This window comes from Helianthus annuus, chromosome 4, assembly GCF_002127325.2.
Source record: "Helianthus annuus cultivar XRQ/B chromosome 4, HanXRQr2.0-SUNRISE, whole genome shotgun sequence".
Classification (NCBI taxonomy): domain Eukaryota; kingdom Viridiplantae; phylum Streptophyta; class Magnoliopsida; order Asterales; family Asteraceae; genus Helianthus; species Helianthus annuus.
The window spans coordinates 129,853,292-129,925,380 of record NC_035436.2 but is presented as its reverse complement, the minus strand read 5'-3'; the positions used below and the strand labels follow the sequence as shown (position 1 = coordinate 129,925,380).

The 72,089-nt window shown below is 38.9% G+C and overlaps 3 protein-coding genes, 1 long non-coding RNA gene and 1 other non-coding gene across 5 annotated transcripts; 2 read left to right on the top strand and 3 right to left on the bottom strand.

Annotated features, from left to right (window-relative positions):
• Nucleotides 1-38,466: 38,466 nt before the first annotated feature.
• LOC118491896 lies at nucleotides 38,467-38,573 on the bottom strand. The gene has a single exon (XR_004892341.1). It is a non-coding gene; the product is annotated as a small nucleolar RNA R71 (small nucleolar RNA).
• A 7,218-nt stretch (nucleotides 38,574-45,791) lies between these two features.
• On the top strand, nucleotides 45,792-46,595 carry LOC110936840. Its single transcript, XR_002590320.2, has 2 exons — nucleotides 45,792-46,008; nucleotides 46,314-46,595. It is a non-coding gene; the product is annotated as an uncharacterized LOC110936840 (long non-coding RNA).
• An 880-nt stretch (nucleotides 46,596-47,475) lies between these two features.
• Nucleotides 47,476-48,435, bottom strand: LOC110934860 (ethylene-responsive transcription factor ERF105). The gene has a single exon (XM_022177602.2). It carries the CDS (start codon nucleotides 48,381-48,383, stop codon nucleotides 47,532-47,534), a length of 852 nt encoding a protein of 283 aa, XP_022033294.1. The 5' UTR covers nucleotides 48,384-48,435; the 3' UTR covers nucleotides 47,476-47,531.
• Nucleotides 48,436-54,613: 6,178 nt separating this feature from the next.
• On the bottom strand, nucleotides 54,614-57,160 carry LOC110936841 (ethylene-responsive transcription factor 5). The gene has a single exon (XM_022179249.2). The coding sequence runs from the start codon at nucleotides 55,501-55,503 to the stop codon at nucleotides 54,844-54,846; it is 660 nt and encodes a 219-aa protein (XP_022034941.1). The 5' UTR covers nucleotides 55,504-57,160; the 3' UTR covers nucleotides 54,614-54,843.
• A 7,379-nt stretch (nucleotides 57,161-64,539) lies between these two features.
• Nucleotides 64,540-71,549, top strand: LOC118491375. The gene is made up of 3 exons (XM_035989122.1): nucleotides 64,540-70,537; nucleotides 70,607-70,909; nucleotides 70,979-71,549. Exons 1-3 carry the CDS (start codon nucleotides 69,704-69,706, stop codon nucleotides 71,363-71,365), a joined length of 1,524 nt encoding a protein of 507 aa, XP_035845015.1. The 5' UTR covers nucleotides 64,540-69,703; the 3' UTR covers nucleotides 71,366-71,549.
• The last annotated feature ends 540 nt before the right edge of the window (nucleotides 71,550-72,089 follow it).

Below are 72,089 nucleotides of genomic sequence, written 5' to 3'. Positions count from 1 at the left end.
AGTGGGTATAATACCCGAAAATTACTTATACTATAGAGAAACTGAGAGAGTTTGAGAATTTTGAACGGTTTCGACTGAATGCCGATCCCATCTACTTATAGGGTCTGATCTGGACTTCCTCGCGGCCCGCGAAGGATATACAAGGGGCCTTCGCGCCCCGCGACGTAGGCCGGGTAGGCCCTAGCTTGGCCCGGTCACCGGTATAGCCTTGACACGTGTGACACGTGGCAGCTACGAGGCTTGCTGCTTGTTCTCTCGCTCGCGGCCCGCGTTAGACGAAGACTAAGTCTTCGCGGCCCGCTAGAGACCATAAAAATTGATTTTTATTTAATATTTATAAAAATAAAGGTAATTAGGGCCATTTCTCGTATACGGGGTGTATTTTAGGACGTATAGGGGTGTTCTGAATATTTTAGGAGGGTTGTTATAACGTGGCTGCCACGTGACGCTTCATTCCCCTCTACACCGATTATTCTAAACTGAAGCGTGTAAACTCTATCAACATTATTAATATGATTATAATGTACATGAGACCATAGTTTCTACATAAGAGATTGATGTTTTGTATATTTATCCTAGTTTTCACCAAGACTTAGAGAATCTCCAACAATGAGTTGGGGTTTGAAATCTAAACTCGTCTCATCAGTATATCATATCATTCTAAACCTGAACAACTCCAAGCCTACTTTTTTCTCCAACAATAAACCATTCTAAACCTCCACCTACTTTTCCTTTTATTTAACCTACGAAAAATTTATTTAGGGAGTTAATATTCACACACCACTCCTCTCTATCTCTCTTGATATATACATAGCTATATATAGTTAGAGATAGAGTGACAAAGGATGTAAGAATAAGATATAGGGGTGTGAGAATAGTGAGAGCCTTTATTTATATAATCTATAATTAATTAATTTATTAATTATTGGATTATCTGGTATATTTATTTAATAATAAATTCAAAATTAGATACTGAGAAAGAATATTTAATTTTTCAAAAGGTATTTGTTTAAACAATACTTTTGCAAGGACTATCTCTTTACTGGCTTTGGTCACCTCTTGGATTAACATGTCCTAGGACAAGCTAGGAACCGTGTCATATAGAACAACCTTATTTTAAGAATTCTGTCAACGTGTAGGTGGACCCAATCGCTCTTCGAACCAAGTTGTTTCAAGGTTTAGGACTCCCACTGTGAAAGTTTGCACATTTCATCGACTATAAAATATCGTGATGGCTCGCGGTGATGGCAAAACAGAGGCAGAAGCAATTGCCGAGGCCCTTCTCGAATACCAAATGATTTACAATGGAATATTTACTCACATCTCGTCCTAGCAATTACTAAGAAACTATCCTCGTATACATCCAAATGTGCATCTGGATGCCAACTCCAAGGATTCACGGGTTGATGGTTAGTTTAATTGTGTAGTTTGTTTGAGTTTAGTTATCTAGTTTGTTTAGGTTTAAGTGTGTACTTTATCAAATGTGTTTTACTTTTGATTTAGTGTGTTGGTTCGCTCGCACAGCACTATCATGCGCATAGGTAACCCCACCGTCTGTGAAATTTCCTTCAGTATACTTGTCCGCATGCGGGGTATGGACGTGTGTGTTGTTCGTTCCCAGAGCTTGCTGAAAGCTTGAACCAAAATGCTAGAAGGGTGTTCCCTGATGTAACCCTCGTGAAAATTGCATGTGACATTTGTACATTTTCAATCATTATACAATTTTGAACATTTTTGTATTCAATAAAATCTTGTATTTTATTTACGAGAATGCATTATTTTAAATCTTTGAACAATTTCGATCATTTTCGCGTTAAATAGAATGTTATATTTTATTTACGAAATGTGTAACCGTATGATCGAACGAAACGATATCCACGACATTTCCGAAAAAAATCCAAGTTACACATGCCTTAACACCTTTATATAACCTAAATATTAGGTTAAATGGGGTTAAAAGTGACAAAACGCAACAATACAAGTCTAGGGGCCAAACTGCCAAACTTGGCCCCCATACTTGCCTTATGGACCACAAAGGCAACCCCATATGGTCCGTATGGGGTGCCCAGCACAGCAAGTTTCCTGGCAGCTTCCTAGCTCATGTCTTGGCCCCCAAATCACGAATTTTCCAGCTTCTTGCCTCCTTTAGACATGTGTTATGACCCTCCTTATATCATGACACCTCAAGGACACTTGGCTTGACTTGTGAACTTAAAAACACTATAAATAGCCAAGAGTTCATCCCTCAACTTGCTCATTTCTCATTTTCTTCTCCCATCTCCTTGGAGCTTGTTTCTAGTCATTTGGAAGCCTCCTACTGAACTCTTATAGTGTTCTTCAACACAAGTAACTGTTCTATCCTAGTCTCTTTCATTATTTTGGCATTTTTGAGCCAAAAGTCAAACAGTTTGACTTTCAGTTCTGACCATTTTTGGTCAAGTCAAAGTTCAATTGAACTTTGCAATGTGATCATAATCACGAAGGTATTAATCCCTTCTGATTGCACCTTCTGATTTCCACGTTTACTAGGCGAAGTGACGAGTCAAATTTTTATGAATTAAAAGTCAAAATGCGCAAAAGTGCATTTTACGACTAAAATGTTTTGGGGTATTAAAACTTAAAGTTTTGATACCAAATCAGTTTTATAACTTAATTAGACATGTTCCAATATGTCTAACTTGTCATTTCTAGTTTAGTGCTTTTATATTAGTTGTAAGTCGAGCGGTTTGACCACTGCTTTGACTTTCGAATCTGACCCATTTGGTCAATCTTAGGATTCAACCGAGTGCATTTTTATGACCATAGTTATATAGGGAATAACTCTCTGAGGTTATACCTTATGGTCATAGGGATTGGTTAATTATATGATGAGTCGATTTTTATGTACTTTAAATTGACCAAAACGCCCTTTTTGCTCATAAATTTGTTTTAATCACATAAGACCAAAGTTTTGACATCTAAACTGATGTTATAACATAATCAAACTTGTTTCGGCATATAAGACTCATCATAGGACATATTTAACCATCCAATCTTGTAGTGACGCTTATAACCCGTTAAAGTGGCGTAAACCGCTTTAACGAGTCATAACGGGTCAAAAGCACTTAGGTTCTCTTTCAAATCATAATGTTAAGCCTTTTGAACCATATCATACGAGAACAAACACTCGTTTGGTATGTAAGACTTCATTCTACCCGAATCCTCTGATTAAAGTATCGACACACTAACATAGTTATCCGACACATTAGGACACACTTGAGCTTTGTTTATTCCATTGATCAAGGACTCATACGCAATCCCAAGTGAGTACATAGCTCCCCTCTTTTACGTTTTCTAAATGTTTTGGGTGACTCATATGTGCTAAACCGTTTTCAAGTTTTCAAAACAAAGTTTATAGTTTATATATAACACTATGCTTTCAATAATGTGGTAAACTTGTTGGTGGGTTATCCATAACATGAATGACATTCATTAACTTTGGCCGAGCTGACCAGTAGTATCTTATGGTACCATAGGACTGACAATCTCATTACCAGATTTCCCGAGGTTTGTGGGGAAGTTTAGGGAACGACAGAAAGTGTTTATGATTAATAAACCCTTTGGTGGTTTGTTAATCAATTTAAAGAGACCCTTTGGTGGTCAAGTTAAAGAGACCCTTTGGTGGTCTAGTTAAAGAGACCCTTTGGTGGTCTAGATGAGTCAACACAGGTTTGAATGTATTCTTTAAAGAACGACCATAGTTTTCACAATTAAAACAAGGATAATTAATTTATAACATGAACCATTGATTTATAACACGGGCGATTGGTTTATAACACGGACGATTGGTTTATAACACGGACGATTAATTTATAACACGGACGATTGGACGATTGGTTTATGGTAAGTAGTTTACATAATAAGACGGGTGTAATATGATAAAAGCATGGTGGATACGCCGCTGGTACTTACTATATATAAGTGCTTTTATCGTATTACATATCGTAGCGTTATCCAAATTACTTCAACAAGGACAAATGGTTTTAAACAAGTCGCACAACGATTTTCACTTAAAGATATAAACCATACAATGTTTTCGTTTAAATCGATTTATTACTCGGTTTTACAAAAAAGAAATGCTTTGGTCAAGATTCATGGCTACAAGGTTTTCATAAACTAACCAACCTGTTTTAGTTTGTTAAATATATTGCAATATCAAACACTTTTTGATACAAGGTTTTTATTTATCGACTCTCGTAGTTGGACGAGGTATTGCAATAATAAATACAACGCCATGAATTTGACACACACACAAAACCTATGTATTCCCCAGCTTTTTATGCTGACTGTCTTTTCACATATGTTTCAGGAGCCAATGTTTGATGATTTGATTGCATACTTCACATAGGATGGACGCGGGCTTTAGTGACTTTAAAACTTGAAAGACAATTTGTTTGTTCTTAGTTTATGTTATCCAAAGACAATGTAATCTATTAATGAAATAAAACAAAACTTTAAATACCATGTGGTGTGAAACAATTCCTGTAACGTGACTCCCAGATGTTTCCGACGTGCTTTGTTGTTTTACGTGATCGGGGTGTTACATTACGAACTTTCAAAAACTTTTTCTTTTGGAAGTATTCCATTAACCAATATTCAAACATAATCAATTTAACGTAACGTACATTCCGAGACGAGGATATAAGTTACACATACCCTAAATACCCTTTACATAACTTAAATATAAGTTTTGAGGGGTTAGAAATGACAAAAACACGATATTACAAGTCCAGGGGCCAAAGTTGTCAAAATGCAAATGTTTGCCCGTCAGAGGGGCTTACGAACCATAAGGTCAAACACCCATACGGTCCGTAAGGACCTCCCAGCTGCAGAATTTTTACCTTGGCCTCCAAGTTCTGCCAACATCTATCATTTCTTGACACCTAGCTCGAAATTTGCCACCTTCCTTCTGGTTCTAACACCCCATAGGACACTTGTGATCATCATAGAACATGTTTCAACACTTGGCAACATCCTACGATCACAATTCAAGTATAAATAGCCACCAAAGTTCACATTGTTCCTTGCTCATTTCATTTCTTTCTCTCAAAATCTGATCTTGGAGCTTGTTTCCAATATTTGGAAGCCTCCTACTGAGTTCATAATCTTCCTAGAACACAAGTAAGTGTTCTTCTCTAGTTCTTTTCATTATTTTGGCTATTTATGAGCTAAAAGTCAAACAGTTTGACTTTCTATTTGACTTTCGGTTCTCGCCATTTTGGTCAAGTCAAAGTTCAAATTGAACTTAGCAACGTGATCGTAATCACAAAGTTATTAATCTCTTGCGATTGCACCTTCTGATTACCACGTTTAGTAGGCGAAATTGTAGGATCGAGATTCGACCTAAACGAGTCGATCAGAAGAGTTTCCGATCAATACGAGAGGCGGAAACAAACGTATTGATGTTGAATCGGCTTGATTTGCACTAAGAATCACTTTAATTGTCTTATATATTGATTTGAAAGCTTTACAGACCACTTGACACTTCGGTAGCACCTCTGCTCCGGAATCAGCAACGTTACAAATGAAATCTCAAGTCACCTATTTATACTAGATCCAGTCCCCAGGAAACTGCCACTGTCCACTTCGCACGAACTGGTAAACCCAGTTCGTGTGAACTGGCTTGTTCATGACTGTTTTCCGTTTTTCTCGAACTAAGTGACTTGATCTATCAAACCTATTACAAGACTCGATACAAGAAGAAGTCGACAGAAATATGCATCAACAGACTCCCCCTTAGACATATGCATCAACAGACTCCCCCTTGGATGTTGACGAAGTCTTCGGTGTCGAGTCTTCTGTATGACAAGTCTTTAGTCTTGATCGGTCTTCATGTTCTTTCCAATGTGTCTAACACTGTAAGCATCCTTCAATCTTTATCTTATCTTCTATCTCTCTCTTACTCTCCTCAGCATTAGCAGCTGGCATGTACGGCATGATTTGAAGCTGGCTCTCCTATCTTCAGACTCCCCTTTGCTAGCAGACTCCCCCTTAAGTTGTTCCGGGATCGCAATCTAACATAGCTCTCGTTCTAAGATCGTGACCTGGCTCAAACTCTTCTCAGGCTTAGACATAGGGACCTGCACAACTCTACCCAAAACATAAGATTTTTATTTATAACAATTTTAATCTTTGCTTAACCACTCGTAATCGAAACATTCAAATTTGACATTTTCATTAATTTGAAACCATTTAATCATTTCAAAATCAATTCTCATTTCAAAATAAACTCTCCCAACCATGTTGTCCATCATGTTTAGCACTCGGAATTTTGAAAACCAGCTTTCCAACATCAGTTGTCGAAAAATAAGATAAAATAAAATATTTTTGATTTTTCAAAATTGTATGCTAAAACACACTGAAAATCTTTTTGGAATTTGTTTTTAATGAAAAGCAGTAAAAAATATTTACAGACAATATTTTTGTGAGTTTGTGTAAGAGGATCATATCAGTTTATGAGACAAATCACTAACACCGTTAAGCTTTAAACATTTTAAGTTCTAAACGATTCACTTAGATTGTCAGTATATTGGTCCACTTAAATTTTAACACAAAGTTCAACTATCTCGAGATACGAGATTAGTGTTTTAAGCACTTAACTTATTCACGTGTCCCACCTCAGAATATACTCCCGTATCCAGACTTCTATATTCAGTCTTACAGGTGAATGTACACTAATGATATCTGTAAACGGGTAATGCAAGACCATGAGAGCTCAGGTTAGAACTTCTGTTCAGATAAAGAGATGATGGCTCGACTTTAGGTGTGTCCCGTTTGGGGATCTTTTCTTCAACAGCACATGATTAGCATTTTTCAATGTTTCATCATTTTTTATGCTGAGGGTGGGCTTTAAGATTAAAGTTGTGCAAAGTAGTATACGAGGACTAGGCTATTGCTCCCGCAAAATCAGAAGTCCTGGTATAATACCCCAGATATCATCACGCACAAAGACCTAGTATGTCAGAAATAGAAAATCTTTCAAACAAGATTTCGGGGGTTACCCATATATCCGAGAGATGTTCCCCACGAGATAAGTAAGCTATTTGATATTTAGGTTTATATCTCGAAAACAATCTACTGAATGAGTAAAAACCTACTGACATATCATCAGTGAGACCGTTTATCATATTTGACTTTCCATTTCTTTAGCATGTTGTGATAGTCCACTGATGTACTATCATTTCCTCTTTTTCACAACAAAACTCATTTTTGATTTTTCAATGTTTTTGGCTTTTTAGATTTTATCATGTTTTTGGATTTTTCAAATTTTCGAAATTTCTAAATTTTTACTCCCCTAAAATCAAAAATATGTTTCAATTTTTGATTTTCAAGGAAAATTTGAAAATAAACGCAGTAAAGTGTACAAATATAATGACAAACTGATTTGAAATGCTTCAATTCGCCATCCACTTGGCGTAAACAATCAGAACTCCTCCTGACAACAAACTAATTTCCCATTATGGTTTCAAAACACTTAAGTTTGTTTTAATCAAAATGGTTTTTCCAGAAAATAAGTTTTGTTGATTTCACTTGTAGAATCGGGGTTTAATTCATCACTTTGTTTCCAATTACTTGTATGAAAGTTAAATCAAGTTCAACTTAATGACCTTGATTAACCACTTGTCGGTTCACTTATCAACAATACCATTTGTGAGTCGAAATATAACAATTTTGAATTTCTCAAGAAAGATGCCACTTGTAAGAATAATCACTTGTAGATCTTTCACACAAAAACATTTTTCAAGAATGATGCCGATTCCTACTCCCCAATTACCAACCTGGGAGTTTCAGCAAGTCAGGATTTTTAAGTATGGAATACAGACACCCTAGCCTGACTAGCTTTGGGTGCTTCCGGTTTAATTTCACTCGGGGTTTGAACATTCCTTTTTGATTCATAGAATTCTTTTACCCCTTTTTCCTTCCCATCGACCATTCTTTCAAAAATATTTTTCACTTTCCCATTAAAAGCCTTTTCGACATCAAATTCTTTCTTTTCAGAATAGAATTGATTCGAGATCTCCACTTTTTCAATTTTTTGTTTTAAAATTTTCAGTCCTCAATGGTGGAAAGTTTACATAATCCATTGGCGGAACTGAATTATCACTTTTAACCTCAACTTGTGGCTCCTCTGACTTTGACGAGTCAGATTCATCGCCAGATTTCACATCTGATTTCTTAAGAACCCATGTTTGGTTGTTAAGATTTACTCTTCTTTTGTAAAACCGTTTAGAACTCTCACCAACTTCATATGTTGAATTTTTAAATAATTTGAATTTGACTGTTGGCGGTTCAGTTTTATCAACAATTTTTTCTTTCAGTTTAGAAGAGACTCCCTGTTTTGTTTGTGTTGCCTTTGGACAGTTCCATGCGATGTGTCCAACTTCTTGACATCGGTAACAGGTTCTTGTCTCCCTTTTCTGATTCGCTCCATTCTTTTCAAACTTTTGCTTTTCTGTAAAGAACTCTTTGTTCGATTGTTTCCAGAATGAGCTCTTTTCTTCTTTTTCAGAACTTGACCCTGAAACAAATATTGTTTTTATTTTAGAAATTTTCTCATTTTTATAAATTTCGGGTGGAATAAAGCCTAAATCTTTCTTTTTAAAATTACTGTTATGGTTTGGTTTCTTTTGAAAACCAGAACCAGAACTGTAACCCTTTTTCTTGTTCAATCTTTGTTGAACTCTTGAAGTGTATTTTGTAGGGTTTTCAGTAAGATTTACATCTTTTATTTCAGAAATATTAATTTCTATTAATTTGAAAACCTTTTTAATTTTTTCAATTTGAACACTTCTTATTGGAAATTCCTCATCAGAATATAATTTGTCTGAATCATTCAAAGTATATGCCACTTTGATTGGTTCATCATTCAAATTATTTTTTGATAACAGAAATTCTTTATTGTAAACCCTTTTGACCGATGATTTCGAACTGTCAACTGATGAACTCGAACTCTCGGATTTGGACTCTGACTCCTCATCTTTATCCAACACCTGATCGACCACTTTCTTTATTAACTCAGACTCATGATCAGTGTCAGACGATGTGAATGTGGCGTCAATGTTGTCTGGTAACTCATCAGTTGTTTCAGACTTTAATTTTATATTGACTGCCTTTTTGACTTGTTCCTCATTTGGTTTTCTGGGAGAATAACCTTCCCAGATGGGAGGCGGACACTTGTTATAACTGACACTTTGTTTCTTACCAGTATCCTTCTCTTCTGTCTTCTTATCTTGAAAAGCTTCAAAACCTGCAACAGTAGGATAAATTTTATCAATCAAATAATCAGAACTTGAATAACTCTGCAACAATCGTCTGATTCTTTCATTCTCAATCTTTTCAGTCTCCAATTCCTGCTTCAACTTTGCACACTCATCAATATAGTGATTGATGGCCTTTTGCTTAGACATCATCACTGCATTCATCATTGTCAAAGCATCTTCTCTTTCTGAATTTGACTTTTCCAAACTATTAACCGTTCTGTTCAACACATCATACGACTCTTTCACGTACTTAACATCGAACAATAGTTTTTCTTTCATCTTGTCTAGCTCACTATACTTCTCATCTTTCTCTTCACAATGTTTGCAAGGTTCCAAACATTTTAGACAAGGTTTTGTGACTTCAACAATCTTTTCAATTTCAACCACCTTCTCAGCAACTTTAACTTCTTCACTATGTTCATACTTCTCTTCCTGAGCAACATTCTCGCATTTTACCTTTTTCTGATTTTTTGCTGCTCGATTCTCCTTTAGTTTCTCCAATCTATCTGCAAAATAAAATTTGAAACTTTCAGGAGATAATTGAGTTTTTCCAATGTTTATTTGTTTAATTTCTTCCTCATCATCACTGCTATCAGTTGATGATTGATCAAAGACTGGTGTCTTTTCTGAGCTATCTTCTGAAGAGACAGACTCTCCATCTTGACTTTTCTCATTATTAGCAAACACATCCATCGATTCCTTCATCAATTCTGGCTCTTGAAAGATCTGTGCAATAAATGCTCTAAACTTTGAATCACTATCAGCCGGAATATATTTGTCCCAGCTGAAACCCTTTGGCAATCTTTCATCATCTTGATCTGGAATAGTAATACAAGCTTTTTTTCTTTCCATCTTCAATCGCTGGTTGTTGAGCTACCTGGTGATATATTGCTTTCGATAATAAGCATTGTTCCCGAATGGATTTTTAGCTCCTGCTGCTTCTCGGTTGGTACATTCCCTCTTGAAATGTCCTTTTCCCTGCATTGAAAACAGGTAACTTTAGATTTATCAAAACCTAAAGTAGAAACATTAGCATCACGAAAGTCATCTCTTCCTGTAATCTGCTTAAATTTCTCAGCTCTTCTCAACACGCTCGCTAAACACCACTTAATATCCATAAGCTCCATTTCCTCAGCATCAATCTGATTATAATCCTCTTTTGTTAGCATAGGATTTCCGATTCTTCCCGTAACCAAACTCTCATATGATTCTAACACAGTAACCAGTAACGCCATATGACTTTTAGCGACTTCTTCAGAGAAATTCTGACCGTTCTGAAGATGCAACGGGATGTTGCATTGTAGCACATGACTATTACCATTGTTTGAGCTTTGAGACTGATAACCTGAGGTTGAAACATTCGGATTAATACTTGGAAATGATGAAAATCCGCTGTTGCTGTTTGGACTTTGATTAAGTGATCCTGATGAGTTTTCTGCGCTGAAAGCGGTTTGGATCTTTGGACTTGTTTCAACATTTTGAACACTACCTTTGTAATACATCTTGATATCTTGTTGACAACTTGAATTGTTCATTCTAGCGATCTTTTGTTGTTCAAGATCTTGTCCTTCAAGCTTTTATATGAATTGAGCAATGGCCAATCCGGTGTTTTTCAAGATCATTAGATATGTACCCCATTCATTCTAAGCATCAGCTAATTTGTCAACCCATTCTTCTCGATCTTTATTTATATCTAACAGGGACATTGAACGCACTAAATGACAATATCTCTCAATAAGTTTCTTTGTAGTTTCACCCTGCAAACTTGTAAATAAATCAAATTCTTTCTTTAATAATGATTTCTTATTTTTATCATTTCTGTACTTCCTTCAAACTTAATGCGAAGTGCTTCCCAAATTGAACGTGAAGTACCATCATGTTGAAGTAGTATGAAGATGTCTTCTTTCACAGCTTGCTGAAGTAGACTAATCATCATTTTTTCTGCCTTGTACATGTCTCTCTCTTTATCTAACAATTCAGAAATAGTCTTTATAACTCCCACATCTGAACGAGGTTTAACATACTTAGTTTTAATACACTCCCAAGACCTTAAATGATTTGCTTGAACCCAATTTTCGAACCGGTCTTTCCAACAATAGTATTCTTCAATGCCCATCAGCTTTGGAAGTTTCTGTAACGTTCCCGTTTCATTTTCCATGGTGACACTCTGAGCAATGGTAACAGGAGTACTCAGAGCCGTAGCAAAAGCATTATAAAACTCGTTATCCATGTTTCGGTAAAAAGGTTTCACACAATCAGAATTTCAAACGAACTGAAGCAACACACTCAAACGATCTGATTAACTTTCAAACAACCTTGTGATGTTTCACACGACCCCACACGACCAAGTTCTCAAAAACAAATGATCTGAACAACTTCCAAATGATATAAGGCACCTCGTATGACTTGGTTTCTCAAACCATATAACCTGAAGATACTCACACGATCTGAATAGATTTCAAACAACTTAAAATTCAATCTGTAATACCTGATATCCAACCACGCGACCTGGTCAGACTTATCTCTAAAAGCCCTGATTTACCAAACTCAAACCATGCAACTTGAGCTTAAGTCCAAACGACCTAGACCACTTCTTGTGAACTGGGATCAGATTCAAACCATGTGAAACAGAGTTCACTTCGTGTGAACTGATCAAATATCAAACCACCTGAAAAAATTCAACTCGTGTGAACTCACACGAACTGACTTTTGTGGACTGGGTTTAATTTTCCAAACGGTCTGAATACTAGTTCAAACAATCTTGGTCACCTTTGGTGCGAACTGGACCAGATTTGGTGCGACCTAAGTTCAAGTCATGCGAACTGGAGGCTTCTTATGTGAAATGGGTTCAAACCGTGCGAAATGGAGGTCTCAAAGATCAACTCATGCAAATTGAAGGCAATTCGAAATGACCTGGGTTACCTCATGCGAAGTGAAGTCTATTTCGTATGAAATGATGCAATTTTGGTGTGATCTAGGTGCAATTCGCGCGAAGTGGGAGTCCAATACGTGTGAACTAAGTCAATTATGTTCAATTCGTGCGAATTGGAGCTCTAATTCAAACGAACTGACACATCTCCGAACATTCTGATGAGTTTTTGAAAAATTTGATCAGGTTTTAAGCCGAATTTGGATCTAATTCTTTCAAGGATTGTTTAGATCAGTGTTTCGCATGTAATATGTAAAAATCAGTTCATTTTATCCTAAAAACTCCGTTGATTTTGAAAAAATGTGAAGAAAGTGAGTAGAAATGAGATTTTTCTATGAAAACAAGCTGAATCGGTAAGAACTCTTCCTCCTGAGCTCTGATACCACTTGTAGGATCGAGATTCGACCTAAATGAGTCGATCAGAAGAGTTTTCGATCAATACGAGAGGCGGAAACAGACGTATTGATGTTGAATCAGCTTGATTTGCACTAAGAATCACTTTAACTGTCTTGTATATTGATTTGAAAGCTTTACAGACCACTTGATACTTTGGCAGCACCTCTGCTCCGGAATCAGCAACGTTACAAATGAAATCTCAAGTCACCTATTTATACTAGATCCAGTCCCCACGAAACTGCCACTGTCCACTTCGCACGAACTGGTAAACCCAGTTCGTACGAACTGGTCAGTTCGTGTGAACTGGCTTGTTCATGACTGTTTTCCGTTTTTCTCGAACTACGTGACTTCATCTATCAAACCTATTACAAGACTCGATACAATACGAAGTCGACAGACATATGCATCAACAGAAATGAAAAGTCAAACTTTTACAAAATAAAAGTAAAAAATGCATAAAAGTGCATTTTACGACGAAACTGTTTTCGGGTATTAAAAGTTAAAGTTTTGACACCAAATCAGTTTTATAACATTATTAGACATGTTCCAACATGTCTAACTCATCATTTCTAGTAGGGAAATTGGCCTGTAATAATCCCATCTAGACCTTATTGGCCATTAATAATCCCACCTTAGAATATTCTCTCCACCAGTCTCACTTTTCACCTATTTTTCCTACAATGGTCCCTCGTTAAAAAACTTAAGGAGTTAAGCTTTTTTCCAAATTACAAACATATTTTTTAGGGCTTTTAATTAGACCGACGATACGAGTCCATTGATGTAAAACTTGCCTCGAAATGGTGCTCCAAACGATGAAAACGGCGCTTCAATTCGGGTGTTTAAATTTCCAATTAACCAAAATCAAGTCACTTGGAGCACAATTTCGAAGTAAGTTTTATATCAATGGACTCGTATCATCGTTTTGATCAAAAGCCCTAAAAAATCTGTTTGTAATTTGGAAAAAAAACTTAACTCCGTTAAGTTATTTTAACGGGGGACCATTGTAGGAAAAATAGGTGAAAGGTGGGACTGGTGGGGGAATATTCTGAGGTGTGATTATTAATGGCCAATAAGGTCTAGGTGGGATTATTACAGGCCAATTCCCCTTTCTAGTATAGTGTTATTTCCTTAGTCGAAAGTCGAGCGGTTTGACTGCCGCTTTGACTTTCGAATCTGACCCGTTTTGTCAACTTTAGGATCCGACCAAGCCCATTAATATGACCGTAGTATTATTGGGAATAACCTTCTGAGGTTATACCTTATGTTCATAACGTTTGGTTAGTTAAATGACGAGTCGACTACATGTTCTTTTAAAATGCCGAAAAATACCCTTTTTGAGCATAAAATAGTTTTGAACATATAAGATCATTGTTTTGACATCCAAACTGATCACAAAACATTATTAAACTCGTTTTGACATATTAGACTCGTCATAGGACCCATTCGACCATCCAAACCCATAGTTATGCATACGACCTGTTAAGTGGCGTAAACCACTTTAATGAGTCCTAACGGGTCAAAACACTTTTAAACATCTTCTAATCAGAATGTAAGGTATTATGAACCATATTACACGAGATCCTTTACTCGTTTGGTTTATAAACCTCATTCTATCCGATCTTCCATTCAAAGTCATATTATACACTAACCTTAGTTATCTGATACATTAGGAACCACTTGAACATTGAGCTTTGCTATTCGATTGAACAAGACATATACGCAAACTTGTGAGTACATAGTTCCCCTCTTTTACTTGTTCAAATGTTTTGGGATGATTCATATGTGTTAACCGATTTTTCTCAAATATATGGCATATGTGTTTACTAAGTGTTTTTTTGTGTATTATCCTTGTGAAACAAGACAAGACAATGATACAAGCCGAATTCTTATAAGATCTTTCTATTTTAATAGTTAGATTCTTATAGGATATTCTGTCACGACCCCCGACCCACCCTGGACGGAATCGGGAGCCGCGAGCAGTCCAGTGGTACCCGTGGTATTTGATTTAAGCGGCAGCGGAAGTCTTTTATTACAGGATCTTTTCGCCGTAAAAAAATTTCTTGTTTAATATATTATACAAAGTTTTAGGGATAAATTCCCATAATTTACAATACGTTGATTTCACACAGAAATCATTATTTGCCAAAACATGTTTTATTTATTTATTCACAATGAGCCACTTCTCTGAGCTTGTAGTGCTTTACTGCACTTTTCCTGGATCACACAGATCACCTGAAACATGTTTGAAAAAGGTTTTGTCAGCGGGGAAATACTGAGTGAATCATTCTGTTTTCTAAAACGACCCGTTAGTTATAAATTACAGTATTAAGGGGAATTACAATGTTTCTGATATCAAACCAACTACCCACAGTATTTGTCACTCGACCAACCATTGGCTAGCCCATTTGTCCAATGGTGTCTGTGACTGTGGTCAGATCACCCCTTGGCCACCCGTTTGTCCAAGTGTGACGGGAAATAAGTAATGTATACAAAACCCCACATACCAGCTGTAATATGGTGATTACATAGACTTAATCCCTGTAATTATAACCTTTGAAAATAACTTGGAGTTTTGTAATACTTACTCACAAACTGTGAGAAAACAGTTTAAAAAGAAGAATGACTCACATTGCAGATTAACGAGCAAGATATAAGCCTACTGATTGGCCTTGATTAAACCTAATTTAACACAATGCACACACAGGCAGGTTAGTAACTAATACAGCAGTTACGTCAATTCATGAGATTAAACCCTCACAACGATTAATCAGTGTAATACTCGATAATTCAATCGGATTCACAACGAATAACAGAGCATAGTCCGAATTCGAACAGCACTCTAATATTCAAGTCGAAATCACGAAGAATAATCAAAGTACAAGCTCAATTTGAGCAGCACCTGGACTATCGTTGGATAGTTATAATCGATCGGACGTTGAATCGTAATAGCGATTGAGTTATTACCCTGATTGTGGCAGCACCTCGTGATTAGTGTGTGTGTGTGTGTTGGACTGTTTCTGTAATAACTTAGTCTACGTAACTCGAATTTCCGTCGTTCCAAAGACAGATTTCAAGTTCCAAGGCCTAGTATTTATACGTGAATTTGGACTCCCCCGCGTGTCGCGGAAGAAGTCGTGACCCCTGTCACGACTAGCCTGGGGTGCCTATCTAGCCTAGAGTAGCCTTGTCGTGGTATAGCTTTGCTGAGTCGACGTTCAACGAAAATTATATTTAGACAACGAATTTTCGAAGATAACTATCATTTAGGGTTTAACCCCCTTGAGTTTTAGGGGCCCTAATCCTGATTCTGATTATTCTGAAAATTTTAGGGTTAGTGCAAAATTACTTGGGTGTCTCAATTAGGGTTTTCTTATTGACTAATTATTGTCCTAATTATTGATTTTAGTGGCAGTTGTTACATCCTCCCCACCTTGAGAAAAATCTCGTCCTCGAGATTTACTGAAATAGATGAGGGTACTTTCGCTTCATTTCTGATTCCAGTTCCCAAGTGTACTCTGGTCCTCTCTTGGATTCCCATTTGACTTTTACTAGCACTAGTCGTTTGTGCTTGAGAAACTTGATCTTCCGGTCTTCTATTTGTAGGGGTTTCTCTACGAATTTCAGCTTTTCATTTACCTCTATATCTTGAAGAGGTACTACTAGGGATTCGTCTGATAGACACTTCTTGAGATTGGATACATGAAATACATCATGTACTCCAGCTAACTCTTCTGGTAGTTGTAAACGATAAGCTACTCGTCCGATTCGTTGGATCACTGGGAATGGTCCAACATATCTTGGACTCAGTTTTCCTTTCTTACCAAATCGTACGACTCCTTTCCAAGGAGATACTTTCAACAGTACTTTGTCTCCTATCTAGAATTCGAGTGGCTTGCGACGATTGTCTGCATAGCTTTTCTGGCGATCTCTAGCAGTCTTCAGCCTTTCCTTAATTTGAATTATCTTGTCAGTAGTTTCTTGTACAATTTCAGGACCTGATAATTGACTTTCTCCGATTTCTGCCCAACATACTGGAGTTCTGCACTGACGTCCATACAGTGCTTCGAATGGAGCAGCTTCGATGCTCGAATGATAACTATTGTTATAGGAAAATTCAATTAATGGTAAATGGCTATCCCAATTGCCACCAAAGTCAATTACACATGCTCGGAGCATGTCTTCTAGAGTTTGTATTGTCCTTTCACTCTGTCCGTCTGTTTGTGGATGATATGCGGTACTTAAATTAAGTCGAGTTCACATTGCTTCTTGGAAACTTGTCCAGAAACGGGAAGTAAAACGACTATCTCTATCCGATACAATGGAGAGCGGGACTCCATGTAGGGATACTACTTCGTCCATGTACAGTTGTGCTAACCTTTCCATGCTAAAGGTTTCTTTCATTGGTAGGAAATGAGCTGACTTGGTTAATTGGTCTACGATTACCCAAATCACATCATTACCTCTTTTGGTTTTGGGTAACTTTGTAACAAAATCCATTGTTATGAGTTCCCATTTCCATACAGGCATTTCTAACTGTTGTAGTAGTCCTGAAGGTTTCTGGTGTTCAGCTTTAACTTGTGAACAAGTTAAACACTTGGATACGTATTCGGCTATATCCTTTTTCATTCCTATCCACCAGAAATTATTCCTTAAATCTTGGTACATTTTATTGTTTCCTGGGTGCATGGTATACCTAGATTTATGGGCTTCTTCTAAAATCCTATTTCTTAACTCTCCTTGCTTAGGTACCCAAATTCGTTTCTTATGGAATTTCCAAATTCCATCATTTCCTTGTTCTAGTTCTTTTAGGTAACCTTTCATTCCTTCAGCATCATCTTTGATTGCTGTTTTCTGAACTTTTTTGATTTGTGCCATTAAATCTACTTGTAGATTTAACCTCAGAGCACGGACTCGTTTCTGTTTCTCATGGTACTTACGACTTAAGGCATCTGCAACTACATTTGCCTTTCCTTCATGATATTGGATATCACAGTCGTAATCGCTTAGCATCTCCATCCATCTTCTTTGCCTCATGTTTAACTCTTTTTGCCCAAATATATATCTTAAACTCTTATGATCTGTATAAACAGTAAACTTACTTCCATACAGATAATGTCTCCATATCTTAAGGGCAAAAATTATGGCTCCTAGTTCTAGATCATGAGTCGTATAATTTTCTTCGTGCTTTTTCAATTGTCTAGAAGCATACGCAATTACTTCTTGCGTTGCATTAACACACATCCATAGCCTAATTTTGAAGCATCACAATATACTTCAAAATCTTCTGTTCCTTCTGGTAAAGCTAGGATTGGTGCATTTGTCAATCGATGCTTTAAAATCTTAAAGGCTTCTTCTTGTCTAGGTCCCCATTCAAACTTAGCAGCTTTACAGGTTAACTTAGTTAATGGTACGGCTATCTTAGAAAAATCTTTGATAAATCGTCTATAGTATCCAGCTAAGCCTAGAAAACTTCTTGTCTCCATAGCTGTTTGTGGGACTTTCCACTTTGTAATAGCTTCTATCTTAGTAGGATCTACATTGATACCTTCATGATTTACCACATGACCTAAGAATTGTACTTCTTGTAGCCAAAGTTCACACTTCGAGAATTTGGCATAAAGCCTTTCTTTTCTTAACAAAGTTAAGAGAGTGTGTAAGTGTTCACAATGTTCTTTTTGGCTTTTGGAGTAAATAAGTATATCGTCGATGAAAACGATCACAAATTTATCCAAGTATGGTTTACAGATTCGATTCATCATGTCCATGAATGCTGCTGGGGCATTTGTTAATCCAAAGGGCATGACTGTAAACTCATAATGACCATACCTAGTTCTGAAGGCAGTTTTAGGTATGTCTTCTTCTTGTACCTTCAACTGATGATATCCAGATCTTAAATCTATCTTAGAGAAATACCTAGCTCCTTGCAATTGATCAAAAAGATCATCAATCCTAGGTAGTGGGTATCGATTCTTAATCGTAACCTTATTCAATTCTCTATAATCGATACACATTCTCATCGATCCATCTTTCTGTTTCACAAACAACACTGGTGCACCCCAAGGGGATGAACTCGGTTGTATGAATCCTTTGCTTAATAATTCATCTAATTGCTTTTTCAATTCTAGCATTTCGGTAGGTGCTAATCTATATGGTGCTTTGGCTATTGGTGCAGTACCTGGAATTAAATGAATTCTAAATTCTACTTCTCTATCAGGTGGTAATCCAGGCAATTCTTCTGGAAAAACGTCTGGGTATTCTGAGACTATTGGAATATCCTGAAGTTCCTTATTTTTAGTGTTAATGATTACTGAAATCATATACACCATTTCCTGCTTTCTCGAATAGCTTGTCAATTTCATTACTGAGATAAATTTCAGTGGCTTTCGAGGTTTACTTCCAGTAATTACAATTACTTCTCCTGTGGGGGTTTGAATTTCTACTGCATTTTTATAGGATTCGTGCATGGTTGGCTATTAACCAATCCATTCCTAATACTACATCGAATCCGGCTAAATTCATTGGTAACAAATTTGCAGAAAACTTATGGCCTAATAGTTCTATTTTTCCTTCTTGCCAGACTTTATCTATTTTCACAGAATTTCCTTCTGCGGTTTCAACTGTGAAAATTTGCCTAAGAGTGGTTAACGGTAACTTAAGAGCTTGACAAAATGAAGTATTAATAAAACTTTGGTTTGCACCAGAGTCAAATAATACTTTTGCAAATACGTCATGTACTAGGAACGTACCAGCTATCACATCTGGAATGAGTTCGGCCTTTTGAGTGGTCAGCTGGAATGCACGCGCATTTTTCTTGGTTGCTCCTTCAGCGGGTTTAGCTTTGTTGTCTACTAGTTTAGCTAGCTTAGGACATTCGGATTGAAAATGTCCCCTTTCTCTGCAGTTATAACAAATTCTTGTTTTCTTCCTGCAGTCTTCTTCACGATGTCCTTTTGCCTTGCAAAAATTGCAAATTATATTGCATTGTCCATAATGCTTCTTTTTTCAATTTCTGCAGAAAGGAGGTGATGAGGATTGCCCTGTTCCTCTTTTCTTGATATTACCCATACGAAACCCTTGGGTAATCTTCTGTGCTATTTCCTTTTTCCGGTCTTCTTCTCTTGTGCGCACCAATTCATCCGTTAGGGTGTTAGCTAATTCTACCGCATCGTCAATGGTACGAGTCTCGCAGCTTTAACGATGTTTCGGATTTCACTAATTAACCCCCAGATGTAACGGGAAATGAGTACCGGTTCTGGCGAAGCCAGGGTTGGCACCACCCTTGCGTATTCAAAGAATGTCGAAGTATATCCTCGACAGTCTACACCTAACATACGATGACTCAGAAACTTGTTTGCCATTTGTTCCTTCTCGTATTCGGGACAGAATTTTCTTTCGACAAGACTCTTAAATTCTTCCCAATTCATTGCATAGGCTATCCTTCTCCCTTTTGCCTGGAGAACCGTGTTCCACCATTCTAGTGCTCCTTCTTTGAACAGATTTGATGCATACATCACTTGATCCTCTTCGGCACATTTGCTTATTGCAATTACTACCTCGGTTTTCTCTAACCAACGCAGTGTTGCAGTTGCCCCTTCATTACCTGCAAATTCTGCGGGTTTGCAAGCAAGAAATTCTTTGTAAGTGCAACCAGGCGTTGCAGCTTTTATTCTCTTAGGGAGTGGGGCCTGTTGCGGATCATGATCGTCATGATTGCCGCCTCCATTTATGTTGTTACTGCCGTTATCTTCTGGAATACGTTTACTAGGAATTAATTGTGGTTCGGCAGGTTTCTGAACAGCAGCCACAATTTCTGGAATAGCATTGGCTATCCCTTGGGCGATAAAGTGCTCAATATCTTGTCGGGTTATATATTGATCTTCCTGTTCTTGCTCAGATTGATTTACTTCATTAATTGGTTCATTGTTAGCGTTTTCCATCTGCTAATTAGTAGGAATTTATTAGTGTCTAACTTAATAACCAAATTAGCACAGATGAGCACATGATTTATCACAACATACAAGCATAACCAAAATTGTCGATTTCTCGACTTTCATTTTGTTTTTGTATATTGTATATGCATCCGTACACACCGTATCTTACAAGGTTTTATTGCCCATTTTACAGAATTAGTTTTACTATATTAGTTATTATACAGACAAACTTTTTCCAGCCCTTCCTATCTTTTGGTCCACTGGCAGTTTCAGTAACGACGCTCCCTCTCGTCGTACTTCCAAGATAGTTGCTCCCCCATTTCCCTGATCCTATTACCTGTACCTATCAGTTCTTCACCGAACTGACGAAGTTCAGCTAGGTTTTCATTACTCATGGGAGGATTAGGGATTGGTTCTGGATCGAATTGTGGAAGGAAACTATAAGGACTATTAACTATGTTTTGGAATTGCCAGTCATTTGTCCACCATTCCTCCATTTGGCCTAATGGTCTGGTGTGAACTAGTGGGTCTGGAATAGCTGGTCCTAGGTTTAGTGGGAATTGGGCTGTAACAGGATAAGAGAAGAGATTATCGTTGATAGGCTCTAGAACATCACAATTATCCAGTAGGCGGTCTATTTCGTCCTGGAACGTGATTTCCTCAGAATGTTTAGAGCTTTCTCCGATCTCTATTCCCTTTTGCTTAAGATCTATTCCTATTTCCTTTTCTGGTGGTTTCGAACTTTCTCCAGTTTCTATTTCCTTTCCCTTGTTCATGTTCACAGGATTTTCTATTTTAGGAAGTCTCCTAGTGGCTGGTTTCCTACGGCGTACTTTCCTCCACCCTACGTATCTTCTTTTCTTTTTAGGTTTGGCTTTTTCCAGTGGTGGAGCTTTGAATTCCACATGTTCTTCTATGTCAGCAATGTAACCAGTAAAGTCGTAAGAGACTTCGATAGGCACTGGATATAAGTTGAGATTCTGGAATGCTTCCGATATCTCATTCATGCTGCATAGTATATATGCAAAATACAAGAATGCAAATGTTAAAACTTTGGAACAAAGTTTAACAAACAAACACTGAAGTTTTATTGCATTCTAATTTATACAAAGGACAACAGAAATAAACACACTAGGATTTTATTTATTTACTGGATAGTGATTTTGCTTACTAGACCCAACTTATCGGATATTTAGATGTTGGCATTTTCTGCTACAGTAGCTAGCATATAGAGATTTGCCCATTTCTTGTCTATTTTATCTTCCCAATGTGTACTATTACCGAATTCTTGGACTTCTGGGTTAAACCTAACTCTCTTGGTTCGGGGTTTCTTTTTCTCCTGACTCTTTTTAAGTATCGAATCCCTTTTCTCTGGGGAAAAAGGATTCTCATAGTTTGCCTTGCGGACAAAGATTCCTTCTTCTAGGTTTACTGGGTTTTTAGAAGAAGATACAATATCTAATTTGTGGTAGATAGCAGACAGCTTTTGTTTACCCATACTGTAACTAACAAATAATCAGTTAATACAACAAATAATCACAGAATGATAACTAGTAGGATTAATTATTTTGTCACATACTTAATTCCGTAATAGGCTTAAATCAGTGGCTCGATCAGTGGCTCAATAGTTATTAATTATTAGCTCTGATACCACCTTCTGTCACGACCCCCGACCCACCCTGGACGGAATCGGGAGCCGCGAGCAATCCAGTGGTACCCGTGGTATTTGATTTAAGCGGCAGCAGAAGTCTTTTATTACAGGATCTTTTCGCCGTAAAAAAAATTCTCGTTTAATATATTATACAAAGTTTTAGGGATAAATTCCCATAATTTACAATACGTTGATTTCACACAGAAATCATTATTTGCCAAAACATGTTTTATTTATTTATTCACAATGAGTCACTTCTCTGAGCTTGTAGTGCTTTACTGCACTTTTCCTGGATCACACAGATCGCCTGAAACATGTTTGAAAAAGGTTTTGTCAGTGGGGAAATACTGAGTGAATCATTCTGTTTTCTAAAACGACCCGTTAGTTATAAATTACAGTATTAAGGGGAATTACAATGTCTCTGATATCAAACCAACTACCCACAGTATTTGTCACTCGACCAAACATTGGCTAGCCCATTTGTCCAATGGTGTCTGTGACTGTGGTCAGATCACCCCTTGGCCACCCGTTTGTCCAAGTGTGACGGGAAATAAGTAATGTATACAAAACCCCACATACCGGCTGTAATATGGTGATTACATAGACTTAATCCCTGTAATTATAACCTTTGAAAATAACTTGGAGTTTTGTAATACTTACTCACAAACTGTGAGAAAACAGTTTAAAAAGAAGAATGACTCACATTGCAGATTAACGAGCAAGATATAAGCCTACTGATTAGCCTTGATTAAACCTAATTTAACACAATGCACACACAGGCAGGTTAGTAACTAATACAGCAGTTACGTCAATTCACGAGATTAAACCCTCACAACGATTAATCAGTGTAATACTCGATAATTCAATCGGATTCACAACGAATAACAGAGCATAGTCCGAATTCGAACAGCACTCTAATATTCAAGTCGAAATCACGACGAATAATCAAAGTACAAGCTCAATTTGAGCAGCACCTGGACTATCGTTGGATAGCTATAATCGATCGGACGTTGAATCGTAATAGCGATCGAGTTATTACCCTGATTGTGGCAGCACCTCGTGATTAGTGTGTGTGTGTTGGACTGTTTCTGTAATAACTTAGTCTACGTAACTCGAATTTCCGTCGTTCCAAAGACAGATTTCAAGTTCCAAGGCCTAGTATTTATACGTGAATTTGGACTCCCCTGCGTGTCGCGGAAGAAGTCGTGACCCCTGTCGCGACTCGCCTGGGGTACCTATCTAGCCTAGAGTCGCCTTGTCGTGGTATAGCTTTGCTGAGTCGACGTTCAACGAAAATTATATTTAGACAACGACTTTTCAAAGATACCTATCATTTAGGGTTTAACCCCCTTGAGTTTTAGGGGCCCTAATCCTGATTCTGATTATTCTGAAAATTTTAGGGTTAGTGCAAAATTACTTGGGTGTCTCAATTAGGGTTTTCTTATTGACTAATTATTGTCCTAATTATTGATTTTAGTGGCAGTTGTTACATATTCAAAGTACTAATTCAAGTCCTTGATTGGATTTCTATGAGTACTTTATAATGTATGGGGCAAGACGATGAGACACAAGCCAAAATCCTTGTAGAATCTTTCTATCTTAATAGTTAGATTCTTAAAGGATATTTAAAGTACTATTTTAAATCTTTGATTGGATTTCTAAGAGTACTTTTCAACGTATGAGACAAGTCGATGAATGTGTGTTTATGTGATTAGTAGTGTAGGTGATTTAGATAACGAAACGAGTGTAATACAATAAGAACATGGTGGATACGCTGCTGATACTTCCTATATATAAGTCTTCTTATTGTATTACCCTTCGTGGCGTTATCCAAATCACTTTAGGATTTTGTGTTTTGATGAGACGATGTACAATTGCCAAATCCTTGTAGAATCTTCTTATTTTAAATATGTTAAATTATTAGAAGGATACCCAAAGTACTATTATAAATCCTTGATTGGATTTCTAAAAGTACTCCTGTAAGTCCTTGACTGAATTCAATGTTATAATGAAAAAAGGCACAAGAGAACAAAGAACAAAGTACGATTTTCAATGGCATAAAAATTACTTAGTATTAATCATATTGCCATTTACAAAAGACTTTTGCCACAAGTTTTATTATCAAGGCAATGTATTGAAATACCAAACTTTTTGCCATTAATTTGGCTAACAAAACCCATGTACTCACCAGCATTCTTTGTTGACGATATTTTCACATATGTTTCAGGTTTTGACAATTCAAGAATGCTACACATATGAATGCATTCGAGCCTTAGACTTATTTAAACTAAAGATAATTACATGTATTATTTGTATTGTAAAACAATATTAATATAATGAAACTTTTAGTACCATGTGTTGTGAGAAATTTGTAATGTGACTCCCCGACGATTCCACCACGGGTTGTTTATATACGCGGTCGGGGTGTTACACCTGATAATCATGTAGGTGAACAAAAAAGGAAAGACAAGAATGATAAACAGTGAGAAAAAATTAGTGGGCGCCAATGAAGAAACGCCAAGTGTAAATCCAAGGGATTTATCCTTGAGGAAATGGTCTCATCAAATAAGGGTTAATCCTTAGTCTTTCCTTTTTGAGGATGAATTGATAGCAATCTGCAAAACAAAACTCCATGAGACCCGTTACAAGGAGAGGTTGGGGGTTCTTCTTGTAAAAGATAAAACGAGTGTGTATGTTAATAGTAAGAGAGTGAGAGAGTCGATCTTTAAACTTGTTGTTGAAGGCTGATAGTTATAGCCGAAGAGTGTGGATAAGGAGTGGGCTGGTGGGCCTTGGGTCGGACGTCTCCAACAAGGAATATCCTGTTTGTCTCTTCTGACACGATCGTTAGTTTTGCAAAGTATAGAGATATTGGCGCATGGTGATTAGAGCCACGTGGTCTGGCGGTTGTCTTTGTTGTTGAGTCTGTCACCAGCTGTGAGTGGTGATCATGGAGCATTGAACGGCACAACCTAATTGGTTCCACGCCACTCTCCTTTCGTACTTCTCATCTCATGCATGATTAGCCATCGTAGTAGTTGTCTGGTCAGGGTCTGGCGTATACTAATTGGCTACAACTCCTGCCATTTGTACTCGTATTACCTGTTGTTGTGCTTAGTGCGCCGTTAAGAGCTTGTGCGAATAGTCTCGTGATTATTAAAAATTATTTTGCTAAGTCTGGGCATGGCTCTCTGTGCATGTGTGTTATAAATACTCGCGTAGGATTTAGTACCATACCCCTTTTGATTCTAGTTCTTCATTTTGATATTAGACTTTAACTTATGCTTGAGCTTTGTAATAGTTGGCGTAATATGTATCACTATGTACTGGCCAACACATGGTTAGTGTGCAAATAGTAATGGATACAAATGTTTGTTGCAAATTATAATTGAATTAACATTATATTTTGAATATGTGTTTGCCGAACGAGCACAAGTCACACTTACGATTTTATATAAAAATGTAAGCACTTATAGATGCGTACGCAATTTCAACTCATCTACACTTGTAATTGTAAGGATATCATGTTAAAGGAGTGTGTACACATTAAGATCACTTATTAGATTTTAACTAAAGTACTCAGGTGAGCGGGGCACTTCTCAGGGAGGGGAGCGGGGACCGAGCGGGAACACTGCCGCCATCGGCTCGGGGAACGTAAGCGGGGAGAGGGATCGGTGAGAGGTTACCGCATGAGAGAGAGGAGAGAGAGAGAGGGGGTGATTGGTTGTTAATGTGGGTCCACTCTTTTTCCACCAATCATATTTTTTTTCTTTTTTTTTATAAAAAATAATTGTGTGAGTGGAGTGATGCCAACGTTTGAGTGCAAAATGGAGACTTAAGAGGGGAGTTGACGTGACGCGTGCTGATTGGCCGTGAGTAAGAGAGGGGACTCCCCTAAGAGAGAAGTGCCCCTCTCACCCTTAGTGATAATTAGCGTAATCTGCATCACTTTGCACAAACCATTGCATGGTTAGTGAAAAGCGATAATTATTACACTTACAGAAGCTTTAATGAACCAATAGCAACGTGACCTTGGCACACACAATAAACTATTTCACGCTTATTGTCACTTACACTTGTAAAATCAATTATATATCTATAAAAAAGCAACTTAACGTTGCATTTAACCGGAAGAGTGTATGAATAACCGCTCACAAGTTGCATTTAACGGGAAGAGTATATGGATAACCGCTCACAGCCTCACGTGCTTCAACGTGCAACCCTATCCATATGCAACCGTCATCTCTGTTAAAATACATATGGTCACAACAGTTAAAAGCAAACCCATCGGTATGTTAAAAAAAAAAGTAACGAACCAACATGAATGTGTCGAGATTTTCATAACCTTCTCCGACGAAAACCTTTAAGAACCCATGAACAATCTCCCCAATTTCCAATTCTTTAACTACTGCGCGATTGCGGTCTCATTCCAAACCACAAAACCACCATCATCACTATGTGTCCAACAGGATATTCCGTATTGCCGGCAAGAACCATCTCATACCTCCGGTTAGCATTCGAGATCCTGGACGTTGACCACGACAGCACGATCAACCACGAAGATCTGAAAACCTCATACACCGATTCCGAAGATGACGTAATCCGTACGATGATGAGGATGGCGTAATCGGCACGATGATGACGGTAGCCGATTCGAACAACGACAGTTACGTTTGGTATGAAAAGTTTGAGGGCGTGTTGAAGAATGATGTTGCCGGTAACATTCGCATGTTGGAGGTGGTGTGTAAGGCGATGGATGGAAATGGTGACGGAAAGGTAGATTTTGGAGATTTTATGATCTTGGGTCTGTTAGATATTAGAGGTTGATGATGATGAGAATTAAGCGATGATCAGGCTAGGTGGATGATGGTTATTATGGCAGATTATGTTTGATGGGTTTTGAAAGATACTTGCGGTTTGATTGTTCATTGCGTTGAATTTTTAAACCGTCGTAAATGGTGGAGTACAGTATCGGCCCCAGCTTACCATCGTGCTTCCAGATCTTGTACGCATCAGAGAGTGAAGTATCGTGTGGCATAGTTTATCGTCGCGTTTTGATACATAACGAGATACCTCACATAACGGAGAGCGGCAAGAAGTGGATGAAGACAACGACGCCACTTAGACCAAGTCACACAACTCTACTGTAACGCTTGTCCTGAATAAGCCTAATTCTTCATATCATAAAAAAAAATTATATTTATTTTAGTACCAAATCGAAGTCACTTTATATAGCATTCGTATGTCCCTGTAAGTTCAAACTTTATGTTATTTTCTTCAATGCAGACATGTTTTTGGATCAATAATGTCCATTGAAAAAATGATCTAAAAACTGAAATTCACATAATAAGACCGTTTAAGATATGGAGAATTATAATTATCACAGTAGACATTATATTTTCATATGTAAATTCCTCTTTATATGCATATTTTTTCATTAGAACCAGAGCCTTTTTATATAAATGGTCTGAGAATCTGAAAGACAAAGAATAGATTCTAACGATTTAAAATTTTAAATTGACTCATGTAAATTTTATGTATACGTACCATCGTAGACTTGCGAATCTTCATTAATATGCCGATTAATCTTCATCTCCCGCTCTATTAATTTATTAATTTCCTTAGTCACTTAATATATTTTGTATAATTGTGTTTACGCGTTGAATCGATACTCAACAATTGAGTATTTTCAACAGGTAAATTGTGATTACGTTTGCTTACATAAATCTTTTGTTCCCTTGATTAGGGTTGCACAAGTTGTGATTCGAGATTCCGTGATTTACCGATTTCCTTCCTTGAATCTTTGTTCTTTAGCATAGCTATTAATTTATGTGATCATTATATTACAAATTATGATCTTTCACACCGTGCTTGAACGATTAAAAGGTGAGTCTCATATTAAGTGTTTCAATTCCAACTTATACCAGATGCTAATTAGTTTATGGTATAACAATGAGAAATTATAATCAGCATCCCGCCGCAACGCGCGGGTTAACGTCTACTCGTTCTATACATATAATAAAAGAAACCATGTTAGAGACACATGGCGTTCTATGAGACAGTATTAATTATTTTTTTAAATATTAATTACGAAAAGTGATTTATTGATAATATTAAATTTAAAATTTATAGAAGAGATTTTAATGATAAAGACAAAAATAACTGATAATAATATATTAATTATTATAATCATATATTAATTATTAAAATCTTAAAAAATATATTAGTGTTTTAAATATTTATAAAGATAAAGATTTTATTTAATTGGTAGTTTTAATTGTTTTTATATTTTGATGACAAGGACAAGGATAACTGATAATCACATATTAAAATAAAAATATTTATTTTAGTAAACTGTTTCGTTAAAAGAATTTATTCAATACATGTAGAACATATATATTTTTGAGTAAACTGTCGTTTTGGTCCCTGAGGGTTTGTTACTTTTGCCACTTTAGTCCAAAACTCAAACCTTTTGCATCTGGGCCCCAATGGTTTCAGTTTTATTGCCATTTTGGTCCAAAAATGAAATCAGATCATATTTGTCTTATAAAATCCAACAATTTTGTAATTTTCCTTAGGGGCAAATCAGGTCATATTTGTCTTATAAAATATGGTATTTATTTATAAAAAAGAAATGATCATTTTGCCCAGCGAAAAACGACAAAATAGCAGGATTTTTTAAAACAAATATGATCTGATTTCAATTTTTAACCAAAATGGCAATAAAACTGAAACCACAGGGACCCAGAAGCAAAAAGTTTGAGTTTTAGACGAAAGTGGCAAAAGTGACCAAACCACAAGGACCAAAATGGCAGTTTACTCTATATTTTTTTTATACATGGTATATTTAAAATCATATTTCTAATAAATGATCTCATTATCCCGTTTTACACTCCAATGAAATAATAATATTAAATCATAATGTCCAGCTTATTTCTTGTATATTTAATATTTTTTACTAAAATATTTCTTTTCTTTTTTTTTTCTGCTGATTATCCAACATCAGGTAATACGTAAGTTTCTAACTTAATAATAAATAAAAAACAAAGTAAAATGTTATAAACCATGTAATACACAACTCTCTAACCTGATAAAAAATAAAGTGAGATGTTACAATAAGTAAATAGTACCTCAAAGTTCCTTTTGTTAGAAAACAAATCTTGATGACTAAATGTTTTAACGGATTACATTATTCGTGTAAGACATGTGTTTTTTCAAATCGTGCAATACACGAGTTTTTAAAAGATGTAACTATTTTATTACTTACTATATAAAATTATATTTATTCAATCCGTGTAATACACGGGGTTCTAACCTAGTTATTAATAAAATAAAATTACGGTTACTGGTTGGTGTCGTCATTACAGAGGTTTGGCTTAGACTAGTGGGTATGGGGGCCGGCTGAGGTCCGGCTAGGACCGGCGCCGGTCCCCCACACCCTCCCCCCCCAATCCCAAAACGGCAACACCAGCAGTCCAGCGATGATGGTGACGGGCCAAAAATTCAAAATTATATCCGTTGGGCAACGGATAGATTAAATAAAAAAAATTACTTTTCCACTTTAAATATATACCATTTTCTTCCATTTTTTATACAACTTTCATCCATTTCTTCCATTATTCTCCCATTCTCTCATCCATTTTTATAAAAAACACTACCATTTTTTATACAATCATGAATCCCTTCAACCCGAACAACCCCAACCCGAACAACCCCAACCCGAACAATCCCAACCCGAACAATCCTAATTTTTTTCGAGTCCCGCTTACACTCCGACTATGGATCCTTCGTGGGGGTCTCCACCATTTACGTTTTCGGGTTTCCAACAATCACCTAACCCCTTTAATCAAATGTCCCAACTTCAACAATTGCAACAATACCAAGCACTTCAACAATTCATGCAACGCAACTCAGTTCAACTTAATCAATTCCAATCGCAACCGCCAACTTCGCAACCGCAACCCTCGGTTCAACTTGACGATGATGATGAAGTCATCCCCGAATCGCCACCTAAAGAACTCAACCGAAAAAAAACAGGGGGAAGGGGAAGGCCGTTGAAACCGAATCCGACACCGCAAAAAAAAGCGGTTCAAGAGCAAAGGCTCGAACATAGACAAAAGTAGAGGAGTAGGCGCTAGCAATAGCGTATGTTAAGGCCTCAACTTGCCCGATTGTCGGTATGAACCAATGTTAAATTTTTTTTAATTTAAATTTAAAAAGAATTATTTTTTAGTTTTACTAATGCAATTTTTTTTTAATTTTAGGGAACAATCAAACGGGTTCTGGTTTTTGAAAGGCATGTACGGATAGATTTAATAACCTTATGGGGGAAGGCGCGGCCCGTGATCTCGATTCCGTATCGGGGAAGTGGTGGAAAATGAACAAGTGCGTGAATGATTTTATCGGGGTTTATAACCCACTTTACATCAACCGTCCTAGTGGGAGTAGCGACGAGGACGTTCTTAACCTTGCGATGGCTAAATGGAAAACAAAAAATCCGCCTTTCCCGCACCTCCGAGCATGGAACATTTTAAAGAAAGAACCTAAATGGGCGCGCCGATTCCAAATGAGGCCGCAACCGCCAAACGACCAAAAACTTCCAAGTCCAGAAGTTATAGTGCGGGAGGCTCCACCGCTCGTTGTCAAATCGACAAAAACGACGAACCGGAATATGAGGAGGAGCCCGTTCACGAGATCGAACGTCCCGGAGGAAGGGACAAAGCAAAAAAAGAGGCGGCCGGAAAGCGCAAAGGGGTCGGCTCGAGTGGAGGGGGCGGCTCGGGTGGAGGTGGCGACTCGAAGGCGCCTTCGAAAATGGACGAGTTAATTTCCGAATTCCGTTCGTTTAAAGACTTTGCGGCCGAAAAATATAGTCACAAGAAAAACGTGTCGGCCGACTATGCTCGAGCGGAGGATTTTAGGATAATGAGGTTGGATCTCGACTCGTTTTCGGAGGATGAACGAGGGGTGTATCTGAGGATGAAGGAAGAGGTGAAGAAAAAATGGACGTCGTAGGTTTTTTTTTATTTTTAGGAAATGTAATTTTTTTTTTCGGAAATGTTTTTTATTTTTTTTATTTTTAGGAAATGTAAATTTTTTTATGTTATGAAATGAATTTATTTATGTTGTTTTATGTAGTATTTTTTTAATTTTTATAAAGTTTTAATTAAGTTAATAAAAAAAAGCTTAGAAAATTATAAATAATAAGGTGGGGTAGCCTCATCCTCCACCCCCTCAAAAGTGAAGGAGGCCCATCCTCCATGGGATGGTGGTGTGACGCCTATATGACGGCCCATCCTCATAAGGATGGAACTCTCCATACCCTTTATTCTTAGTGAAACACATCGAGTTGCCCAACTTCCATATGCTTAACAAATCAACAAATTAATGTTTCATTCTAATCTATTTATAATCCATCCCTAATATTATACATTAGTTTGACCAATTACAATGTTATTAGGGTGTAAGGGGCACTCCCCTAAGAGGGGAATCCCCTCTCTTACGCTTAACCAATCCTCGTGTGCCACGTCAACTTCCCTCTTAAACTCCCCTAACACCCTAAATTGATGGCGGCACTCCCTTCTTAGGTGACTTGGTTTTTTATTAAAAAAAAAAAAGGAAATTTATCATTGGTCCATCTCCTCCCTCTCTCCTCCCTCTCTTCGGTGAATTCCCACCGATTTTGGTCCCCGATGTTGGTCCCCGATTGAATGGCGGCACCACCCCTCTTCGGTGGAGGAGGTCCCCGCATAGAGTCACCGAGGGTGCCCCTCACCCTTATGTCATATACTTTGATTCTAGTAGTAACAAAGTGAAATTCATAACCATAAATAAAATCAATAAATAATTCTCAAAATATTTCCTTCTATATATACACGCATTGATCCACGTTATGACCCTTTATCTAACTAACTTAACAGTACACCCAGACGAAAACTTAATATCAGGATAAGGCGATAACGGCGGCACCTCAAATATCCCTTTCCTGTTACCGTCACCATTCACCAAAATCCCAAACAGCCGTCCAACTTGACGGCGTTAACGGCACAACACCACCCCATCCGTCTTAACGACGTCACACACCTCGGTTTCCGGCTCAACTTTCGGTTGTTTCCAGGGTTTAACATCCGGTTCCATCTCCCTAACAACCCTTTTTCAACCACTACTCTTCACCACCGGCGAACACCCAATTTACAGCGGGAATTTAATATCGCCTTATTACCACGAAGTTTAAACGTTGCACGGTCGTACGCCTTAGCTGCTTGTACGGCCGTGTCAAACGTCCCTAACCAAACCCGTGTCCCTTTTTTATTCGGGTCACGGATTTCGGCTGCGAACTTCCCCCCACGGTCGTTGTCTTACTCCTCTATAATGTATTGTTTCAGCCACTAAGGGAATTGAGATGTTTATAGCGGGTTTTCGTTCTTTTAACGTATTACCGTTAGGTTCAACGTTACCATTAGTTGATGGTGAAGTTTGAGGGTAGGTTTGAAAGAACGATGCGTCGTCGATGAGGAGGTGTTGGCGTATGAGGTCTAGAGCTGAGAATTCTTGATGGGAAGACATTGATGATGATGATGATGATGAAAAATGGAATTGAATTGTCGAATTTGAAGTGGAAAAAAGAGGAGTGATATGAAAAGATTTATAGGGGTGAATTTGAAGGTGAAAGGTGGGAGAGAGGGTGATTCGGGGATGAAGGAAGGAAGCATCCGTATAAAGTGAAATGAGTTTGGTTTTATCCACACTTGCTTTGTTATCATCCCATGCAACTTGCTTCACCCATCACAACTAGAACTTGAGAAATTGATGGCAAATCGGGGTAACAAGTGGGGTTTGGTTAAGCTACATGTTGTGAGCGTGGATCTGTGATGTTTATACCTTTCCATGCCGTACACACTACACCGTCATCGGCGTTTTTCATGTCGTTGTTGCTTGGGCTTGAATATTTCCACCGGCGTTGAGATAAAGTGTGGGTTGACATAGCGTTTGATGATCGGTATGCTTTTATAGTCGTTGGACCCCAACGACACAATTTTAAAAAAAAAAGATTTTTCAATTAAAAAAATATTTTAACCCACGTAAACAAAAAAACACAACCTTTTCACCACTTTTCACCTCACTCACTTCTACCCAAACCCATTTCAACCTTCATTTTTATAAAACCTAACAGCTTTTTATTAACAAAAATGCATTCACACAATCGCAACTTTGATCTGAACAACCCCTATGGTGTGGGCGAAGTACCGAATGAGAGTTCGGGATTCGACGGGTTTAGACGGAAGTTTGGATAGGATAAAGCTAATTTGGTAGAAGTCTCGTAAGAATAGTCGTAAGTAGCGAGCTTCCATTAATACCGAAAGAGCATACATTGTTGACCGGCTGGAGAGAGCATCAGCAATCTCTCCAGCCAAACTCCCAAAACTTAACAACTAACGAACACACGATACTATGTATACATGTGAGATTGGTACGAACGAATACTTCCATGTGGATGTGCTTTACATCCTTACGAAATTACATCCGCACGAATGTATTACATCCGTACAAAGTTACATTTGTACGAACCTCTCTCGTCCTCTCCAAAGTCATGTGTTCGTATCTCAACTATACAATATTCAACACACGCTCTATCTAGTCTATTTGCACAGTGGCGGACATACATAATGCACCAACAAATTCCCCTTGGTCGTCACTGTCGAATCTTGATCTTCAAATATGAGAGCCGTGTTTGAATATTCTGCAACTTCAATCGAGCATTTGATATCTTCAGATAATTCCCCCTTAATTGATGATTCGGATTTGCATTATCTTCATTATAAACAAATTCCCCATGAAAAGAATCTTCAGGTCTTTATTTGCAAATTTTCCGACCTCCTCTGATTTGCTTAACTGCAATCTTCACGACTAATCACCAACTTGAAACTAATCAATGTAGCTTCTCCGTTTCGACTATAATCACAACCGTGTTTGGTTTTTTATTTAACACTTTAGCTTAGAAACTTCGAATCACGATACCGGTAAACTTCAAGTCTATGAATACACACGAAAATCTGAAATCCCGTTTTTCGTAATCATCTTTAAACACACTCCTGAATGATTGATGAGTGTAAACGGTAATATCCACAATCAGCAAATCTTCATCGGATAACAAATCATCTGGTAATGCACTATGACCTAAAAAACATTCTTTCACAATCAGATTCACATTCTTCCTCTTCAGTCACGAATATATATATATATATATATATATATATATATATATATATTCTTCTTCGTTAGTCCCGGCAGCAACTTAATCGACAAACACCGTCATTCCCTGACTGTTAGTCCAGAAAACAATTTATCTGCTCGAAGATTAACCATTCTGACACTTTAGACTATCACAAAAATTGTGATATCTTTTAAGTATCGACAATACTGATGCACCTCTTGGCGCTAATCCTGCTAACCGGCTTGTACGAAGACTTGGGACTCAAATCCGAAAACATCAATCTGACCATGATCTGTAGAATCTGAACTTCCTATGATCATGAACTAACCAAAATAGATCCTATGCATCCCCAGACAATCTGAAGTCGGAACCACCCGAATACTGTTGCACGTCTGAATTTCAGAAATGCCGGAATTTTAATATATTCTGGTTAAATTTTTATTCCCCCCTCATTTTTGCAAATTCTAACCTCTCTAAACTAATCACTGAATTTCCCCCATAAAATAGGCAAATTCAGGTTTCTTACGGATTTAACAATTTGGCCCATTAATAGTCACTTTACCAGATGATAATCCTTATGAATAAGTCTCCGTGACTACCCCACTCTCTATCAACATTTTGTCAGTGAATTCATCAAATAGTCTCTTTCGCGCGTGAGAGTCCTCGAGCGAATGACTCTTTGTGAGGATGACTCCTTCGAGAGGATGAGTCCTTCATGAGGACGAGCCCTTCATGAGGATGTAACATGTTCGTGAGGACATAACATAATTATGAGGACATAACATGTTCGTGAGGACGTAACACGTTCGTGCGAATGTGCTACATCCGTACGAAACTGACTCATCCGTGCAAAACAGACTTTTCACATTTTTCGACCTAAAATCTTTATTTCTTTGAATTTGATGATGATTCTTCCATAGAATAGGTCGAAATTCATTATTGATCAATCATGTGGTTTCAATTTTACTTTTGTCCGTGAATTGACCGTTAAATTGATGTTTTCGTCAAAAACCCATAAATCATGAGCGTAGGTGATTCAATCAACTATTAGATCGATTGAATTAGTTAGCTCTAATACCAATTGAGAGTTTAGGATCTAGCGGGTTTAGACGGAAGTTTGGATAGGATAAAACTATTTCGGTAGAAGTCTGGTAAGAATAGTCGTAAGTAGAAAGCTTCCATTAATACAGAAAGAGCATACATTGTTGACCGACTGGAGAGAGCATCAACAATCTCTCCAGCCAAACTACCAAAACTTAACAACTAACGAACACACGACACTATATATACATGTGAGATTGGCATGGACGACTACTTTCGTGCGGATGTGCATGTCTGTGTGGATGTAGTTACATCCACACGAACCTCTCTCGTCCTCTCCAAAGTCATGTGTTCATATCTCAACTATACACTATTCAACACACACTCTATCTAGTCTATTCGCACAGTGGCAGACTGATGTGTGTAAAATACAACATATAAATCACATCAATTAAGGCATAAAACTAACCCTTTTTAAGTACTAATATTGGAAAAATAGTGTTTTTGTCTTCCTTTTGCATTTTCAGGATTAAATGAGCTCAAAATCACAAAAGAAGCAAAAAGACAACTAATTCTAGCATAAATACAAGAAAAGGAACAAAAGTAGACTGCCCGGACCCTCAACGGCACCTCCCAAGGCAAAGGAGAAGAAACAGAGTCTGAACACGCCCCGTGTCCAGCGAACACGGGGGCGTGCCCAGGAAGCAGCAGAAAAGACAAACCAGTAGAAGCTTCCATTGCCCACCACGGGGCCGTGTCCAGCGGGCACGGGGGCGTGGTGAAAGTACAGCAGGCGAATTAATTGTAATTCGCAATTACAATTACAATTAATGAAGAGAGAGAATGTCAGACGGGCACGGGGCCGTGTCCAGCGGACACGGGGCCGTGTCCAGCCTTCTGTTCAGCCTATAAATAGAGGAGCTTGGCTTCATTTTTTCTCATCCCTTGGCACACCACCTCTCTCACACTTCATCCACCACCCACCACCACCATAACACCATCATCCACCACCATCATCCATTGTCCATCGTAGAGTGTGTGAGTCGTCTCGGGATCCAAGATTGATCGTAAGAGTTCTTGACAATCAAGGCCATGTTTGCCTAAGTCTCTTACATCACTTGGTGAAGACAAGTGTTTAGTATAATACTTTTTATTTTTAATCTTTTGCACTTTTTATTTGGTTTTGTATTAATGACTTTAATAACTAGTTACTTATGTTGAAGGTGATCTTTCCTTATCGTTTGTCCGTGGTGTCTTGGCATTATTTTACTGTCTATATAAAATAAAAGATTTTCACCATTCATATCTCCACGGTCTATATGGAGGTATGTTGGCTACCTGGTCGGGGGATAAGGGAACGGTTTGGTAAGGGTCTTGCCCTTGTTCAGCGTTTAGAGGTCCTGCTTGGGACCTGGGTCAAATTTAGTAGGATCTCCTTCAATGCCCATAGGTATTGGATGGCGGGGATCCAAACTCTTTGACCCCCTCATAAGTTAACTACTATTAATACTATAACCCGGCTATTTAGGACTGTATCCCTGCTGACTCAGACTACTTAGCCGAGGGTAACGTCACCGCCAAAAGCGGGGCCTACCACAATTTGCATTAATAACTTAATTCATTATCTTTCAATAATCCGACCCTTTAGGATTGTATCCTTGTTGACTCAAACTACTGGGTTGAGGGTAACGTCGCCTTCAAAAGAGGGGCCTACTACAATAACTAAGATAATCTCTTAAACAAGTGCAAAAGTGCGAAAATAATCAAAGGTTATACTAATACACGTGTCGGATCCAAGTGATTCATCTTGTCTATCTGTTTTTATTTTATTTTTATTTTTAGCATTTAGTTAGTTTTTATTTTTCTTAGTTTAAAACATTTTTCTAACTTTTTGATTTGAATAGACGTTGAGGATAAACCGGTATTAAAAGCTCTTGTGTCCTAGGACGACCTCGGTATCTTACCAACACTATACTACGTCCACGATGGGTGCACTTGCCCATATGTGTGTTTAGTGTTAGTGAATATCGTGTTTTATAAATTTAAAACTTGGCTAAAAGTGTAAAAAGGGGCTTAAATACTCATCAAAAATATATACACACCGACACACATCAAGTTTTTGGCGCCGTTGCCGGGGACACAAGGATTTTAAGAAAGTTAGGAATCAACGGCTTAATCATATTTTTATTTTTCTTTAATTTTTTAGGATTTTTTTTAGTTTTTCAGCTTCTGCAGAGCTCAGCACGGGGCCGTGCCTGGTTGGACACGGGCCGTGCTCAGCATCGTTACTGGCAGTTTTTGTTTTTCAAGTTACAGAAGGCTGACCACGGGGCCGTGCCGGTGCAACACGGGGCCGTGTCCAACTTCCAGTAACTGGATCTGAAAAACAATCACTGTAATTCCGACCATGGGGCCGTGTTCGCTCAACACGGGGCCGTGGTGAACCTTCTGACCAACATTCTTTTCTGTTTTTATTGCAGGACTTGGAACCCGACGCCAACCTCGCGTAGTGTATGAGCTCCAGTTCCAATAAAGACATAAAAGAACCATTAGAAGAACCCGAACGCTTTCTCAGAAAAAGGTTAAAAGCCAAAAACCAAGAAAAGGTTTCGGGTGATCCACCTCCAATGGCGGACCAACGTACCCTTATGGATTATCTACGGCCCACCGTAGGTAATCTAGGCGCCGCTATCAATGCTCCGAATGTCGAAGCCAATAACTTCGAGCTTCGACCACATTTGATACAAATGCTCCAAAACTCCGCAACCTTCCACGGGCTTGCGGACGAGGATCCCCATCTACATATAACTAATTTCTTAGAAATATGTGATACTTTTCGGATCAATGGAGCATCAAACGACGCCATCCGCCTCCGTATGTTTCCATTCTCACTAAAAGACCGAGCGAAAGCTTGGCTCAACGCCCTCCCAACTGGATCGGTAAACACCTCGGATGAACTAGCCCAAAAATTTCTATATAAGTATTTCCCTCCTGCTAAAACTGCTAAATTAATGACTGAAATTAATACATACTCACAAGAGGACGGGGAATCCTTATATGAAACTTGGGAAAGGTTCAAGGAGCTATTACGCAAGTGTCCCCATCACGGCCTCGCAATATGGCAACAAGTATCCACTTTCTACAATGGATTGTTGCCACACACTAGGCAGACACTTGATTCTAGCTCCGGGGGACTTTTAGGTAACCGACGCCCACATGAAATATATAATCAGATTGAGGAAATTGCTCAAACCAATTTTCAATGGCACACCCCCCGGGGAAATAAGTCTATCGCCCCGGGCGCCCATAAGGTCGACGAAAGCACTTCTTTACAAGCCCAAATCGAGGCCATTTCTTCAAAAATAAAAAAATTAGAAATGACAAAAACCGTCTCGGTTATGGCTTGTGAAGGGTGTGGTGGGTCACATGAAAATTGGAGTTGCATGAAAGAAACGGACGATCAACAAGAAATGGTAAACTACATTGATAATAGACCTAGGCCGTCGGGTCCTCCAACGGGAACTTACAACCAAGCATGGCGAAACCACCCAAACCTTGGTTGGAGGGAACCCGGCAATAGTAGTAACCAACAAACCCAACGAACAAACTTTCAGCAATCAAGAAATGAGTCACAAAATTTCACTCAACAACAAGGTGGACGAGAAAGGCTCGAAGATACTATATCTCGCCTCGTCTCTGACACTGATAAGAAAAACTCGGAAAGATTTCTACAATTAGAGTCTAATTTTAGGAATCAACAAGCTAGCATTCAAAACATAGAAAAACAAATAAATCAAATAGCTCAAAACTTTTCCGAGAGACCGCAAGGCGCATTACCTAGCAATACCGAAACAAACCCAAAGGCGCAAGTTCACCTCATCACACTACGAAACCGCACCGTAGGGCCTGCAGAAGTACCGCCACCTACGGAAGAAACGATGCCAACACCTCTGCAGGAAAAGAACTCTCCTCCATCACCAGAGCCTACCAAGGCTCCTCGAGTTCCGTACCCCGGTAGGTTAATTCGTCAAAAGACCAATGAGCAATTCGCAAAATTAGAAAGTCTGTTAAAACAGTTACATGTCAATATTCCTTTTATCGAAGTCCTAACCCAAATGCCCAAATACTCTAAATTTATGAGGGACTTCCTTACCCATAAAAAGAAAATTGAAAATTTGCAATTAGTTAATTTAGGCGAAGAATGCTCTGCCCTCGTACTCAATAAACTACCCCAAAAGAAAATCGATCCCGGAAGTTTCACGATTCCATGCTCAATAGGGGAATCACCCGTTCGCAATGCCTTGGCCGACCTAGGGGCTAGCATTAACCTCATGCCCTCATCAATGTTCAAAAGGCTTGGCTTGGGAACCACGAGCCCTACAAAAATAAGCATACAACTCGCTGATCGATCCGTCAAGTTCCCACAAGGTGTCATCGAGAATGTCTTGGTAAGGGTAAGCAGATTCGTTTATCCAGTTGACTTTGTCATACTCGATATGGAGGAAGACACCGAAGTCCCCCTTATACTAGGGAGACCCTTCCTTGCCACGGCACAAGCAGTGGTAGACATGAATGACGGGACACTCACTTTGAGGTATGGGGATGATGAGGTGAAGTTCGGAGTTGGGAAGAGAATAGAGGACGACGACCCAGTCAATTACATGGAGGTTATTGATTCGAGCCTGGATGCCGCTCTCCGACGGTGTAACATGGGAAGCCAGGCATCCCACTCAGAAGATATATAACCTCGACTCGGGTCTAGCCAAGGACCCTTATAAACATGGCGCACCACGGAGGCACTCCGCGGAACTATCCTTAGTTTAGTTTAATCTTTTAGTTTTTGCAGAATAAAACACACTCATGGTGGTAATGGATGAAAAAGGGAACGAGAAAAATGGAACCATGCAAGAAGAACAGAGCAACCCGACAAAAATCTCCATCACAGAAGGCTCAACACGGGCCGTGCCCAACCAACACGGCCCCGTGCTGAGCCCCCTGCAGAAAATCACCCAGTTCAGGTAACTGGACACGGGCCGTGTTCAGCGGACACGCCCCCGTGTCCAGGCTTCTGTTTCAATTCTCTAATTTTTGTTACTGGCACTTGACCACGGGGCCGTGCCCGGTCAACACGGGGCCGTGTCCAGGATGCCAGTAACACAAAACTTTGCTTTTAAACCCACTTTTTCACATTCTAATCAACCAAAAACATTATTTTTGGACACATTGAGGACAATGTGTAATTTAAGTGTAGGGGGATGCTAAAACCTTGAAATTTTGCAAAATCCTAAACACAAGCCTTACACAAAACTCTATTGGAACCGCTAAACACCCCAAATTTTTTCAAAAACTTTTTCAATTTTTTTTTATTTACTTGTCTTAGTTTAAGTTGGGAATAACAAGTTCTAAAAAGGTTATATTTTTACAAGTTTACAACCGATAGCGTCGTGATAAAAAAAAAAAAAAAAAGAACCAACATAAGTAAATTATGAAACGGCATAACAAGTCTAGTTAAAAATTTGATTATATATACTTGGTCACATTAAAAACCCATTCCCACAAAAGTGAGTTTTGAGCCTTTATTGAGCATAAAAATATACATATTTAGACTAAATGCTCATTTTTCGTTTCTTGTGTGAATAGCCGCTCGGTTCTTACAAATCTAGAACTTGCCACGACAATACATTCCCGGTCCTTACCAACTTAAACCCAAGTAAGTAAATGATGGAGGCATTAGGACTAACCATTTTTCTTTCAAAACCATTATTTTTCATTTTTTTTATCACCTACCCAAAATCCCCCTAGATAGCCCCTTTGAGCCTAAACCTTTCATTTCATTACCCCAAAACCCTTTTTACCCACCAAAAACCTTTTTATTTTTTTTCACCCTTTATTTTAGTAACAAGCTCGCTTTTTCGTAAACTCACCTTTTTATGTGACGACCTTAAAAATAATATATATATATATATATATATATATATATATATATATATATATAGTAATGAAGTCAAAAACAAACAAAAGCTATATAAAAGCTTGTTTGGAGAAATAGTTCAAAAATAAAAAGTCACTAAAAACAAGGTACTTCACGAAAACCGACGCTTGTTACGATTTTCGCGCATTTTACTAACCACTAACCCAACCACCCACCTTTTACCCAAGCCTAACCCTTCACCCCAAAAGTCCTCTTGATATTTACAAAGGTAAAAAGTTAAAAAGGAGGAGGATTGATTGCTTGGCAAGCCTATGGAAGGCGTAAGTTCCATGCCGCTCTCGAGTGATTCACTAAAATATACACCTTCGGCCGAGTGTTGAGTGATCTCCCGTGAGGTATGTGAACTTGTATATAAATGGAATTTTAATAAGGCATGCTATGCCCAAATAAGTAATTTATATTATGAAAAGTTCAAAATAAATCATAACGAATAGGATTGTAAATAAATAAAAATAAAACTTATAAAGACCTTGGTTTCCCGACACTCTAGGACAACCTAAAACATTCTCTTCTACCTATTCCATTTGGGAGTGTAAGCCAAATTTAAAGAGTTTTGCTTGAGGACAAGCAAAAGTTCAAGTGTGGGGGTATTTGATGTGTGTAAAATACAACATATAAATCACATCAATTAAGGCATAAAACTAACCCTTTTTAAGTACTAATGTTGGAAAAATAGTGTTTTTGTCTTCCTTTTGCATTTTCAGGATTAAATGAGCTCAAAATCACAAAAGAAGCAAAAAGACAACTAATTCTAGCATAAATACAAGAAAAGGAACAAAAGTAGACTGCCCGGACCCTCAACGGCACCTCCCAAGGCAAAGGAGAAGAAACAGAGTCTGAACACGCCCCGTGTCCAGCGAACACGGGGGCGTGCCCAAGAAGCAGCAGAAAAGACAAACCAGTAGAAGCTTCCATTGCCCACCACGGGGCCGTGTCTATCGGGCACGGGGGCGTGGTGAAAGTACAGCAGGCGCATTAATTGTAATTCGCAATTACAATTAATAAAGAGAGAGAATGTCAGACGGGCACGGGGCCGTGTCCAGCGGACACGGGGCCGTGTCCAGCCTATAAATAGAGGAGTTTGGCTTCATTTTCTCTCATCTCTTGGCACACCACCTCTCTCACACTTCATCCACCACCCACCACCACCATAACACCATCATCTACCACCATCATCCATTGTCCATCGTAGAGTGTGTGAGTCGTCTCGGGATCCAAGATTGATCGTAAGAGTTCTTGACAATCAAGGCCATGTTTGCCTAAGTCTCTTACATCACTTGGTGAAGACAAGTGTTTAGTATAATACTTTTTATTTTTAATCTTTTGCACTTTTTATTTGGTTTTGTATTAATGACTTTAATAACTAGTTACTTATGTTGAAGGTGATCTTTCCTTATCGTTTGTCCGTGGTGTCTTGGCATTATTTTACTGTCTATATAAAATAAAAGATTTTCACCATTCATATCTCCACGGTCTATAAGGAGGTATGTTGGCTACCTGGTCGGGGGTTAAGGGAACGGTTTGGTAAGGGTCTTGCCCTTGTTCAGCGTTTAGAGGTCCTGCTTGGGACCTGGGTCAAATTTAGTAGGATCTCCTTCAATGCCCATAGGTATTGGATGGTGGGGATCCAAACTCTTTGACCCCCTCATAAGTTAACTACTATTAATACTATAACCCGGCTATTTAGGACTGTATCCCTGCTGACTCAGACTACTTAGCCGAGGGTAACGTCACCGCCAAAAGCGGGGCCTACCACAATTTGCATTAATAACTTAATTCATTATCTTTCAATAATCCGACCCTTTAGGATTGTATCCTTGTTGACTCAAACTACTGGGTTGAGGGTAACGTCGCCTTCAAAAGAGGGGCCTACTACAATAACTAAGATAATCTCTTAAACAAGTGCAAAAGTGCGAAAATAATCAAAGGTTATACTAATACACGTGTCGGATCCAAGTGATTCATCTTGTCTATCTGTTTTTATTTTATTTTTATTTTTAGCATTTAGTTAGTTTTTATTTTTCTTAGTTTAAAACATTTTTCTAACTTTTTGATTTGATTAGACGTTGAGGATAAACCGGTATTAAAAGCTCTTGTGTCCTTGGACGACCTCGGTATCTTACCAACACTATACTACGTCCACGATGGGTGCACTTGCCCATATGTGTGTTTAGTGTTAGTGAATATCGTGTTTTATAAATTTAAAACTTGGCTAAAAGTGTAAAAAAGGGGCTTAAATACTCATCAAAAATATATACACACCGACACACATCACAGACATACATAATATGCACCAACACCGAACACCACTTCTTATTAAGGTTCTCAGCCGGTCCGCAACTTCAATCCGAACAAAATGACGTACAACCAACTTCTTGCGAACCTACCTTTTATGTAATTTTTTTAATTTAAATTATGTTATGTTTTTTATTTAATTTACGTAATCTTTTTTTAGTTAATTTACGTAATTTTTTTATTTACATTATGTAATCTTTTTTATTGTTTTTAATTATTATATAGGTATTAAAAAATTAAATACACATTTTATGATTTTAAATAATAAAAATAATAACAAAAAATTGGTGTCATGTGTCGAATAACGCCCACTCTTCCACGGACCATCCCACACCCCCCCCCCTTTTTGCACCATGCCCAGTTTCGGACGCGTACTGATGTGTCGACCACTTGTCGAATAACGGCCACTTTTCAAACCTCTCCACACCAGATAGTCTTAAAACATGTTATTTTTCAACTTTAATAATAGATCACATTAACCCATAAACAAATGTTTAACTCAGTCTTTTTAAGAATGAGTCACAACTAGTAAACTGCCCCGCACGTTGCCTTACTGTTCTGAAATTTTTTTTACGTCAAAACGTAAACCAACTAAAAGCGTACATCGTACATAAAAATAAGCACATAAACGTGTTATATTTGATCCGACTCATTTCCGAAAAAATAAAATATAATTTACGTCAAAATGTAGATCAACCGAAAATGTACATAAAAATAAGCATAAAAACATATTACATTTGACCCGACTAATTTCTAGAAAAAATAATGTCGAGTCGTACATCAACTTGAATTTATACCCACTTGTACATAAAAATAAACACGTAAAATTCGATTACAAATTCTATAGAAAGTTAAGGGGTTTGTAAGTGTGAATACTGAAAGTTGAGGGATAAAAGTGTAACGCCTCGTATTTTTGTACTTCTACGCTTTTAGAAAATTAATGTTCGTTTCCTATTTTTAGGATCACAGTCGAAATCATATCGAAAAACGGACTAGAAACGATCAACCGAAGCGTTTTAACGCAACTGACAATGTACACGTCAAAAAAGTATATAAAGTACAAAAAGATAATACGAAAATGTGTTATATTTGACCCAACTCATTTCTGGGAAAAAAATTACGTCAAAACGTAGATCAACCGTAAACGTACGTAATAATAAGCATAAGACCATATTATATTTGACCCGACTAATTTCACGGAAAAATAACGTCGAATCCTAAATAAACTTGAATTTATACTCACTTGTACATAAAAATAAACACATAAAACTCTATTACAAAGTCTATAGAAAGTTAAAGGTTTGTAAGTGTCAATACTGAAAGTTAAAGGATAAAAGTACAAAAGGTATAAAAAGACAAGAAAAAAACCTCAAGTCACTATTAACCAACATATTATATTTGATCCAATTAATTTTCAGAAAGAAATTACATTGAATTGTAAATCAACTTGAATTTATACTCACTTGTATATAAAAATAAACACGTAAAATTCAAACACAAAGTTTAAAGAAAGCTAAGAGGTTATAAGTGTTAATACTGACAGTTGAAGGAGAAAAGTATAAAAAGTACAAAAAAAAAAACAAAAAAAACAGGTAAAAGATATGTTAAAATATCGACGAAGCACAAGGATTGTAATCATATCTACAATGTAACCCAATTGATGACTTGCACTTAAAGAAGCCCTGATAAACCGATCCTAATATCAGCGTGACGCGCACAATATACTATCTCACGCTTGCCGTCCGATCAAAGTGACTTGCACTTAAAAATATTATTGTGGTTACTAGTTAGTGTCATGGTTCCAAATAGGGCTGGCAATTTTACACGAATACACGACACGAACCTACACGACCTTAACAGGTATCGTGTATGACCTTAACAGGTATCGTGTACTAAATAGGTAGACACGAAACAACCTGTTAATTTTCGTGTCTAAACAGGTCAGGTACCTGTTTACCTGTTATATACCTGTTAAGACATGATAAGGTTTTAATTTTAATTAAATAAAAATATATGATGTACACGGTATATGGATGGATGGAACATGATTCCTTATTTCCTTCTTTAGTTAAAAAAAAAAGAAAACTCTAATACCTAATCTCTCTCAACTCTCTCAACTACTGCAGCCGACATCATCAAGATCCACCGCACCACGGCAATCCGGCATCCACCGCTCCACTGCACCGGCATCAAGATCCTCCCATGTCCGCCTGCATCCACCGCTGGCCATCCACCACGCATAGCACTCCGGCAGTTCAAAGTAAGCATAAGTACTTTCAGTTAAAACTAGTTAGATTCGCACATTGTTCAGTTAGATCCGCAGATTGTTCAGTTAGATTCACACATTGTTTAGTTTAGATTCGCACATTGTTGTCGGTATGATATTTTTGTAACCGTTCATATTTGCGAATCACAGACTTCATTCGTATCAAAGTTCTTCAGATTTGAATTAAGAGTATAAAGTTGCAGTTTTTTTTTCTAGAAGTCTTAATTAACGAAGAAGTTTGACTGGACTGTTTGTGATCTGTATATGAGTTGTTGTTTAAAAAAAAAAAATCGTTTCAGATTTGCCGATATCAGATCTGAATCTAAATTGAAGTTCGGTTTGATTCGGAGTTGAAGATTGGAACAAATAACAGTATGTGCAGCTGAATGGTTTGGGTATTTTGAATAAGAACTGTTGATTAAAATCGAAGTCGGATACTTTTAGTTCATTTCGGAAACTAAAAACTGGATTTTGTTGGATCAGGCCCCTTTTTTAGGACTTTAAGGTTCCTGTAATAGCATAAACAATGTGTGAATCACAGTTTGATTTTTTTTTAATCACAGTTTGATTTTTTAGTGTTCGTTAACAGGTATTAACAGCTAATTTTCGTGTATATCGTGTCGTGTTCGTGTTTGAAAAAAAGGACACGAAATCTTATCGTGTCGTGTTCGTGTATGGCCTTTCGTGTATCGTGTCTTATCGTGTCGTATCTTATCGGGTACGGGTATACACGATATGTCAGCCCTAGTTCCAAATAGCTTTTGGCTTGGTGAAACTTATTATGTGGAACAACTTCTATACATTTGACAAATCACCAAGCTAATATCTGTATCTTATCTATTACAATTCATCACCAAATCTATACTTATACTTTAGTCTCACCAAATTTATTTAATAAAAATACAAAATATTTAGAAATTACAATAACGAACCCACTACAAACAGTGATATAATGTGCCTTTGTACAACAAAAGTGAAATGATTGAAATCCAAAACCATAAAAAAATCAATAAATAAAATGAATTTAGTAAACAAACACTGTTAGAAGCCCTTTATCTAAGACCGTCCGTAGTGGAGCGTTTTTTTTTTTTTTAAATTGCAAAAATAACGCCATATAACGCCCAAACCCCCATTACACGGGGCGTTTTGGGGCGTGATTTTTGAAAAAAAAAAACGTTTTGGCGTTTTAATTAAAACGCTATGCACATATGGTTTTAACCAATCAGTTTTGAGCATTCCCTGACAACTTTTGACAACCTCACTTTTGTTTTAAATGCCCTGACAACATGCATTTGTTGTTTGTTGACTAGCCAATGGAGTAATGACAACATGCACAGGACCCGAAAGCATACACATGACCATTTTGTTTTTTTTTTTTTTCTAATTGGAAGGGGCGTTATTGGCATAATGCCCCACTACGCCACTTTTGCTATAATGCCCCAACGCTGAGTAGGATGCCACGTGTCGGATAATGCCCCATGATAGGGGCATTATGTTTGTTCACCACTACACATGGTCTAACCAACTATACACCCAGACGAAAACTTTATATCAGGATAAGGCGATAACGGTGGCACCTCAAATATCCCTTTCCCGTTACCCTCACCAAAATCCCAAACAGCCGTCCAACTAGACGGCGTTAACGGCACAACACCACCCCCATCCGTTGTCTTAACGACGTCACACACCTCGGTTTCCGGCTCAACTTTCGGTTGTTTCCAGGGTTCAACATCTACTTCCGTCTCTCTAACAACCCTTTTCCGCCCACTACTCTTCCCCTCCGCCAGCGAACACCCAATTTCCAATGGGAAATTTAATATCGCCTTATTACCACGAAGCTTAAACGCTGCACGGTCGTACGCCTTAGCGGCCTGTACGGTCGTGTCAAACGTCCCTAACCAAACCCGTGTCCCTTTTTTATTCGGGTCACGGATTTCGGCTGCAAACTTTCCCCACGGCCGTTGTCTTACTCCTCTATAATGTATTCTTTCCGCCACTAAGGGAATTGAGATGTTTATATCGGGTTTTCGTTCTTTTAAAGTATTACGGTAATTAGTTTCAAGTTTACCATTAATTGATGGTGAAGTTTGAGGGTATGTTTGAAAGAAGGATGCGTCATCGATGAGGAGGTGTTGGCGGATGAGGTCTAGAGTTGAGGATTCTTGATCTGAAGACATTGATGATGATGATGATGATGCTAAATGGAATTGAATTGTTGAATTTGAAGTGGAAAAAAGAGGAGTGATATGAAAAGATTTATAGGGGTGAATTTGAAGGTGAAAGGTGGGAGAGAGGGTGATTCGGGGATGAAGGAAGGAAGCATCTGCATAAAGTGAAATGAGTTTGGTTTTATCTTGCTTTGTTATCATCCCATGCAACTTGCTTCATCCATCTCACCTAGAACTCGAGAAATGGATGGCAAAGGAGGTAATAAGTCATAACGGGTTTGGTGATTGGTATGTCTTTATAGCTGTTGGACCCCGACGACACAATTTAAAAAAAAAAAGATTTTCAATTAAAAAAAATATATTTTAACCCACCTATATAAAAAACACAACCTTTTCACCACCTTTCACCTCAATCTCCTCTACCCAGACCCATTTTAACCTTCATTTTTATAAAACCTATCAGCTTTTTATTAAAAAATGCATTCACACAACCGCAACTTTGATCCGAACAACCCCTATGGTATGGGCGAAGTACCGAATGAGAGTTCAGGATCCGACGGGTTTAGCCGGAAGTTTGGATAGGATAAAGCTAATTCGGTAGAAGTCTCGTAAGAATAGTCGTAAGTAGAAAGCTTCCATTAATACCGAAACAGCATACATTGTTGACCGGCTGGAGAGAGCATCAGCATTCTCTCCAGCCAAACTCTCAAAACTTAACAACTAACGAACACACAACACTATATATCCATGTGAGATTGGGACGGATGTGTACTTACGTGTGGATGTGCTTGTCCGTGCGAATGTAGTTACATCCTTACGAAATGTGTTACATTCTTACGAAATTACATCCGCACGAATGTGTTACATCCTTACAAAATTACATCCGCACGGATGTGTTACATTCGTACGAACCTCCATCGTCCTCTCCAAAGTCATGTGTTCGTATCTCAACTATACAATATTCAACACACGCTCTATCTAGTATATTCGCATAGTGGTGGATATACATAATATGCGCCAACAAATTCCCCCTTGGCCATCGCTGTCGAATCTTGATCTTCAAATATGAGAGCCGTGTTTGAATATTCAGCAACATCAATCAAGCATTTGATATCTTCAGATAATTCCCCTTTAATTGATGATTCAGATTTGCATTGATGGTTCGACGCTAATCTTGCTAACCGGCTTGTATGAAGACTCGAGACTCAACCCTAAGACATCAATCTGACCATGATATGTAGAATCTAAACTTCCTATGATCATGAACTAACCAAACCAGATCCTATGCATCCCCAGACAATCTGAAGTCGGAACCAACCGAATACTGTTGCACGTCTGAATTTCAAAAATTCCGGAATTTCAGTATATTTTGATTAGATATTTATTCCCCCTCATTTTTGCAAATTCTGACCTCTCTAAACTCATCACTGAATTTCCCCCTTAAAATAGGCAAATTCAGGTTTCTTACGGATTTAACAATTTTGGCCCATTAATAGTCACTTCACCAGATGATACTCCTTATGAATAGGTCTCCGTGACTACCCCACTGTCTATCAACATTCTGTCGGTGAATTCATCAAACAGTCTCTTTCGTGCGTGAGAGTCCTCGAGCGAATGACTCTTCGTGAGGATGACTCATCCGAGAGGACGAGTCTTTCGTGAGGACGAGCCATTCGTGAGGACGTAACATGTTCATGAGGACGTAACACGTTCGTGCGAATGTGCTACATCCATACGAAACTCACTTTTCACATTTTTCGATCTAAAATATTTAGTTCTTCGAATTTGATGGTGATTCTTCCACAAACTAGGTCAAAATTCATTATTGATCAATCATGTGGTTTCAGTTTTACTTTTTGTCCGTGAATTGACCGTTAATTTGATGTTTTTTTGTCTAAAAACCCATAAATCTTGAGCGTAGGTGATTCAATCAACTGTTAGATCGATTGAATCGGTACCGTAGCTCTAATACCAATTAAGAGTTCAGGATTTAGCGGGTTTATACAGAAGTTTGGATAGGATAAAGCTATTTCGGTAGAAGTCTCGTAAGAATAGTCGTAAGTAGAAAACTTCCATTAATATAGAAAGAGCATACATTGTTGACCGGCTGGAGAGATCTCCAGCCAAACTCCCAAAAGTTAACAACTAACGAACACACAACACTATATATACATGTGAGATTGGGACGGACGAGTACTTCCGTCCGGATGTGCTTGTCGGTGCGGATAGTTACATTTGCACGAATGTGTTACATCCTTACGAAATTAAATCTATACGGATGTGTTACATCCGTACGAACCTATCTCGTCCTCTCCAAAGTCATGTGTTCATATCTCAACTATACACTATTTAACACACGATCTATCTAGTCTATTCGCACAGTGACATCCATACATAATATGCACCAACACCGAACACCACTTCTTCTTAAGGTTCTAAACCGGTCCGCAACTTCGATCCGAACAAAATGACGTACAACCAACTTCTTGCGAACCTACCTTTTATGTAGTTTTTAAATTTAAATTATTTTATCTTTTTTTATTTAATTTACGTAATCTTTTTTTATTTAATTTATGTAATCTTTTTTTTATTTACATTATGTAATCTTTTTTTATTGTTTTTAATTATTATATAGGCATTAAAAAAGGGGGAATTGGCCTGTAATAATCCCACTTAGACCTTATTGGCCATTAATAATCCCACCTCAGAATATTCCCCCCACCAGTCCCACCTTTCACTTATTTTTCCTACAATGGTCCCCCGTTAAAAAAAAAACTTAACGGAGTTAAGCTTTTTTCTAAATTAAAAAATAATTTTTAGGGCTTTTGATCAGAACGATGATACGAGTCATTGATGTAAAACTTACTTCGAAATGGTGCTCCAAGTGACTTGATTTTGGTTAATTGGAAATTTAAACACCCGAATTGAAGCGTCATTTTCATCGTTTGGAGCACGTTTCGAGGCAAGTTTTACATCAATGGACTCGTATCGTCGTTCTAATCAAAAGCCCTAAATAATATGTTTGTAATTTGAAAAAAGCTTAACCCCGTTAAGTTTTTTTAACGGGGGACCATTGTAGGAAAAATAGGTGAAAGGTGGGACTGGTGGGGGGGAATATTCTGAGGTGGGATTATTAATGGCCAATAAGTTCCAGGTGGGATTATTACAGGCCAATTCCCCTTAAAAAGTTAACTACATATTTTATGATTTTAAATAATAAAAATAACAAAAATGGGTATCATGTGTCAAATAACGCCCACATTTCCATGGACCCCCCCCCCCCTCTCTGTTTTTGCACCACGCCCTGTTTCTAACGCGCGCTGATGTGTCGACCACTTGTCGAATAACGCCCACTTTTCAAACCACTCCACACCATATAGTCTTAAAACATGTTACTTTTCGACTTTCATAATAGATCAAATTAACCCACAAACAATATTTTACTCAGTTTTTTTTATGAATGAGAGATAACTAGTAAACTGCCTCGCACGTTGCCGCACCGTTCTAAAATTTTTTGGACGTCAAAACAAAAACCAACTAAAAGCGTACATCGTACATAAAAATAAGCACAAAAACGTGTTATATTTGACCCGACTCATTTCCGGAAAAATAAAATATAATTCACGTCAAAACGTAGATCAACAAAAAATGTACATAATAATAAGCATAAAAACATATTATATTTGACCCGACTAATTTCTGGGAAAAAATAACGTCGAGTCGTAAATCAACTTGATTTTATACCCACTTGTACATAAAAATAAACACGTAAAACTCGATTACAAATTCTATAGAAAGTTAGGGGTCTGTAAGTGACAATACTGAAAGTTGAGGGATAAAAGTACAAAAGGACAATACGAAAATGTGTTATTTTTTACCCAACTCATTTCTGGGAATTAAATTACATCAAAACGTAGATCAACCGTAAACGTACATAATAATAAGCATAAGAACATATTATATTTGACCTGACTAATTTCCCGGAAAAAATAACGTCGAATCGTAGATCAACTTGAATTTATACCCACTTGTAAATAAAAATAAACACGTAAAACTCTATTACAAAGTCCATAGAAAATTAAGAGATTTATAAATGTCAATACTGAAAGTTAATGGATAAAATTACAAAAAGTACAAAAGGACAATAAAAAAACCTTAAGTCACTATTCACCAACATATTATATTTGACCCGACTAGTTTTCGGGAAGAAATTACATTGAATTGTAAATCAACTTGAATTTATACTCACTTGTGTATAAAAATAAACACGTAAAACTCGATTATAAAGTCTAAAGAAAGTTAAGAGAGTAAATTGCTAAAATAGTCCCTAACGTTTGTTCACATTTGCTAGATTCATCCAAAAAAAGATTTTTTCTCATATGAACCACTGAGGTTTCAAAAAAGTTGCTAAATTCATCCAAACTTCAAGGACGGTTTTAGCAATTTAATAAAACAAACTTTTTTTGGATGGATTTAGCAAATGTGAACAAACGTGAGGGACAATTTTAGCAATTTACTCTATTTTTTTTATTTTCATCTTTTTATTATATCTCTTAATTAACATAAAATCTATTTATTTTCATCTTTTTATTAAATTTCTTATTTAACATAAAATCTACTAGTTTTTTTTTGAACGACGAATTTCTACAACAGATGATAGATTCGCACCTGCTTTTGCAGGCCCTCCACCCCACTCTGGCCAAGACTATGTTTGCTTAACCGGGCTTACGCTTCGCATCAGAGTTTGGTTTGGCGCTCCCCGACAAAATTTCCAGCCTACTGCCATATGCGAGTAGTTGCACCCTCCACAAGAGCCGAAAACTCTCTGGAGTAAATGCACTGTAATAGAAAACTCGGGTGTATTCCGCGGGTTTCGAACCTTTGGCCAGGCCTTCACCCAGTATTTTTTTGTTCATTTATAAAATAAAATACACGTTCTTGCAAAACAGGTAACAAATTAAACCGTTGAAAACATTTTGTCGTATAATTAACTTTATTAAAGGATTAGTAATGAGTAAAATGTTTACATTTTAAAAGACTTGGTTAGATGATTATAAATATAAAACCGTATTCATAATTGTAAAATATAAATGATTAATCTTTATTATGAAGTGGGTGAAGGCCTGGTCACAGGTTCGAAACCCGCAGAGCACACCCGAGTTTTCTATTACAGTGCATTTACTCTAGAGAGTTTTCGGCTCTTGTGGAGGGTGCAACTACTCGCATATGGCAGTGGGCTGGAAATTTTGTCGGGGAGCGCCAAGCCAAACTCTGATACCAAGCATGAGCCCGGTTAAGACAACATAGTCTTGGCCAGATTGGGGTGGAGGGCCTGCAAAAGCAGGTGCGAATCTATCGCCTGTTGTAGAAATTCGTCGTTCAAAGAAAAAAAAAACTAGTAGATTTTATGTTAAATAAGAAATTTAATAAAAAGATGAAAATAAATAGATTTTATGTTAATTAAGAGATATAATAAAAAGATGAAAATAAAAAAATAGAGTAAATTGCTAAAATCGTCCCTGACGTTTGTTCACATTTGCTAAATCCATCCAAAAAAAGTTTGTTTTATTAAATTGCTAAAATCGTCCCTGAAGTTTGGATGGATTTAGCAACTTTTTTGAAACCTCAGTGGTTCATATGAGAAAAAATCTTTTTTTGGATGGATCTAGCAAATGTGAACAAACGTTAGGGACTATTTTAGCAATTTACTCAAGTTAAGAAGTTTATAAGTGTTAATACTGACAGTTGAAGGAGAAAAGTATGAAAAGTACAAAAAAAAAAAAAAAAAAAAAAAAACCGGGTAAAAAAATGTTAAAATATCGACGAATCACAAGGATTGTAATCACACCTCCTATGTAACCCAATTGATGAGTTGCACTTAAAGAAGCTCTGATAAACCGATCCTAACATCAATGTGACACGCACAATAGACTATCTCACGCTTGCCGTCCGATCAAAGTGACTTGCACTTAAAAATATTATTGTGGTTACTAGTTAGTGTCATAGTTCCAAATAGCTTATGGCTTGGTGAAACTTATTATGTCGAACAATTTCTATACATTTGACAAATCACCAAGCTAATATCTGTATCTTATCTATTAGAGTATTCACATCCAATCCACTAAAAATATACATACGTTTCACAAAAAAACAACTCCTATATCAATATATTTCCACTAAAAACAAATACTTTTTCTCTCTCCTTTTCAATATATATTACATTTTTCTCTCTCTTCACTCACAACCACTTTTAATATATATTAAAAAATTATAGTGGGTGAATAGTGTCCCCTCAAATATACAGATGAACAGTAATATTTTCTCTCCCCTCCACTCATAACCATTTTTTATACTCTTTACATTTTAAAAACCCCACACACTACATATGATGGACTGGATGGGAATGCTCTTACAATTCATCACCAAATCTATACTTATACTTTAGTCTCACCAAATTTATTTAACAACAATACAAAATACTTAGAAATTACAATAACGAACCCACTACAAACAATGATATAATGAGCTTTGTCCTTTTTAGTAGAAACTACACTAACTACCCTAGTAAACGAACAAAGTGAAATGACTGAAATCCAAAATCATAAAAATAATCAATAAATAAAATGAATTTAGTAACCAAACACCGTTAGAAGCCCTTTATCTAACCAACTATACACCCAGACGAAAACTTCATATCAGGATAAGGTGATAACGGCGGCACCTCAAATATCCCTTTCCCGTTACCCTCACCAAAATCCCAAACAGCCGTCCAACTAGACGGTGTTAACGGCACAACACCACCCCCATCCGTTGTCTTAACGACGTCACACACCTTGGTTTCCGGCTCAACTTTCGGTTGTTTCCAGGGTTCAACATCTAGTTCCGTCTCTCTAACAACCCTTTTCCGCCCACTACTCTTCACCTCCACCAGCGAACACCCAATTTCCAACGGGAAATTTAATATCGCCTTATTACCACGAAGCTTAAACGCTGCACGGTCGTACGCCTTAGCTGCTTGTACGGCCGTGTCAAACGTCCCCAACCAAACCCGTGTTCCTTTTTTATTCGGGTCACGGATTTCGGCTGCGAACTTTCCCCACGGCCGTTGTCTTACTCCTCTATAATGTATTCTTTCCGCCACTAAGGGAATTGAGATGTTTATAGCGGGTTTTCGTTCTTTTAAAGTATTACGGTAATTAGTTTCAACGTTACCATTAGTTGATGGTGAAGTTTGAGGGTAGGTTTGAAAGAAGGATGCGTCGTCGATGAGGAGGTGTTGGCGGATGAGGTCTAGAGTTGAGGATTCTTGTTCGGAAGCCATTGATGATGATAAATGGAATTGAGTTGTTGAATTTGAAGTGGAAAAATGAGGAGTGATATGAAAAGATTTATAGGGGTGAATTTGAAGGTAAAAGGTGGGCGCGAGGGTGGTTCGAGGAGGAAGGAAGGAAGGAAGTAGCCAAATGAGTTTGGTTTTATCGATGGTTTGTCTTTTTATCACACTTGCTTTGTTACCCCCACCATGCAACTTGATTTCTTAAACTTGTGAAAGGGGTGGGTTACTTGTTTAGGCGGGGTAATAAGTCTTAACGGGTTTGTTTGGGTTAGAACATGTCATATTTAAAAAAAAACGTTATTTGTGAATTTTTAAAATAACGGGTAGAGGTCCGTTTTAGAAAATATTGCTTTTTTTATCCGGTTTTCATGGCTCTTTTCCTCTTAGTTAGGGATATCCAAAGTCGGTTCAGTTATGAAGGCTTAACCTTAACAATAACAATAACCGAAATTTGGTTTTGGAGAATTACTTAACCATAACTATAACCAATGGTCAGTTAAGCATGATTCCGTTAACCGTTGGTTATAAACCAGTTTTAGTTATTTTTGGTTGATTGTCCAATGTATTTTTGTTCTTATTTTTATTTTTTTTGCTTTGTTTAAACTGAAAATGGTTTGATTATGATGTTCTATACTAGGTTATACATGGTAAAATGCATGGTTCATGTGAGTTCATAATCGAAAACATCTTATTGAAAAATGAAGAACAAATCAATAAATTTACAAAGTATGACACGAACTACAAAACCCGAACGATCCCTGTTAGTTTCTAGAAACACAAAATATGATTTATAAATAAACAACAACAATAGTTAAGACTCCATAACCTAATTACCAGTGGCGGAACCAGAACGATTTAGTTAGGGGGTCATCATAAGCTTATATTCTATACTGGTTCAAATTAGGGGGTCCATCTCTATGATTGTTCTTCAAAAACTCAAATTTTATAAATAAAAATTCTAAAAGTTCCGGTGACCGGAGGGTCAACGGACCCTCTTGACCCCCCTCTGGTTCCGCCCCTGCTAATTACCAAGTAACAACAAATATTGCAAGCTATTAAAATATAAAAATTTAATGTTCACCAACTTGAATTATATATTTTAGAAATTATGTTCATTTCCGGTGAAGATTGTTTAACCATAACTAATGGGTTTGGTCAATTTTCAGTTAATTTTTTCGGTTAACAATTAAGTTTTCGGTTATGCTTTGGTTTTTGCACACCCCTACTTTTTTTTGAACGACAAATTTGGATCACTAACGGACCATTAGAGTATTATCGTGCCACCAGCTTAACCACCCGATCATACCCATCTCCAGATGTTCCTAAATTTATTCTAGTTATTCCTTTAATCCCCTGACGGACCATCCAAATCCGGCCGGTCAAAGTTGCGACTTGGTTAAGAAAGAAGGGAGCTACTACGAATAACTTGACTCGTTACCTATTAATTGGGTCCGCCCATAGATTCGCATGTAAACAAAAAGAGCCAAGTTGCTGATGGATTTCCGTGGTATATATTTTAGTTTTATTTTATGAACCCGGTTCATATTAAATATGTGTTTATTTTGTCACAAGGATTTAGTCAAAACATTTTGACAAAAGAGTGCATGTAGAATAGGTTATTCAAAATAAACTTTAACTAGAAAAAAAAGTATACACATTTTTGGCAACGGAAGCGTATGTAACAAAACTAATATAAACACTTTTATACCAAGGATTACCCGTGATGGAACAAGGTCACCAACATGCAAACACGAAATAGAACATCAACCATAGGGGGTTTAGATATACCTTCGGTTAGTAAATAACCGGTTGAGACACCGAGGTTCAACGAACGAATGCTAGTTACACGAACGAGAGATACGCGAATGTGAGCCGGGTCTCGGCGGTGGTGGCCGGCGGCGGGCGGCGGCGACCGGCGGAGAGCGACGGCGGCGAGGTGGACCGGCGAGGCGGCGGCGGACTACCGAGGCGGTGGGGACCGGTTGTGGGTGTGTGAGTTGAGAGAGTTTTGCAACCTTGTGTGTGTTACTCTTCTCAAAACAAGACCCATATTTATAGGCCATGGACAACTTGTATGCTTGCCAAGTGTAAGACATGCAAAATTGCATGTGTTTTGATTGGCCACAAGTTAGGTGGATGACAAGTGGTGAAAAGATTCCTTGCATGTAATTCCATTGGCTGAAATCTAGGTGCTTGCCAAATGGCGATACAAGAGAATTCTTGTCCCACCCGATTTACGAACCCGTCTCTCAGTTCAATACACGCGTATCGTTCGTAGTTACCAGTTAAATCAGTTAAGTGGATTTTAGTTCGTTGACCACGGTGTAACTCTTACGGGTCAAGACCCGGTCGGCAGCGTTGACTTATCGAACCGGACATAAATATCCAACAGCTCCCACTTGGACGGTCTCTGATAAGATCTCAACGCAGACAGCCAGCGGTGCTCTAGCTACACATGGCTGCCCCCAACAGGTCATGACACTTTAAAGTCACTAACCAATGTATCTTCCCTTTAGCAATGGCTTGCTACTTGAAGACAATAGACTTATGGCAATCGTTGTCATCTATCCCTTCTGTAAAAGACATCAATTGAACCATGAGACATGGATCAGATTCAATCTCATATGGCGTTCAATCATTATCGTTCTCGTTCAAGAATCAAAGTGGTCCAATCAAACACACAGTAAGTTTGGGTAAGGCCTTACACTTCACCAGTTTGAATCAACGAGGGCGCCCAGATGTCTAACTGTTACATATAATGTAAGAGTACAGAATCCCATCTTGACCACATACAACTCCCACTGAACTTCAGAACCACTCCCAACCAATGCCTTTATGACTGGCAGTTACGCGACAGCGATTGACACTGATCAAAGAATAGTCTTTAGTAAACGGAAGTTCTAGTATGTATCTCAGGTCAGAGGATACTAAATGAGTATGCCCAAATCAAAACATCTTATGACTAAGATCCATGAAGATGATTTGATGCGAGTTACATCCAGCATCATTCATAATGAAGCCTGTGAATTTGGAAGTCAATTCCTTGAGTCCAAAATCAGAATAATCTTAATTCAGAGTCGTTCCCACGAGTCTGATCGACTACGGATAATTTAGAATACAAGATTCACGGATTAAACGTATCAAAATCGAACACAGTTGTAGGATTCAAGAATTGCATTTAACTAGTAAATCAAAATGAATACAGGAATACAACTGTTTGATGTTCGTACATCCAAATACTAAATCAAAACATTTCACTAGCTAATCTAAGCCCAATAGCATCCATATGACGGTCATGTTTCTCTTGAGTCATTGGCTTAGTAAATGGGTCAGCTAAGTTTTGATCTGTGTCAATTTTGCTTATAACGATGTCTCCACGTTCCACAATCTCACGTATGTAGTGAAATTTTCTCAAAATGTGCTTGGCTTTGTGATGTGATCTAGGCTCCTTGGCTTGAGCAATAGCACCTGTGTTATCACAAAATATCTGGATGGGTTTCATGATACTTGGAACCACATCGAGATCGGTTATGAACTTCTTCATCCAAGCAGCTTCCTTTGCGGCATCTGATGCGACAATGTACTCAGATTCCGTGGTAGAATCAGCTACAACACTCTGCTTGGAGCTTTTCCATGAGACAGCTCCTCCGTTGAGAGTGAACACGAAACCCGTTTGTGAGCGAGAGGTATCTCGATCAGTTTGAAAACTAGCATCAGTGTAACATTTTACAGTGAGCTCCTCATTGACTCCTCCAAATATCAAGAACATATCTTTTGTCCTTCTCAAGTACTTAAGGATGTTCTTAACTGCAGTCCAGTGGGCAACCCCAGGGTTCTGCTGGTAACGGCTGGTCATGCTCAAAGCATACGAGACGTCTGGTCGAGTACATACCATAGCATACATGATAGAACCAATTGCTGAAGCATATGGAACTCCTTCCATTTGCTTTATCTCTCGGTCCTCAGAGGGAGCTTGCGATTTGTCCAAGACGGTTCCTTTAGTCATTGGAACACCTCCTTTCTTGGAGTTTTCCATCTTGAAGCGTCTCATTACTTGATCTATGTATGTGCTCTGAGTTAGCCCAAGAAGTCGCTTAGATCTATTCCTATAGATCTTGATTCCTAGAATGTAAGCAGCTTCTCCAAGATCCTTCATTGCAAAGCAAGATCCCAACCAACGTTTAATTTCCTTAAGCATGGGGATGTTGTTTCCAATGATCAATATATCATCCACATACAAGATAAGAAATGATATAGCACTCCCACTAGCCTTTCTGTAAACACAAGGTTCATCTTCGTTCTTGACAAAGCCAAACTCTTTGACTTTCTGGTCAAAACGAAGATTCCAGCTCCGAGATGCTTGCTTGAGTCCATAAATGGATTTGTTTAGCTTGCATACCCTATTAGGATATTTTGGATCGATAAAACCGTCAGGTTGAACCATATAAACATCTTCGGAAAGATGTCCATTAAGAAAGGCGGTCTTAACATCCATTTGCCAAATTTCGTAATCATAGTACGCAGCTATGGCAAGTAATATCCTGATCGATTTGATCATAGCAACGGGTGAGAAGGTTTCATCATAGTCAATACCTTGAGTTTGAGTGAAACCTTTCGCTACTAGCCGTGCTTTATAGGTTTGTATATTTCCATGCATGTCAGTTTTTCTCTTGAAAACCCATTTGCTCCCTACTGCCCGAGATTCGGGGGGTAGCTCAACCAAGTCCCAGACTTGATTGTCACGCATGGATTGCATCTCGGCTTTCATGGCCTCTAGCCATTTCGCAGAATCTGGATTAGAAATAGCAGATTTGTAACTAGTAGGCTCGTCATCAGACTCGGCTACTGTCAGGACTTCAGAACCCTCAACATGCCAAAGGTATCTATCGGGTTCTTTACGAGTCCTGATGCTCCTGCGAAGGCTTGTGTTCGGGTCTGATTCGGTATCAACAATTTGTTGTGGTTTAGACGTTCCGACCTCGTCAACGGTTGCTTGTAGTCCTTGGACTTCTTCAAGATCTACTAAGTTACTTCCAGTTCCTCGACTAAGAAGTTCATCTTCAAGGAACCTTTTAGCCTTCCTTTTGATGGAAATCGTATTTGCATCAGGATGGTAGAAGTAATAACCGCATTGGTTATAGTATCCGACGAAAACAACCTTTTCGCCTCGAGGGTCGAGCTTGTCATCAGACTCACTTGTGATGTAAGCATCACACCCCCATACTCTTAGGTAACTCAAATTCGGCTTATGCCCATGCCATATCTCATATGGAGTTTTGTTTACCTTTTTGGTCGGCGCTAGATTTACGAGTCGAGCAGCAGTCATAAGAGCAAAACCCCAAAAGGAGTGAGGTAGATTTGTTCTACACATCATCGATCGAATCATATTTAGTAAGGTTCGATTTCTCCTTTCACACACGCCATTAAGTTGGGGTGTGCCTGGTGGAGTGGGTTGTGAAACTATTCCACGTTCCTTTAGATGATCGAGAAATTCCAAGCTGAGGTATTCACCGCCTCGATCTGAGCGAAGCATTTTAATCTTTCTATTAAGTTGGTTTTCAACTTCGTTTTGAAACTCTTTGAACTTTTCAAAAGTTTCATGCTTATGCTTCATGAGATAGACATAAGCATATCGACTATAGTCATCGATGAACGTAACGAAGTATCTCTCGTGATTCCTAGTCATGGTTCTAAAAGGACCACATACATCTGAGTGTATGAGTCCTAGTAGATCGCTAGCTCGTTCACCAACATGGGTGAAGGGATCCTTGGTGAGTTTGCCAGCTAAGCAAGACTCGCAATCATCAAATGAGTCCGTTCCAGTGGATTCAAGAATCCCCTCAGATTGGAGCCATTTTACGCGTGCCTTGCTTATATGGCCAAGTCTACAATGCCATAGGAATGAATCACTAGTACCATTTTTCTGACATTTAGAAAGGTGATATATGTTACTGCTAGGCTGAACATTAATTTCATAGATACCGTTTCGAGGTTTAGCCTCAAAATAGTAAATACCATTTAGATAAGCAGAAATAGCAATACCATTAAAAACATATCTAAATCCTTGTTCATAAAGCAACGAAACTGAAATGATGTTTCTGGTTAAACCAGGTACATAAAGACAATTGTTCAAAACAACGATAAGACCAGAAGGACATGTAAGATTAAATGTGCCAGTTGCCAGAACTGGGACTCTTTTCCCATCGCCAACAATGAGCTCCATGTCTCCCGGCTTCAGTTTCTTCCACTTCTCAGGCTCCTGCAAGACATTAATGATGTGATAACCACACCCGGTATCAAATACCCATGTGTTGCTTGAAACAGTGAAAAGTTCGATAACATATATTAGAATACCTGAAGAAGTGCCTTCTCCATTAGCCTTCTTCACTTTGAGCTTGGCAAGATACTCGGGGCAGTTACGTTTCCAGTGCCCCATCTTGTTACACTCATAGCATTGCCGCTCTTCTGGAAGAGGGGCTTTCACAGCTTGCTTGCTCTTGTTGGTGGCAGGTTTGGCAGCAACAGGAGCCTTTCCTTTGTTTTTGCTGTTATAACTTTTCTTCTTTGTTTTGGGCTTTTTAACACCACCAGATCGAACCATTAACACTTGGCTTACTTTGTTGGAAATGTTCATCTCTGCCGTTTTGAGCATCCCGTGTAGCTCTGGCACTGTCTTTACCCAGTCATTCATGTTAAAGTTCATAACAAATTGATCATAGTGACTGGAAAGAGAGTTGAGAATGAAGTCAACAGCCATCTCATCTTGGAGAGGATAACCAAGTTTGTTCAGTTGGTCGATGTAGCCTTTCATCTTGAGGACATGAGCACTAACTGAGGAACCCTCTTGCATTTTACAGCTTATGAGCTGTTTCATGGTGTCATAGCGTTCCTGACGGGCTTGTTTCTGAAACATGCCCTTGAGTTGTTCAATCATGTCGAAGGCATTCATGTCTTCCATATTCTTCTGAAGATCTGGAGACATGGTGGCTTGCATGAGGCAAGCAACTTCCATGGCATCTTCTTTATGTTTGTCGAAAGCCTTCTTCGCAACCACAGTGTTGTTTTCGGGTGCGGTTGGGATCGGGGTTTCCAAAACATAAAGCCTTTTTGCCATCTTGAGAACGATTCTCAAGTTGCGGTGCCACTCAAGAAAATTGGTGTTGTTCAGCTTGTCTTTCTCAAGTATGGACTTGAGAGCAAAAGAGGAGTTGTTTTCAGATGACATCTGTTAAGCAAAAATTATTTAATTAGTATTTTCAATGTATTTCCTTATTTAGTGAGGTGAGACGATAAGGAGCGAGAATCCGGTTAGAAGCTCTTTCTAAAGGCAGCTGGGGCATGCAACATTAGCAAGAGGTTCAAGCGGACTGACAACGATTGTCAATTGTGAGAAAAGCACAACTCCCGGGGTTTATGAGGCTGCGAGGACAATCTTTTGTCCTTGCATTGATACGTTTGGCCTCATCTATGCCACTTTTGTTCTCGAGACGGCTGGGGCACGCAACACGAGAAGAAAAGTAATAGTCGTCCTAAAACGGTCACATGTGGAAGGGCCGGATGTGTCGACGGAACCCTTGCACCTTGGAAGGATAAACTAGACACCAAGTGTCGTGCTGTGGCTCCAACACTGATGGTTCGCATTATGCCCCAAGTGTTACTAGTAGTAGGATGGCATAGACTATTGATTTTAATTTTTACCAAATAGGGTCGTTATAGTCGGTTTTAATCTAAATATTATATTTGCGACATAACCAAAAAGACCCTTTCACCTCTCGGGACAATTAGTTTTAGATAACCTATAAAACTAAGTTTGTCGCGACTTGGGATAACCAATTAAAGTTAATAGTGAAAACTATTAAGTTTATGAGTTTTAAAGATGTGAAAAAAAAACATGTTATAAAACTCTAGTGGTTATAAAAAAATATCCAAGTTGATAGAACTTGCTTTTTCCGATTTCTTTTAAAAAACTTTTAAGAATACATTTTGGTATTAAGTTGAAGTGTGATAACATTTATCAAAAGGCAACCATAATAGCAAAAATGAATATGTAAATCATATGGGCATGATTATGATCTTGCTAGAGCCAATTAGCAAGATCAAAGGGGTCACGGTCACAAAACACAAAACAACCACAAGGATGGACTTGAGTGCATCTTGTTGTCTTGAGCGACTCCCACTAACTCCAAGACTCCTCTTGGCATTCGGTCTTGCTTCGGGTCTTCGGTTCAACAATATTTAACAAGTAAATATAACAAAGACAAAGAGCCTTATCTATTACAACTTTGAACCACAAAGCGGGCCAAAACCATAAACTAATCTATTACAACTTTGAGCCGCAAAACGGGCCAAAACCATGAACAAAACCAAATATAAACACAACCACAAGGTCGGGCCCGATTTACATATTCAACACAACCAAAAAAAAATTTGGGCAATTTTGGTCAACAAAAAAAAACTAAAATATGACCAAAAATTATATATAGCCCAAAGATAAAAAATAAATCAAAAACTTTAGACTTTTAAAGTTTGTGATTTATTATTCCGGTAAAAAAAAGACCGGTTTCGATTTGCATGTGGTGAGCATCGGCTCTGATACCACTGATGGATTTTCGTGGTATATATTTTAGTTTTATTTTATGAACCCGGTTCATATTAAATATGTGTTTATTTTGTCACAAGGATTTAGTCAAAACATTTTGACAAAAGAGTGCATGTAGAATAGGTTATTCAAAATAAACTTTAACTAGAAAAAAAAGTATACACATTTTTGGCAACGGAAGCGTATGTAACAAAACTAATATAAACACTTTTATACCAAGGATTACCCGTGATGGAACAAGGTCACCAACATGCAAACACGAAATAGAACATCAACCATAGGGGGTTTAGATATACCTTCGGTTAGTAAATAACCGGTTGAGACACCGAGGTTCAACGAACGAATGCTAGTTACACGAACGAGAGATACGCGAATGTGAGCCGGGTCTCGGCGGTGGTGGCCGGCGGCGGGCGGCGGCGACCGGCGGAGAGTGACGGCGGCGAGGTGGACCGGCGAGGCGGCGGCGGACTACCGAGGCGGTGGGGACCGGTTGTGGGTGTGTGAGTTGAGAGAGTTTTGCAACCTTGTGTGTGTTACTCTTCTCAAAACAAGACCCATATTTATAGGCCATGGACAACTTGTATGCTTGCCAAGTGTAAGACATGCAAAATTGCATGTGTTTTGATTGGCCACAAGTTAGGTGGATGACAAGTGGTGAAAAGATTCCTTGCATGTAATTCCATTGGCTGAAATCTAGGTGCTTGCCAAATGGCGATACAAGAGAATTCTTGTCCCACCCGATTTACGAACCCGTCTCTCAGTTCAATACACGCGTATCGTTCGTAGTTACCAGTTAAATCAGTTAAGTGGATTTTAGTTCGTTGACCACGGTGTAACTCTTACGGGTCAAGACCCGGTCGGCAGCGTTGACTTATCGAACCGGACATAAATATCCAACAGTTGCAAGACAAGTTGTTCTCCAAGGTCCCATTAATTTCATCTATTCATTTCAAGACTATTCTAGATATTAATGTCGTATTCAAGTTTATGTTTATATGCATTAATCAAAATTTACCAACACTTCACCCGTCACAACAACACATTCCAAATCCTTCACATCTCGATCTCCATCTCCATCCTCAAATCTCAACAAATCTGAACCGTCAATTGAAAATATCGGATCTGATACATCATCATCAGCATCTCCGATGCCGGAATTTCCGTGATTCCGATCCGATTCAGTGGCTGTGGAGGGGCAAGGAAGGAGGCGACGCCAAGGGGGGGGATATTCCACGGTCCTCCCAACCGCCGAGGTGATCCCACCTCGCAGACCGCCACCCAGCAAGCCTGAGTCTGGGGGTAAATCCGCTACCGTAGGGGCATTGGGAACGAGCAAGACTCGAACCCGCCACCTCCGGGTTAGAATGCGGGCTGGTGGCCATTGGGCTGACACCTTGAGGCATTGGGAACGAGCAAGACTCGAACCCGCCACCTCGCTACCGTAGGCGACGCCAAGGGAGGACCCAATGCTTTAGCAGCCATAGCACGGGCTACAACTCAAGTGCGTATTAATAGTGTATTTTTTTTAATTTTTTTTCCGGTTTTATACCAAAGATACCCCTAAAATAATACAAGGATACCCCTAACAAATCCAAACTTGTAGAATAAGGGAGCCCGATTGAAACAGTGGCCCAATTGCCCAAATTATTAATAATATGATTGAAATTGTGGCCCAAATAGTTAGGTATTTGTTTTACATGATTTATTTATCGTCGTTTTTTTATATTGTATAATTGCACGGTAAAAAAAAATTGGGATACCCCTTATTTAATGGGCTAGTTCCCCCACTGGGCGACGCCCTAGATTTGGCGGGAGAGGGATTTGGTAAACTCAAAAAGGTCTTCTTGAACTCCTGATGTTAGGGTTTCAGAGTTTCATTGTTGATTGTTTTGTCTTCTCCTGATTGTTTTAGACAAAAAAAAATTATGGTTCAAGTTCTGCATTTCTTCCTCTTATAGAAATACCAATAATACATTTGTCTTAAATAAACCTAACTGAGTAATTTAACTCAGTTTGGTGTAAAGGACTTAAAGTGATATAAAACATGTGTTTTTAGACATAAAATGAAATTAAAACTTTTAAAAGACATGTTTTAAAATTCAGATAATACATAAAAGACAAAAAGTGAAATTTACTCTAAAGTTAACTGTTTGTAAACAAAGCTCTTAAAAATCATCCATCAAGACGATTTAAATGAATGAAAATTCCGATTTTGAAGAAACACGGAACTAATTATGAGGCTAATCAGTTGGGTTTATGTTTCTACCATGATGGTTAATATTCGAATGCTTCTCTGAGCTTCGTCTTGAATGCCTAATCCTGCAAAACAGAACATCGTTACTCGTTAAGAGGGGAATATGGGGGTTTCCCTCTTAACCGGGCTCCGGCGTGAGAATAAGCGACTGCTTTGGGGAGGATAATTAAGTATTAAGAGTGAGAGTAGAGGGAATGGAATGTTTGACCTGTGAATTGAGTTCTCTATTTATAGCCGGAGAGGTGTAAGAGGATATGGGTTGATGGGCATTGGGCCGAAAGGCGACAACATAGTGGATATGCTCTTTGTCTCACTGGTATCGACCGTTAGTGGCTTCTAGAAGTTTTCCGGCGCTGGCGCGCCTTGAATGGAGCCACGTATCACTGTTGTCGGCCTTGCTGTCCTTCTGCCATCAGCAGACAAGTGGAGATCGTGGGACAGATGTCTCTGTCCTCTGATTGGTGCCACATAGGCGTCCTTATGTACTTTTTGTCCTTTGCACCTCAGACGATCGTGGCGCACGATTGAACAAAGCCTGCAGGATGCTCATTGGCTCCTTTTTCCTACCACTTGTACCTTTTGTACCTTCCTACTCTGGTCTCGCGCCGCAACCTTTATGTGATTGATGTTGGGCATGAAATCAGGTTGCGCGGTTTTACAGGTAGTGAAGGTTCTTATCAGATTGCTAAGTGTCGAAATTGCAGTTCTCTTCTGGATTGGGCCTCGCGCCTCTTCATGGGAAGTGGTGGGACTCGCGCGAGGTTGCCAGTAAGAGAATTGCTGAATAAGGAGTATGGCCTCGCGCGCGGCCTTGAAGAAGGTTTGCGCGGCTTTTTTGGGGCCATGCCCCTTCAAGTCCCCCCAGTCCAGTGTTGCACCATGCGCAAGGCAAGTGGTTGGAGCTCTGGACTTAGAAAAAGAAAATTGCAAAGGCTGCTCATTTTTTGTTTGTAGGCGCGCGCGTATAGGTGTTGTTAACTGATGTTTTGTCTTTTAGAGATGATAGCGCGCGGATATCCTGGGTACCAGGTATATTGTGCGCCCCTTGGTAACTTCTTTGTTAAGCGTTTAGGAATTTGGGCGGGAAATTCCTCGAAATTTGAATTCTGACGGTTTGGTGAGATTGTCTCTAACTGTGACGTTTGAGTTGACTCCTGGCACGGATGTCATCATGCTAGCTCTGACGGTTCCACTTTCCGTCAGGAGAGTGAGGCCCACGCGCGCGTGGTAACCGTCACCCCGGGTTTTACGCATTACGTGGCGTCCTCTCGTTGGCCACGTGAACGGCAGATGCGGCACGTTTACCCATCGCATTAAATGCGATGGGTATATATATTCGACGAGGTAAGAAGGGCTTACTCGTCTTATATTCTTTCTACCCTTTTCTCTATAATCATCTTCATCAAATCTTCAAACTTTTATCGCAGTTCTTCAAGTTCTCCTTCATATCTTCAAGTTTGGTCTTGAATATTCAAAGTTTATCCAAGAACGCCGATGGCTGAAGAACATATTGAAGATAATCCCGGAGAGGAGGGACCTGTCCCGGTTCTCCGGTGGGATTTAGGATTGTTTGAGCAGATCGTACGGAGCTTCCGGTTTCCACCGGAATGGGATGCTAGATACCCTGGGCAGAATCAAACGGCCGCCGATGCGCCGCCGGGCTATATTACTTTATTTGAAGATTTCTTCCTCCAGGGGAATTTCCGGCTGCCGGCGACATACTTTATGGCTCATATTCTGCATTTTTATGGGTTTCACATTTCTCAGATGAGCCCTCCTGGGATGGTTAGGGTTCAACACTTCGACTTCCTGTGTCGAGCCCATGGTATTGAACCTACTGTGGAGAAGTTTCGTGCATTTTATCAGCTCATCAGGAATATGGGCTTCTTCTCTTTTGCTAGTCGTGGCGCTGCGAGGAAGATATTGCTAAACCCTCCTAAAAGTTTCCATGACTGGAAACCCAAATTTTTCTTCATTCGTGAGGAGGTGCTCCCGATCGCTATGCCCTTCCAGGACTGGTCTGAACCAATACTGAAAGAAGATCTTCCCATTCCCAAGCATGAAAGGCGGTATCAACAGCTTACTCCAACCCCTAACCGAGTATTTGGGGAGAATGTCCTCGTTGCTGCACGCATGAGTGACCGATGGTTGCCCGACAGCGAGGAAGTTCCCATCTTGATGATTGACGATCGAGGTTAATAATTTCCTTGATTTCTTTGATTTCTTGCTTTATAACTTTGTTTATTTATACGATTTGACGTGTAGAGGCGCACTTGTATCAAGCCGCTTTCTCTACCTTTAGTGGGTCTATGGGCGTGCGCCCGCTCCAGGATGGGGAGGAGTACTGGTATGAGCAAATAAAGGGAAATTTAATGTACCCAGCTGATGATGCGTTCGCCGAACTGCCTACTGCAACTGAAGGTGCGCATATACCTAACCCTCGACCCTTGCGCTCCGTGACTTCTGCTGGGGAAGAGATTGTCTATCTTTCCAGCGAGGAGTCTGTGGGATCATCGAATGGAGAGCTAAGCCCGTGGTCTCAAATCTTTGCAAGTGTGTTGCGCGACTTGGGGATAGACCCTGAAGACAAGAAGAAAAAGCCTATGAAAACGAAGAAGGTTATCACCTTGGATCCAGAGGTGACCAGCAAGGGAGCCGGTGGTAGTCGCGCAACCGATGTTGCTGCCGACAAAGGTACTCTCTGCCTTCGTCAAAGTAACCTGGAAGATTACGTTATTATCAGTGATTCATTTGAAGGTTTATCGCGTATAGGCGAGAAGAAAATTGGAGTGGGAGGCTCCAAGAGCTCAGGGAGCGCGGGTTCTCGCAACCCGGATGCTGGGACCACCCCGTCCTCTACTGCGCAGGAAGGGGGTGATGAAGAAGAAGTGCAGGAAGAGCCTGCAGTGAAGCTGATAAGGAAAAGGAGCTGGGAGGCTGCGCTTGGGGCCACTCTGTTATCGAAACCGGGCTGTGCTCCTTTGATTGGAAAGAAAAGCAACTTGCGCTCACTTTACAAATTCTCTCCTGGTTAGTATTTTGTTTCCTTGTACTTGTATTCTCCTTTCTAATATTCTATCTTTGCAGAGGCTGAAAAGAAGAAAACTGATAAGGGCATCACGATCACAGAGCCCTTGGAGCCGGCGCAGAAAAGGCCCAAGGCTACTAAGGTCACTATTAAACCGTTCACTGCTTCAAAATCTGCTGATAAGGAGAAATAGAAGGGTCCTGAGAAACCTGTTCAGGAAAAAGAGGTTGAAAGAGAGAGAGTTGCTGACAAGCCTCCTACTGGGCCTAAGGAGCCCGAGATTACTGCCCCCATTTCTACTGATATGACGCAAGGTTCGGGGCCAACTCCTGTTATTGGGCTTGACCAGCCCATCGCTGAGAAGGGGAAAAACTTGGAGGTGGAGAAACCTGTTGAGCTCTCGCCGACCGAGTTTCCTGTTCAAACCGGTCCGGCGACTAAGGAACAGACTATTTCTGCTGCTGGTGGTAGCGCTGGCTTTGCTGCTGGCCAAGCTGGTTCGGGAAAACAGGGTGGGATGCTTCACTCTCCTATCGGTCCAATGGACACTTTAGGAGATGTTTACTACAAGTCCTATACTGAGGAAAGTCGAGGGGAAGCGCTACATCAACCGCCATGGGGCCTGAAACAGAAGGATACTTTCTTGGAGTTTGCTCCCTGCCGTGATTGGCTTCTTAACTCCATTCCTCCTGGTGAGGTGAACCGTCAAAGGGAGCGAACTCACAGCGCGCTCTATCATGCGTATGTGGTTGGTGAAGCCAACACTCGCGCTGCTAACCATCAGATTGTTCGCGAGTGGCGGACTATGGTTAGGGAAAGGGAAGAGTGGGAGAAGTATCGTGAGCGGTTGCTGAAGCAAGTGAAAAGCTTTGAAAAGGCGAAGGCCGCCTTTGACGAGGAGAAGGCGAAATTTGAAACGGATAAGAAAGCTGAGGAGTGGGGTTGTGAAGGCCTTAAAGGCAAACTCCGTACCGCTGAAGAACTCCTCTCAAAGGAACGTGCCGATTGGAAGGCTATTTGCGCAAAGGATAACGAGCGCATGTATGCGGCTCGCTTCAAGATCACTGAACTTGAAGGTCAAGTTGCAGAACTGAAGAAGAAGGTGGAGAATGCGCAAGCTGTGAAGGAACAGGCTGAGGTATGTTAACTGTCCTTTCTTGCTTATGCTTTAGTTTGTAAAAAATTCTCTAAGTCTTGCTTTCTATAGGCCGAGCTTAAGGCACAAATTTCTGGCAAGGATAGAGATCTATCTGCCAAGGACGTTGAAATCGCTGAATTGAAGCGTTGTCTGCACGAGCAGATCGAGAGGAGCGAGTCCTTTGAGATTGATCTGGAAGCCGAGAAGTCAAAAGATGCCACTGCCGAGGAAGCCAAGCAAAAAGCCGAGGAGGTGCGCGCCATTAGTACCACTGCTCTCAATGTGGCGCAGAATAATTATTCTGAGGCCCAAGGCATCGTGGATACTTTGGTCGCTGAAGCTGAGTGGCTGCGCGCCCGAGGAATAGCTCTGGTATGATTTCTTCTGACTTTGGTTCAATTTATTAAAACTTGTTTGGCTTATATACTGCGTTTGTTGTAGATGGCCAACTCCGTCTTGAATGCTGGGGAGCTAGATAAAGTTGTTGCTACTTTGATAGATGCTTCGCGCGCAGTTGGTCATCGGGGTGGTTACTTGGAGTGTGCGCAACATGCTTCAGAGATGTTTGGTCAAGAATTTGACACTAACCACTGCTCGGTGACTGATCAAGCTGAGGCTGAGCTGACTCGTGCTGAACATGGTTATGATAACTTGTCTCTACCGGTGATGGACTTGGTTATTGAAGCGCTGAAGCATGACGACTGGTGTCATCGGTTAAAGACTATCCTTGATCCACCACAGATGGTTGAAGTATCTGATGAGGAGGAGTTGGCAGGCGACGATGGAGAAGGTGATGATGACGGCGGAGATGGTGATCGACCTGAGTAGGAATTGAAGGCTTTGTGTCTTGTTTTGTTTAGTTTTTGAAATGTACAATGTTGCGCGGTCGCGCTTCACCTAGATCGAATAGATGTTAGGTTTATGTAACCATTGCGCGTTGCGCGTGCTTGAATATGAAGTTTATGTTTACATTTATTCTATCTTGTTACAATTATTGCACTGTTGTTTGAAACTTTGGTTAAGTTAGCGCGAATAAATGTAAGTGTAGCTCAAGAGCTGATGATTCACTGAAGTGTTTTCGTGCTAATCAAAAGTTTAACATGCATTTGTAACTTGTGAAGTAATATGGTAATATGAAAACATATCGTATGCTTTCATTAACTTGGAAACAGGCGCTTAGGCCAATCGTACATTTTAACATAAGGCGTTTAGCCGAGATAAGAAAACAAGTAGGTGCGTGGCCCTCATCAGAGGAATGGCTCATGGCCTAAAGCAGTTACATATAACACCTGCGCAGTTGTTGCGCGTTCCATGTGCGCGGGATGATATGGCCATCCAATGTTCGCAACTTGTACGCCCTTTTTCCTAGCACTTCATGGACCAAGTATGGGCCTTCCCATTTGGGTGCTAATTTTCCAGGGCGTTCGGCGTTCGAAGCTTCGTTGTCACGGAAAACGTATTCTCCTAGAGAGAAGGTACAAATGCGGACTCTCGCATTGTAGTACCTTTCCAGTTGTGTGTTGTATTTCGCCTCCTTAATTCGTGCAATCTC

What these genes read in the sequence shown, in the direction of transcription:
- LOC110934860 (XM_022177602.2), bottom strand. Translation starts at nt 48,383, where the DNA reads ATGATAACAAAGCAAGATAAAACCAAACTCATTTCACTTTATGCAGAT.
- LOC110936841 (XM_022179249.2), bottom strand. Translation starts at nt 55,503, where the DNA reads ATGGCTTCCGAACAAGAATCCTCAACTCTAGACCTCATCCGCCAACAC.
- LOC118491375 (XM_035989122.1), top strand. Translation starts at nt 69,704, where the DNA reads ATGACGCAAGGTTCGGGGCCAACTCCTGTTATTGGGCTTGACCAGCCC. An exon ending in CTGTGAAGGAACAGGCTGAG is followed by an intron (nt 70,538 to 70,606) that starts GTATGTTAACTG and finishes TGCTTTCTATAG; the next exon opens with GCCGAGCTTAAGGCACAAAT. An exon ending in GCGCCCGAGGAATAGCTCTG is followed by an intron (nt 70,910 to 70,978) that starts GTATGATTTCTT and finishes CGTTTGTTGTAG; the next exon opens with ATGGCCAACTCCGTCTTGAA.